Source organism: Chiloscyllium plagiosum, unplaced genomic scaffold (genome assembly GCF_037043375.1).
Source record: "Chiloscyllium plagiosum isolate Xiang-an unplaced genomic scaffold, Cpla_swu_hap1 HiC_scaffold_20, whole genome shotgun sequence".
Classification (NCBI taxonomy): Eukaryota; Metazoa; Chordata; class Chondrichthyes; order Orectolobiformes; family Hemiscylliidae; genus Chiloscyllium; species Chiloscyllium plagiosum.
Window position 1 is genome coordinate 4,651,861 of NW_028270158.1, and position 66,418 is coordinate 4,718,278.

At 45.1% G+C, this 66,418-nt stretch overlaps 1 protein-coding gene across 2 annotated transcripts; it reads left to right on the forward strand.

Annotated features, from left to right (window-relative positions):
- Positions 1–18,838: 18,838 nt before the first annotated feature.
- Positions 18,839–43,833, forward strand: LOC148146561 (uncharacterized). Of its 2 annotated transcripts, none has more exons than XR_015760616.1 (4): positions 18,839–18,966; positions 33,822–33,903; positions 40,187–40,272; positions 43,658–43,833. XR_015760616.1 is itself a non-coding variant. In XM_087998081.1 (4 exons), exons 1-4 carry the CDS (start codon positions 31,394–31,396, stop codon positions 43,769–43,771), a joined length of 360 nt encoding a protein of 119 aa, XP_087854207.1. In that variant the 5' UTR covers positions 31,356–31,393; the 3' UTR covers positions 43,772–43,833. The 2 variants fall into 2 exon arrangements, 1 of the variants encoding a protein (XP_087854207.1); XM_087998081.1 differs by lacking the exon at positions 18,839–18,966 and adding an exon at positions 31,356–31,471.
- The last annotated feature ends 22,585 nt before the right edge of the window (positions 43,834–66,418 follow it).

The window sequence follows — 66,418 nt, forward strand, 5'->3', positions numbered from 1 at the left end:
GTTGAATCATTTTAAGATGAAGACAGATAGATTCTCTTCAGGGTCCCCTGCATCCTGGGAGTCTGCAGTCATTCACCATTTCAGTATTGTCCTTTTTTTTATTCCTGCCTGAGTGACCAATTTCACCTTTTCATGATGACAGGGCCCATCCCTGTCAAAGGAACAAGTCCGGGTGAATGGACCCAAGGTGAGAGGGGAAAGATTTTGGAAGGAGCTGAGGGGCAATGTCTTCACACAGACAGTGGTGCATATATGGAATGGGCTGCCAGAGGAAGTGCTTGAGGCAGGTACAACAGCAACATTTAAAAATCATTGGGACAGGTACATGGATGGGGAGGGTTTAGAGGGGTATGGGCCAAATGTGGGCATTTGAACTAGCTGAGTGGGAACCATGGTCAGCATGGACCAGTTTGGGATGAAGGGCCTGTTTCCATGCTGTATTACTCTATGACTTGACTCTATGACCTTGGCACGGAGCACAGTAGTTAAATTCTCATTACTCCCTGATGCTTCAGTAATCAATATGAGAGTTATTGGAAACAGATGGGAATATGGAGTTCCGCACACAAACAGATCTGCTGTGATCTTATTGGATAGCAGAGCAGATCTGAAAGGCCTATCCAGCTCCTGATTGCACGTTCTTATGTCATGGTATCCGTATTTTGGGATTGGTCAGAGAATACTGAAGTGGGTCACTTTGCGAAAAAGCAGTTTCCTGAGCAGTTGTTAGTGGGTCTGTGGTTATAAACTATCACCCTGTCTCTTCAGCCAGAAAGCCAAACCTCCCATGTCCCTTCAGGCTCCTGAATTTTTTGACAATTTCAGTTTTCCACATAGAGTCATACAACACAGAAACAAACCCTTCGGTCCAACCAGCCCATGTCAAACTAATCCCACCTGCCTGCTCCATCTCCCTCCAAACTTTTCCTATCCATTTACTTATCCAAATGTTTTGTAAATGTTGTAACTGTCACGTCTACCACTTCCTCTGGAAGTTCAGTCCACACATGAACCACGCTTTGTTTAAAACATTTGCCCCTCTTGTCTTTTTTAAACCTTTCTCCTCTCACCTTAAAAATGGGCCCCCAGTCTTGAAATCCCCCACCCTAGGAAAAAGACACCTACCAATGACCCCATCCATACCTCTCTATAAACCTCCGTAAGGTCACCTTTTTTCACTACGCTCCAGTGAAAAATGTCCCAGCCTTTCTTTATAACTCAAACCTTCCATAGCCAGCAACTTCCTGGTAAATGTTTCTGAACCCTCTCGAGCTTAATAATATCCTTCCTGTAACAGGGTGACCAGAATTGGACACAGTATACCAGAAGAGGTCTCACCAATGTGCAGCTGGATGCATTCATGTCTTGGGAGCCTTTTCTCCTGGGCTTGTTTTCTGGCTTACTTAAGGGTGAAAGAGAAATTATATCTGTCATGATTTAAGGGATCAAATTCTTCCTGTTTGCATGTTTTTTCAGAAATTACATGCAAGGAGAACTCCATTTTTTTTTGCTACCACTGATTACTTCATTGTTCTAATGTTGAGGACCCATCAGCTGCAGTAAGCAGATGGATATCCTCAGTGAACTAACTCATGAAATCCCAACACAATAGCTAGTGACATGAGAATAATGCAGTGCAGGTAGCGTTTAAAATGTGACACATTCATAAACAAGCTGAAATTATTTGTTATTTTCATCAGTATCAATGATAATATGTTATTTATTCGTCTTTGTAAAGGCATTATCAACCTAACAGGAAGTAATTTTGCTAAAGCCGAGTCCACATGGCCCATTATGTAATGTGGGAGGGAAGTGAGGATATTTTCCGTCAGTTTCTCTCTGTGTCTAACATTCTTTGAATGGCTATAATTATAAACCAAGTGGAATATTTGCTCTGTTTGTCACACTTGTCACTTTAAAAGGCCAGATGATGTCATTCAGCTTTAAAGAATTAAAAAGCTAATTTTTGTTTAGGATAAAATGAATACTGTATCAATGCGCCTCCTGACTTGCTGTAGTTATGTGACCTCCACCCAAGGCGCTGAGCCAAGACAACCACCTTGCACACAGTTCCAATAAACTCGCGGATCAGGCCAGGCCAGAGATCATAACGTGGTGTCGGGAGTCAAGCTGAGGCTGAAGGTGAGGAGTCCGAAAAGAAGCACAGGATTGTTCAGAGCCGTGAAAACTCCTCCAGGCAACTAGAAAACTCTGAAGAACAAAGAAGCCATCAGAGCTGACATACCAGGTAAAACACAACCTTCCCTCTCTCAATGCCAGGAGGAATGAAGATGATACAAAAAGTGCTATGCACAATGGCAAAATTATGAAATTGCAACAGGCCTACTTAACAAGCCAGAGCAGCCAGGAATAGCTCAAAGTATCTTATGGCTTTGCATAACTAAAAGGTGTTCTCAAAAAGACCCGGTAGTGAGTGCTCAGCTACTACAAAAGGAGAAACTCGCTCTCAGTAAAGCGATTGACAAGGACTGAGATTGCAAGCAACAACTGGAGTACATTGATGGCAGAACAGAGCCAGGCCTTACCTTGTGCTGATAGACATCCCAGGCCTTACCTTGTGCTGATAGACATCCCAGGCCTTACCTTGTGCTGATAGACATCCCAGGCTGAAACAGCAGAATGAACATGGACAAAGCGCAATGTTGAAATGCTACTGAGAATAACACACAAGGAAAGGAAGGCATATTGAATTGAATTGAATTTATTGTCACATGTACCGAGACTCAGTGAAAAGCTTTGTCTTGTGAGCAATACAGGCAGATCGCAGAGTTAAGCAGCGTAGATAAGTAAATAATAGGGAAACAGCGGCAAAAACAAAAACACAGGTACAGGCGAATGTTAAGAGTTTGTGAGTCCATTCAGTATTCTAACAACAGAGGGGTAGAAACTGTTTTGAAACCAGCTGGTGCATGTGTTCAGGCTTCTGTACCTTCTCCCCGATGGTAGAGGTTGTAGAAAAACATTGCCAGGGTGGGATGGATCTTTGAGAATGCTGGCGGCCTTTCCTTGACAGTGGACTTGGTAGATGGATTCTATAGATGGGAGGTTGGCCTTTGTGATTGTCCGGGCTGAGATCACCACTCTCTGTAACCATCTCCGATCTTGAATAGTACAGTTGCCATACCAGGTAGTGATACATCCAGACAGAATGCTCTCAGTGGTGCACCTATAAAAATTAGCAAGGGTATTTGCCATCATGCCAAATTTCCTCAGCTATTGGGCGTTTGTAACCAGTGCGTCCACATGAAGAGTCCAAGAAAGCTTGTTGTGGATGACCACTCCCAAGAGCTTGACACTCTCCATTCATTCCTCCTCTGTGCTGTTAATGTGTAGGGGGGGCATGAGTAACATCCTGCCAAAAGTCACTAATGAGTTCTTTGGTTTTGCCGGCATTGAGAGCTGGTTGTTCTCAGTGTATCATTTTTCCAGGTCTTCCACCTCCCATCTGTAGTCTGTTTCATCGCCATCTGAGATTCGACTGACTATGGTGGTGTCATCAGTGAACCTGTCAATGGCATTAGTCTGGTATTTGGCGACGCAGTCATGGGTATATAGTGAGTACAGTAGGGGGCTGAGTACACACCCCTGGGGAAAGCAGCATTCTCACTGCTACAAAACAAAAGTGCAATCTGAAGGAAGTACCACAAAGAGGTAGAGGTGGCAACTGGAAAGTTTCAGTCAAAGCCTCTGACGAGTGATACCATCGAGCCCCAGCTGTGTCCTTGATACTTTTGGGCCATTCTTTAATCTCAAACTCTTGCCACACTTGGCAAGTAGTACCATGTCGGCAGATTCAATCGCGTTGATAGTTTTGTGACTTTTAGAATGAGGGCTCCAGCAGGTCCATAGACAGTGTTAGTCAGACAGGACTTGGAGTAAACCTTAGGCAGCAAGGACAATCCATTGCAGTTGCCTCGATGGTGTTAATGTAAATGGAGTATTGCCGTACTTAGATCAACCCAGAGTGCCTGGCCATTCTGTCTGTGGGTGAACATTTTCATCAGTATCCACGTGGAAGAGGCAGTGTGGCTGCCATACCTACCTGCTCCAAAATGTCTGCAAAGGTCACTCCAGTGTCACCACCTGGATTTGACATGTCACCTCACTGACAGGGGAGCTGAGAACAGCTCTCCCCATGAAGGATGCTGCTGCAGAGTAGGCCCATCCTGAAAGAGCAGTTTGACATGCTCTAGAAGGCTGGGAGAAAGTGAGCACTGCAGATGCTGGAGAGCCAGAGTCGAAAAGGGCGGCACTGGGAAAGCACAGCAGGTCAGGCAGCATCCGGGCAGCAGGAGAGGAATCATCGAGAGGACATTGACCAGAGAGAGAGAGAGACATTAAATCCAGCAGCAAGTGCCAAGGTGGTACAACTCGCCAAGCGTAGCAGGAGTTAGAGATTAAGCAATGGGCTGAAAGCATCAAGGACATAGTGGGACTATGAGACAATACTGGGCAGACACAGTGGGTATCCTATACAAACGAAATAGAGTCTTCATCCTGTAGCAGGCGAGGAGGGAGATATTGAAGCACATCCACACACACCATCGGGAAACTGTGTTGAGTTTGAAGTGGAAATGGAATAAGAACAGGCACCATGGCCACAAGGACCCAGATGGAAAGCATGCTTCCAGTTGCCCCTTCCACACCCCACGCTGCTCCCCAGCCAGCATTTCTGTCTCAGGGTTGCTGCAGTACCCCAGTGAAGCTCAGCATAACCTGGAAGAACAGCATCACATTTTCCGCTTGGGGGCCTGTAGCCCTCTGGACTCAAGATCAAGTTCAATAACTTCAGTGTTTGAAGTCCCCCATGTCCTAGCCCCCTACCCCACACACCAGGCCTTGTTAACACATAATCTGCCATTAAGCACTATCCATTATGAGCCATGAACAGTTTCCATTAGCAGTTATTCACCCTCCTAGCCAGATCCGTTATCCACTCCTGTGTCAGTCTAACTGCTCTTCTCTCTCTTTGGGCTGTATCCTACCTATTGTTTACTCCTTACCCCTTCTCTCCCCCCAACCTTTCTTCTGCAGGAAAACGGACATTTTCCTAGCTACCATCAGTTCTTCAACCATTATCTCTGATTGCTCTCCACAGATGCTGCCAGACCTGCTGAGCTTTTCTAGCAATTTCTGTTTTTGTTTCTGATTTGCAGCATCTGTAGTTCTTTCTGTTTTTATTGGCATAGTACTCTGTGGGTAAGGAACATCCCCAGACAAACCGCCAACAACAATATGCAAGGGTAGCACTGAGGGAACAGTGGGATATCACGATGATGTGTGCTATGCGTGTGAGGACAATGACAATTTACTCACTCAAGAGGAACGATACAGGCCAGACTGTTACCTTGAGAGCTGGCAATAATTTTAGACCCCACATCCCCAGCAGGAATAATTACAAACTGATTTCATATTATATAGTTATCATAGAAAACATGCCCTTCAATGTCATAAGGGCACTGCCAGGTCCCCAGAATATTATCTAGGCCTCTGGATTAGTAGTCTAATAATAATCCCATAAGGCCATTGTATGCCCACTTGCTAGTCTTCCAACATATTCCGATGCTAGGCAGGAAGAATGCAAGAGGTTCCTGATGGGCTGAGTGATGGATTTACCATCTCTATCCATAGCACCAGACCACAACATCCATGTGACCTGTGCGTTGTCAGCTAATCTGGCCAACCCAAGTGAACTGTAACACTACCTCAGTGGGTTCGAAAGCTGGAATGAATAGAATTGAATCTCTATTCAGCTGCTCACAGTCGTTAAGGTTACACAAGCCTAGTCTAACATCACCATTTGACATTGATCCAGACTGACATGTATCAGATATTTAAATACATTGGGTTCACACAAAGATCAGATCTTTGATGTATGGCTCACATCACTTGACATCATTACCCATGCATCAGTGCATGTACATTAGATATATTTCTGTTGGAATAGTACTTTCAAATGCCATCAAAGTGATTTATTTCTTCTGTCCATCCTGATGCATTGTCTGCATTGAAGTATCGCCAGTGGAGCTGTGATAGTATTCTTTAAATGAGAGAGATAGCACTAAGTGGTTGGGCTTCCCCAAGTTCACTGACAAAATCAGGCTGTTAAAACTCAGCAATCACCACTTTGTGAGCAATCCTGACAAGGTACAACTCCTGATCGATCAGGGAGAGGTTTCCCCCTGACAAAGTCCAGCCCCTGATCGATCAGGGAGAGATTTCCCCCTGACAAGGTACAACTCCTGATCATTCAGGGAGAGATTTCCCCCTGACAATGTCCAGCCCCTGATCATTCAGGGAGAGATTTCCCCCTGACAATGTCCAGCCTCTGATCATTCAGGGAGAGATTTCACCCTGACAATGTCCAACCTCTGATCATTCAGGGAGAGATTTTACCCTGACAATGTCCAGCCCCTGATCATTCAGGGAGAGATTTTACCCTGACAATGTCCAGCCCCTGATCATTCAGGGAGAGATTTCCCCCTGACAATGTCCAGCCTCTGATCATTCAGGGAGAGATTTCCCCCTGACAATGTCCAGCCCCGATCGATCAGGGAGAGATTTCACCCTGACAATGTCCAGCCCCTGATCATTCATGGAGACATTTCCCCCTGACAATGTCCAGCCCCTGATCATTCAGGGAGAGATTTCCCCCTGACAATGTCCAGCCCCTGATCGATCAGGGAGAGATTTCCCCCTGACAATGTCCAGCCTCTGATCATTCAGGGAGAGATTTCCCCCTGACAATGTCCAGCCTCTGATCATTCAGGGAGAGATTTTACCCTGACAATGTCCAGCCTCTGATCATTCAGGGAGAGATTTTACCCTGACAATGTCCAGCCTCTGATCATTCAGGGAGAGATTTCCCCCTGACAATGTCCAGCCTCTGATCATTCAGGGAGAGATTTCCCCCTGACAATGTCCAGCCTCTGATCATTCAGGGAGAGATTTTACCCTGACAATGTCCAGCCCCTGATCGATCAGGGAGAGATTTCCCCCTGACAATGTCCAGCCCCTGAGCGTTCAGGGAGAGATTTCCCCCTGACAATGTCCAGCCCCTGATCGATCAGGGAGAGATTTCCCCCTGACAATGTCCAGCCTCTGATCATTCAGGGAGAGATTTCCCCCTGACAATGTACAACTCCTGATCGTTCAGGGAGAGATTTCCCCCTGACAATGTCCAGCCCCTGAGCGTTCAGGGAGAGATTTCCCCCTGACAATGTCCAGCCTCTGATCATTCAGGGAGAGATTTCCCCCTGACAATGTCCAGCTCCTGATCGATCAGGGAGAGATTTCACCCTGACAATGTCCAGCCTCTGACCGTTCAGGGAGAGATTTCCCCCTGACAATGTCCAGCCCCTGATCGATCAGGGAAAGATTTCCCCCTGACAATGTCCAGCCCCTGATCGATCACGGAGAGATTTCACCCTGACAATGTCCAGCCTCTGATCGATCAGGGAGAGATTGAAGAGGTTGGGACTGTGCTCATTGAACTGAAGAAGTCTGAGAGACAATCGATAGAGGGTTTTGAAAATCACGGATTGGGTAGATGGGGGGAAGCAGTTCCTGCTTGTAAAAGGAACAAGAATGAGAGGGACATAGATTTAAAGTGATCTGAGGGTGATGTGAGAAAGAAGCTTCTTTACAAAGAGAACTGTTAGGGTGTGGAAAGTCACTGCCTGAAAGTGTGGAGGAGATTTAAAAACTGCAGAGGCTAGAATCCAAGGTAGACCAGCAGGGGGCTTCCAGCCTCCGCAGTCTTTTTGGTCTCTAACCAAGTTTGTTCCACTGCAAAGCGTTTTCAAAGGATGCCCACTTTGAAGAGGTTCTCTGCCTCCCTCAGAGATGTGTTCTTCCAGCCTCCTGCTTGTCTACCTTGAAAATATGGAGGAGTCAATTCAACTGAGACAGTCAAGAGAGGCATTGGATGGTTATTTGGATAAAAATGAGGTGTAGGGATATGGGAAATAGGCAGGAGATTGGCTCTAGGGGATAGAACCAGTACAGGCACAATGTGCTGAATGGCCCTTCAGTAGTGGAATAATTCTGTGATTCTGTGATTTTGCGTGGGCTTCACTGACAAATGCCATTGTGCCTTCATCCTGTGACACCCATCAATCCCAATCACAACACCCTCCCCACATGTTTATTCAGTAATGCCAGAGGATGGCCACTCCCCTGTGCAGATGGCCTTGCAGATGCTCCCATGGGGCACCTGGGTAGGAAAAGAGATTGTGGTCAGAGGCAGCAGAGTAACATGAAGAGGTACCAGGGAAGGGACTGGACAAAGGTGGGAGAGAACCAGAAGAAAGATTGGCAGAAAATGATCACAGTTCAAAATGTCAGGGTCAGGGAGCAGTAATGTAACAACACTTACAGATGTAATTTCTGATCCCCAAATAAAAACTGTCTGAATGACAGGAGGACAAAGGAACTATTTCAAGACTCCCTGAAGGATTCCCTCATGAAATGCAACGTCGATGTCAAAGTGTGGGAGACCCTCGTTCAGAAGGAACTGACTGGAGGGAATTCCGAAATGAAGGGAGACGATTCTTTGAGAACACCAATCAGTAAGAGGAAGTACGGAATAGGAACTGGAGAAAGGATGCTAACAATCTCAAGGCCAATGGCCAATCCCACTTCCTTGCTAAATGTGTGATGTGGGAGACGGGGCTCCAGGATCAGGTACATCAGCCACACAAGGCCCCACTGAGACCCAGGATCATTGACAACATAGCCCCAAAGCTCAATCATACCAATGTATACCCTCCCCAATGGCAGAAATTCACCCATGCTCCTAAGACAGCACCTTCCAAACCCACGACCACTTCCATCTAGAAAGACAAGTGCAGCAGATACATGGGAGCACCACCTGCTGCAAGTTTCCCTCTGAGGCCCTCACCACCTTGACTTGGAAATATATCACCTTCAGTGTCACTGGGTCAAAATCCTGGAATTCCCTCCCTAAGGGCATTGTGGGTCAACCCACAGCACAGGGACTGCAGCGGTTCCAGAAGGCAGCTCACCCCCACCTTCTCAAGGGGCAACTAGGGACGGGTAATAAATGCTGGGCCCAGCCAGTGACATCCACATCCCATGAGTGAATAAAAATAATGTTTTATTATTCACGGGATGTGGGCATCACTAGCTTGGCCAGCATTTATTGCCCGTCCCTAATTGTTAAGAGTCAGCCACGTTGCTGTGGGTCTGGAGTCACATGTAGGCCAGACCAGGTAAGGATGGCAGTTTCCTTCCCTGAAGGACATTAGTGACCCAGAAGGATTCTTTTGACAATTGACAATGGATCCATGGTCATCATTACACTGTAAATTCCAGATTTTTATTGAATTTAAATTCCACCACCTGCCGTGGTGAGATTCAAACCCAGCTCCACAGAACATTACCTGGGTCTCTGGATTAACAATTCAGTGATAAATTCACTACGGCAATGCCTGCCATTGTTCTTGAGGTTAAAGTTTCATTATCAGCTATAACAAAAAAAAGTTAAAATTAGGTTCTTGCAGGATCATTTTTAGCTATTTCCTGGTGGAGTTGAAACCTTGCCTCTTCTTTAACGTTTGTGGACTTGTATCATCGATCAGCATCACAGAGGTGGTCATGAGGTGCAGTGAGTCATTATCAGCAACCATGCGCTAATGAATCTGATTGGCTACCCAGGAAATCCCGTGTCACTGCTCCTGGTCCTCGTGGGGCTGATGGGCACAATCCTAGAGACCCTTCTTCCACAATGCACTTGGCAGGTGCTTCCAGGAGGCAGAATTGGTTCGTGGCCTTGAGGTCGCTGGCATTCATTTCTCTGGTTCCTTTTCTGTACTCCCTCTGACCGATAAGTGTACTCGAAGAATTGTGTCCCCTCACTCAGGAGCTTCCACTAAGTTGGTTCCTTCGGAGCAAGGGTCTCCCAGTGTGGAGAGTTCCAACTCCCAAAGCAAATCCTGTTCGCCCAGCTCTAGGAAGGCCCTTGAATAAGAGAAGGTCATTGGAAGACTCACTGAAGACTTCCCTCAAAAAATGCAGGTTGCCCAAACATGCAACCAATCCAGGGGAGTTATCGTTGGATGATCATAGGCTCAATGCTGATGCTATTAGCTACTTCAAGGGTTTTGAGGTTAGTACACCTGTCCTCCCAGCTGACAGAGAGAAACCATCTCAAAAAGCATTGATGATACTTCATGAAGGCCTTGAGGTGACATGTACAAGAGTTGGAAGAATGATTACCTTTTCCACAAGGGTCTCGGTATCAGCATTGAGTGCACAGGGGAAGATTCTCATCCTTAAGTGTCTGAAGGTGGATGTGATGTTGAAGCTCTGCGTCAATGTCAGCCTTCGATGAGAAGGAAGTTCCCAAGTGGGAGAAATTTTCCACATTTGGGAAGATTTCTCCATTGATCTCAAAGGACCAGAATTTGACCTGAGATGGAGTAGTAAAGGATTTGAGTCTTCCTGAGATTGAGAAAGAGATCAATTCTTTGGTATTAAAGGTAAAGTCCTACCAGAGAGGGAGAGCGAGAGAGAGAGAGAGTCGGTGACAGTTTAAACTGAGGGTGACCACGCCCCTGGCGAGGGGAGAGACTGAGAAGGTATCTCGTTCACAGTAACCTCAGCCCAGGGTGAGAAAGGAACCCACACTGTCGATGTTTCTCTGGATCACAAACCAGGAGAAAGTGAGGACACAAACTCTTCGTCACATTCCTGATGAAGAGCTTATACTAGAAACGTCGACTCTCCTGCTCCTCAGATGCTACCTGACCTGCTGTGCTTTTCCAGCACCACACCTTTTGACTCTGCATCACAAACCATCCAAGCAGTGACTGAGCTAATCCACCTCTGCAGTGGGTAGTGCCCCTTCCTCTCGTCCAGAAACTCGGTAAACTAGTCACACTCAAGAACTTCATGGTAATGGATGATACATTCACAACACAGTGAAATAGACTGAGTGGGAGTCTCCTGCTCAGCAGGGCTTGATGTGCTCTGGCTCCTTCCTGCTACACCCTCTCCCACAAACTGACAACCTGTTCCTGGAGAAACCAACAGGCAGAGGGGAAAGACGATGAAGCATGGGCTTTGTCTGCCTCGTGTGACTATAGGCACTGGAGGACTACTCAGTCTCAATCAGTTTGACGTAAAGTCACCCTAAGCCCCTGAATGAGTGGGACTTCACCTCAACGGGCAGCAGGTTTGGATTTCAGGTATTTCCTGGGACTGCAACATCCTCATATTCCTAAACGAACAGACTCCAACGGCACCTTGTGCCAGCTACAATTCATCTCTCTGCTTCCTGTTTTCAAAAAAAAGACAGATTCCTTTGAGACAATGGAACGAAACATAAACAAAATCAATGGAGAAAGAGACAAACAGGAGATAACTCCTGACCAATATTGACCAACACACCATTCCTGATGACAGTGTATAAGAAGGCAGACAGAATTTGCATTGGCATAGCACCCTTAATGCGTTATATACACTACCATGAATTACCCATGATACTGGTGTCTTTACTGTATCCCTGAGACTGACCTACATGGCTAGACTGGTCCCTTCCTGATTCCGCTGCGATTCTGAGACTATTGACTATTGTCTGATTCACAAAAGTTCCTGTCAACTCCTTCTTTTATGTTCGAATATGCAGACCATTAATGACAGCTCTGTGGGTCAGTGTACCTACTCCTCCCTTCTCAGATTCTCACAGCTGGTGACAGTTGATGTCAGATTTAGTTCACCATCACAAATGTCCTCATTCTTATTAGACTATGTTTTAGACCCTGCTGAAGTCTCACAGAAATCACAAATAAGCACAGCCTCATTACAAATGGGATGAGGTGCCATATGGGTGATTGTGTGTGGGATCTCCTGCAATCTGGAAGATCCAAATCCTAGCCCCCAGTTTCTTCACTGTCTCCTTCCTGAGGAGTCGATTCCTTGAGCAAATGTAAAGCAAGTCCTTGCCTCCTTTGTAACACTTGCAATGTTTAGTCAGACTCCATAGTGGGAAACCCTAGCTGGTCCCTCACTGCAGCATGGACAGAATACAGCTGTCATCTTTTAGATCTTAGTCTTTAAGCTCAGATCCTACCTGTCCACGCAGTGTGAATTTGCAAGATTGTATGGCTCTGACTGGTCACTGTTGGTTGGACAGAACTGTGTATAAATTGCTTCTTGTATTTCCTGCCGTACTCAGCAGAGATTACATTAAAGCATCTTGGATACTATAAAGGGTGCTTTGTAAACGCAAGTCCTTTATGCCTTCTGATACGCTGTCATTAGGAATGGTGTGGTCTGTAAATGTTGGTCAGGAGCTGTTTCCTGTTCGTCTCTTTCTCCACTGGGAGGACTGTCGGTTTTATTTATTTTTCCTTCATTGATCTCAAAGGAAATTGTTCTTTTACAAATGAGAAAGAGAGAGATAAATTGTTGCTGGCAAAAGAAGAGGAGCCTGTTCATTTATAAATGAGAGAATGTCACATGAGGATAGAAACAAGATAATGTTGGGAGCAGCTCAACCTGTAAATGGCTGGGAGAGATCCCAAAGTCCACCTTTAACCCACTCATTGACACTGAGTTAAAACTGGGCCCCTTTGGTTTTCCAATACCACGCTGCAGGGCCAGGTCTGCTGGATAGGAAAACTGTCCATCAGAGAACATCCAGTCCTTGCTGTAACAAGTGGGAATGGACAAGGAGAAAGTTACTTTCAGGATCTTGACTCCTACTGCACAGGACTGCAATATCAAAAGATATTCAAGGTTCCCACCCAAGCTAAGAATTTGGCTTTGCCCAGACTTCCATCACTCACTACCTTGTTCCTCATACAATTTCCTCCTCCCTTCTTCCCTTTGCAGCCCTACGTTCCCTGAATTATATAATTTACTCCACCCCCAGCCTCTGCTAAAGCCGTTACTGCCCACCCAAGACAGACAGATTCTCTGAATACCTCACAAGCCTCTCGCTGACACATCCCTTTCTTTTATCCAGGGAAAGACCATGTGCAATGTGATGGTTCCACTAGACATGGCTGTGCTGACGTGTGTCTCTCTTCTGCTTGTACTATCATGGCTGGAGAGGAGAGTCCAGTCTGTGGAAGACGATGCTGAAGGACAGGGTGCACGCTGCTCTTTCCACACTTCACCCAACTGTTTCCATTCTTACTGCGCTGTAGCCTCCAGCACCAGCCATTCCTCCCTCTGCTCTGTATTTGCACCAACTCTCACATCTCAAGCAGTTTAAGGAGCAATAGGTCAATCTTCATGTCACCTGATCTTAGCCGCTCCAGGACTGGGTTTGTGTGAACTTCAGATGGATGGCTGAGCCACCAATAGCTCGGGCAGGAGGGAAAGATGCCTCAAATACCAACTTGACCAAGGATGAGGTCACACACCTACTCTGAGACAGAGGACTCACACAGCAACTTCAGGTTTGCAAGGAACATGGAATTCGAATGGGCAGCAGATAGAAAAAGGCAGCCTGCCAATACTTTAACCCAATGGCTCAATACATTGCTCTTCTGCAATCACAATGTGTGAATTTAATATTGGCAATGATTCAGGCAAATCAGCTGAGCATGTCATCAGTGAAACTGCGGGCCATGTATAGAAACATCATCCTCTGGCATATTTTTTGTCAACTCATGGGACATTGGCGTTGCTGGCTGGACCCAGCATCTATTGTCCGTCCCTAGTTGCCCCTTGAGAAGGTGGGGGTGAGCTGCCTTCTTGAACCGCTGCAGTCCATGTGCTGCAGGTAGACCCACAATGTCCTTAGGGAGGGACTTCCTGGATTTTGACCCAGTGACAGCGAAGGAATGCCGATATATTTCCAAGTTGGGATGGTGAGTGGCTTGGAGGAGAACTTGCAGGGGGACGGTGTTCCCATGTATCTGCTGCCCTTGTCCTTCTGGGTGGAAGTGGTCATGGGTTTGGAAGGTGCTGTCTGAGGATCTTTGGTGAATTTCTGCAGTGCATCTTGTAGATGGTACACACTGCTGTTACTGAGCATTGGTGGTGGAGGAAAGGGATATTTGTGGATGTGGGGCCAATCAAACAAATCTAATCTCCAGAAATCTTCCTTGTGTTCCCAAAGTTATGTCCATCAAACCACAATAGGGTAATTCTTACTCACCTCAAACTGTATGACAGTCAACGAAATAAATTTTAAAAGTCACTACAGTGAAAGTTTACAGTAACAAATGAGTGAGAAATGAAACCTGTATTCTAATGACCCTTTACAGTTGCCCCTTTAAATTGTAGTCGTGATTTTGCACAGGGTACAAAACAGGTTTCAATGGAACAGTGCAAAGACCATCAACCTGATGATCTGTGTCGAACCATCTTCCAAAGGGGAGAAGATTCAGTTTCTCACATTAGCAGTTACAAATTACCAGCTAGTCATTTGCAAACATTGTTTGCCTTTAGATATTCAGAAGGAAACATATATCTAAAAAAAGAATTGAAGTTTCAGTCTGTGACAGTGGGATTACACTGTGGGTGTTGTGTACATGTATGTGATCAGTCATACTGACACAATCCACTGTGAGATCTCAAATGGAACAGAGAATCAAGTTTGTTTACATTATAATTTTGTCATCACAAGTGTCATTTATGAAATCTTAATTATTCCTGGGCTTCTCAGGATGAAAACGGAGTGATGTGACTCTTCATTGAACTCCTAAAATAATTTTCCAACAGTTAAATGTATTTAAGAACTTTAATATAAATGGTAAAGAAATGCTGTCTAAAAAAAGAGCTTTTTCTTTTAATCAGCCAAAGTTATGATATTTGATATCACCATAACATCCTTCATTGAAAGCACAATGTTTTGGATGTATCGTGTGTAGATTGCAGAGACACTGGGCTGTTCTATCATTAGAGACAGGTGTTGGTTTAACCTGAAAGTCCCCACACTTCAGGCAGGGGCAGGAGGTTCAGAACAAGAGCTCTTCATGGTAACCTCAGACAGTGCAGTAACTGAACCCATGCTATTGGCATTGCTCTGCATCAGAGAGCAACCATCCAGCCAACTGAGCTACCCAACCCACATGCAGGCTCCACACAAACACATATCCAAGCACACTATTCCGATTCCTTTTCTTTCATCGATTTTCCATACTTTACTCAATTCTGTTTTCCTGTCTTTTTTCCATAATCCTTGATTCCTTTACTAATTAAAAACACTGTCTCTCTCAGCCTTGCTTCCACTTAATGACCCAGCCTCGACAGTCCTCTGCAGTAAAGAATTCCACAGATTGACTCCCCTCGGAGAGAAGGAATTCCTTCTTAAATGTGTGACCCCTTTATTCTGAGAGGATGGACTTTGGTTCTAGGCTTTCCCACGGGGGAGACAGCTTCTCCACATCTACCCTGTCAAGTCCCCGAAGAATTTGATAAGTTTCAGTAAGGGTGCCTGTCAGCCTTTGAAACTCAACCTCTCCTCATAGGGACACTGTCTCCATACCAGGGAGCCATCTGGTGAACCTTCATTGGACTGCCTCCAATCCCAATCTGTCTTTCCTTTGATAAGGGACCCCAAACTTTTCACAACATTCCAGCTGTGGCCTGATGAATGTCTCATACAATTTTAGTAACATCTCCCAACCTTTGTGCTCCAATCCATTCACCTTCCCCTATGACCAGCTGAACTTGGATGCTAGCATTTCTGTGATTTATTCCCAAGGAATCTCAAATACCTTCTGTGCCTTAGTTTTCTGCAGTCTTTCTCCATTTAAGTAACCCACCTCATAAAAACTTGGACAAATCATCGAATCACTGGATTCTGGAATCTTCCCAGTCCTAATGGAGATGGTTGAGTGATAAGAACAGGGAGGAATGTTGAAACAAGTTACCTTCTCAAAACTGAGAGGAAGCTAATTAAATCCATTCATCGGCCAATGGGATACATATCTAATGGCTGTGTCATGGTCTTCCCAATAATGAAGATTGCCCTCAGTGAGTCTGGAGTCGGGCAAGCAGTCAATATCTCTATTAAACTCCCCCTTACCCCCCAAGATCCACCATCCTCAGTCCACAGCTGACTGAACTGAAACCACCTTCACATACCCCCTCCATAAAGATAGCCTGGGAGCTGTGGGCACCCTGATTGTTTACAGTGTCATCACTTTTACAGAGGGTGACTGCATCTTGAGTTGATGCAAGGGGGGTCCCTGCTTGCCCCAGTTGTGCCCTCCTTTCCCATTACAGCTGCTCACTAACTGTCTCTGCCACTCTGCCCACTGAGCCTGTCAGTTTTCCCAATCACAGCATTCCTGGTGGGAGATGCTTACCTGGTTACGTCACAATCCCAACAGAGTGGAATCAGGCCCTTCGGTCCAACAAGTCCACACTGACCTTCCGAAGAGTATCCCACCCAGACGCATTCCTCTATTACTCTATATTTACCCCTGACTAATGCACCTAACCTACACACCCCTGGACACTATGGACAATTTCCCATGGCCAATTACCTAAAACTGCACACCTTTGGACTGTGGGAGGAAACTGGAGCACCCGGAGGAATCCCACGCAGACACAGGGAGAACATGCAAACTCCACACAGACAGTTTCCCGAGGCTGGAATCAAACCTGGGTCTCTGGTGCTGTGAGGCAGCAGTGCTAACCACTGAGCCACCATGCCACCCCAACCTGGTTACCTAGTTGCCTGATTACCTGGTTGGCTCCAATAGGAATCCACTCGGGTGGTCAGCATCAGCAGGATCAACGGCGAAAAGCTTTCTACTGACTGCGAGATTCCAACCAATCTGTGGGCATCAGAGTGGACCATGGGCTACAGAGTATTAACCAAGGTCTTTCTACCTTGAGCAGTATTTTCGTTTTTATTGTTTGATTCATTCACGAGATGAGGGTGTCACTGGCTAGGCCCAGCATTTATTCCCCATTCCTAATTGCCCAGAGAGCAGTTAAAAGTCAACCACATTTCTGTGGGTCTGGAGTCACATATAGGCCAGACCAGGTAAGGATGGCAGCTTCCTTCCCTAAAGAACATCAGTGAACCAGATGGGTTTTTACAATAATCGACAATGGATTCATTCTCATAATACAACATTTAAGGCCAATTTTAGTTTTAATTGTTTTTGAACTAAATTCAAATTTCACCGTCTGGCCATAGGTGGATTTGAACCCATGTCCCCCTTAACATTAAAATAAAACAAAGAACTGTGGATGCTGGAAATCGGAAACATACAAAAGCAGCAATTTCAGTGTGTGTTTGTCCCCTGAACATAAACCTGGTGTTCCAGGTTACTGATGTAGTCAATTTTCACTCTGTCATCAGAAAAGGAAGCTGTGTTAGGGACTGAGTTAAGTCCAGGGTGATTACACAGTGTTTATACCCCATTATTATTCGGAGTTAGGAAGTGATTTTGCAAAATCTTCTTCCATGCTACTTTCCTGCATAGAAACTTGGCAGCTATTCACTAAGGCTCCTCCAACAGCACCTTCCAAATCCACAACCACTTCCATCTAGACAGATAAGGGTAGCAGATACACAGGAGCACCACCTCCTTCAAGTTCCCCTCCGAGCCACTCACCATCCTGACTTGGAAATATATCGCCGTTCCTTCAATGTCACTGGGTCAAAATCCTGGAATTCCCTCCCTCAGGGGACTGTGGTCTACCTGCAGCACATGGACTGCAGCGGTTCAAGAAGGCAGCTCACCCCCACCTTCTCAAGGGGCAACTAGGGACAGGTAATAAGTGATGGTCTGACCAGTGATGCCTACATCTCATGACTTTAAAAAATCCTATTCCTCCATCTACCTGTCTTTTATTATTTACATGCTGAAAGCTGTTCTGGGATTGGCTGCCAGTCTCATCCCTTTCTCTGCCTTTGCTTCTCTTATTTGCTTTATCACCTTCCCTTGGGGCCTTCTATCATCTGCCTGGTTCACAATTGTACTTTCAACCTGACATCTGTCGAAACCACACTTTTTATCGTAATTTCTATCCCCTTTATCATCCATGGAGATCTGGATTTGTCTACTCTACATTTCCCTTGTGTGTGAATAGACCTGTTCTGTGTTCAAACGGTTTCTCTTTGAAGGTAATGTTTTGCTCAGCTCCCCTTTCTCCTGCCAGCCTTTGACTGCAGTTGACCTGGCCCAGATCTCACTGAAGTTGAACTTCACAACGGTTCCAAAACGCTCCCTTGAGGTAATCATTTAGTGCATTTGGCAACTTGCTCTGAATCAAAGTTGTGATTATGGTCATTTTGTTGTGGTGTTAGGAAGAATTGGGAGCACCTCTGACAAGGAGCATGGACTGGTCCCACATCTTTGCTGATCTCTGCTTACACAATGGCCCCCAAATAGTCACCAGTTCATGGTAGAGGTCAGACCTTGGGGAACTGCATCAGCTCACAGTAGAAACCCAGTGAAGTTATGTCAGACACTACAAGCCATGTACAGGTATTCTACCTCTCCCTATACACCGTGACCTTGGCTCGCCTTTGGTGTCAGAGGCTAACTCTTCATAAACATCCTCACATAATCCAACTGGACACCTGAGAATCGCTTGTCCTATTTTTCTCACAATTAAAGCAATTGTGACCTTTTGTCTCTGTACATACCTTTGAACTATTTGCTTCAAACAATAAAGTTTGAACCTAATCTACACGGTGGAAGTCAGGGTGAGCCGGAGCAAATTACCATTCAAATTACAATTGTGTTGTGGGTTTCAACCAATCACAAGCAGGTGGTGTAGGAGAAACTCACTTGAGCTCTCATGGCAGAGAAAGATTGCTTTGAAACAAAAAAAAACCAGAAAACGCCAGAGAGACTCAGAGGTCTGTAGAGAGAAAAACAGAGTTAATGTTTTGGGTCCACTGACCACTCATCAGGTGCTTTGAATCCTGTTCACCAGCCGTGTACCAGAATATTATCCTTCAACCAACAGTGCGACAGTGATTGGATTAACAATAAGGTTTGTTTTGTTTTTTCTACCCAAATAGAATGAAATCATGTTTCGAGCTTTCTTGGGGAGGCAGAGGGGAGAAAAGAACTCTAATTATCAAATTTACATAACACTATTTTATTTGTATGCAAGGCAATTCTCCTTCAAGCCTGTGTAGTGTGAAACAAAAGGATGATTGTGACCTGTGTTGATATTTTGTGGTTTCTATTCCCCCCCTGGAGAGAGGGTGCAGTGAAGTGAACCACAATCTCGCACATCAGCGCTTCCAACTGAAACTAAACATGACAGATTTACAAATGTGCAGTCTGTTCAATTTATTATTTAATGCTTTCAATAAATATTTGCATGACCTGACACTGGGGAAGCTTTCTAATAATTCACAGGACCCTGCATGACAAATTGTGTAGCATTAGACTCTCAAATCAGGGGCGCATTCTCTAATTCAGTCTCATTTATTTATGCACATGCATGCACTGTATATATTTTCTGCTTTTATTATGCTATTGCATTTTAATTAGCAGTGTTTCATAAGTATTCAGTGGCATGAAAGCACATTTTTATCACTGAAAATAATTGTGCCGTGATTTCAAAATGCGCTGGGGCCATGGAAGAGTTTTCATAGACAGTTCAACAGGCTAAGGTGAAGTATTACTGTTAATTCTTAATTTACAAATGGTTTCTTACACAAAGCCTTTTTTTAAAAATAGAACCCCACAGTGCGGAAACAGGCCAGTGGGTCCACACCAACTCTCCAAGAGAATCCCACCCAGACTCACCCTATATTTCCTGTGGCTAACTTACATATCCCTGGACACTTTAGAATGGCCAATCCACCTAACCTGCATGTCTTTGGGGGGAAACTGGAACACCTAGAGGAAACCCACAGGTGGCAGAGGGTGGAATTGAACCGAGGTCCCTAGTGCTGTGAGGCGACAGTGCTAACCACTGAGCCACCGTGCTGCCTCCTTTCAAGATGGACGTAAGTGTTTGAAATGCTCGGGATGAAGTTGGGTGGAAATGTGAAATGGATGATAGCAACAGATGCCCATCTACAGCCACTTTCTTGGTGCCCCTTGTGTGTGTTCTACTCTCAGGGTTCTACCTCAGCTCTGGTTAAAGCTTATTGACCTTTGAAATATTAGCTCTGTTTCTCTCCACAGACGCTGTCTGACCTGTTGATTCTTTGAGCCCTTTTCTGATCTTATTTCATATTTCCAGTCTCTGCAGTAATCTGCATTTGGATTTTCTAACCCTCCCTCACTGTTAAGCGTATAAGTCCTGCCCTAATTTGCCTTTCCAAAATGCAGAACCTCACATTAATCTCCATCTGCCACTCTGTGGTCCATTTGCCCATCAGATCAAGATTTTATTGTACTCTTAGATGACCTTCCTCATTTTTGACCATACCAGCAGTTTTGGTGTCATCCACAAACATACTAACAATATCTGCGAGATTCTCAACCAAATCATTGATATAAATAATGAAAAACAACCCTCTACCACCGCCCTCTCTCTCCTACCTTCAAGCTAATTTATATTCACTTGACTATCTCTTTTTGGATTCCATGTGACCTAACCTTACCAACCAGTTTACCATGTAGGATCTTGCTAAAGTCACGTAGACAACATCTACCACACGACCTTCATCTATTTTCTTCCTAACTACTTCAAAAAAACTCAATCAACATTAGCCACCCTCCAGTTTTCACCCAAAGCTGTCGATGGTACAAATATCTCTGCCACGGACCCACAATGTCTACCCTAACTTCCCACAGTGTCTGGGATATACTTGCTGAGTTCCTGGGATTTATCTACCTTAATGTATTTTAAAACTTCCAGCGTCTCCTCTTCTATAATGTGGGTTCTTCTCAAGATATCATTATGTATTCCCCAAGTTGCCTCGCTACCATTTCTTTCTCCACAGTAAATACTGACATGAGATATTTGTTTAGGATCTCCTGTGGTTCCAGAAATAGACAGCCTTGCTGATCTTGAAGGGGGCCTATTCTCTCCCGAGTTACTCCTTCGTCCTTAGTGTACTTATAGAATCTCTCAGGCTTCTCCTAAAGTTGCACCACTGAAACCTTGCAGTGTCAACTACTTGAGAGACCTGGAAGTTAAGATCATGAGCCAAAACCTCCCAAGGCATCCTCATACCTTCCCACAATGCACTGCCATGAACTTACCAAGTGTCTTAAAACTCAACAATTTTATTAACAACACGAATGCTAATTAGAGTCATAGAGTCACAGAGATGTACAGCATAGAAACAGACCCTTCGGTCCAACCTGTCCATGCCGACCAGATATCTCAACCCAATCTAGTCCCACCTGCCAGCACCCAACCCATATCCCTCCAAACCCTTCCTATTCATATACCCATCCAAATGCCTCTTAAATTTGCAATTGTACCAGCCTCCATCATTTCCTCTGGCATGCAGGTTAGGTGAATTGGCCATGTTAAATTGTCCATAGTGTTAGGTGCAGGGGTAAATGTAGGGGAAAGGGTCTGGGTGGGTGGCTCTTTGGAGGATCGGTGTGGACTAGTTGGGCCGAAGGACCTGTTTCCACACTGTAGGGAATCTAATCTAATCTAATTCTAAATCTAATCTATGCCCGCTAGTTCTGGACTCCCCCACCCCAGAGAAAATACTTTGCCTATTAATCCTATCCATGCCCCTCATAATTTTATAAACCTCTATAAGGTCACCCCTCAGCCTCTGACGCTCCAGGGAAAACAGCCCCAGCCTGTTCAGCCTCTCCCTGTAGCTCAGACCCTCCAACCCTGGCAACATCCTTGTAAATCTTTTCTGAACCCTTTCAAGTTTCACAACATCTTTCCGATAGGAAGGAGACCAGAATTGCACGCAATATTCCAACAGTGGCCTAACCAATGTCCTGTACAGCCACAACATGACCTCCCAACTCCTGTACTCAATACTCTGACCAATAAAAGAAAGCATACCAAACGCCTTCTTCACTATCCTATCTACCTGCGAATCCACTTTCAAGGAGCTATGAACCTGCACTCCAAGGTCTCTTGGTTCAGCAACACTCACTAGGACATTACCACTAAGTGTATACATCCTGCTAAGATTTGCTTTCCCAAAATGCAGCACCTCGCATTTATCTGAATTAAACTCCATCTGCCACTTCTCAGCCCATTGGCCCATCTGGTCAAGATCCTGTTGTAATCTGAGGTAACCCTCTTCACTGTCCACTACACCTCCAATTTTGGTGTCATCTGCAAACTTACTAACACTACCTCTTATGCTCGCATCCAAATCATTTATGAAAATGTCAAAAAGTAGTGGACCCAGCACCAATCCTTGTGGCACTCCACTGGTCACAGGCCTCCAGTCTGAAAAACAACCCTCCACCACCACCCTCTGTCTTCTACCTTTGAACCAGTTCTGTATCCAAATGGCTAGTTCTCTCTGTATTCCATGAGATCTAACGTTGCTAACCAGTCTCCCATGAGGTCTAACCTTGTCGAATGCCTTACTGAAGTCCAAATAGATCACATCTACTGCTCTGCCCTCATCAATCCTCTTTGGTACTTCTTCAACAAACTCAATCAAGTTTATGAGACATGATTTCCCACACACAAAGCCATGTTGACTATCCTGAATCAGTCCTTGCCTTTCCAAATACATGTACATCCTGTCCCTCAGGATTCCCTCCAACAACTTGCCCACCACCATGTCAGGCTCACTGGTCTACAGTTCCCAGGCTGCACTACGTTTGCCAACCTCCAGTCTTCCGGCACCTTACCTGTGACTATTGATGATACAAATATCTCATCAAGAGGCCCAGCAAGCACTTCTCCTGCTTCCCACAGAGTTCACGGGTACACCTGATCAGGTCCTGGGGATTTATCCACCTTTACCCATTTCAAGACATCCAGCACTTCCTCCTCTGTAATCTGGACATTTTGCAAGGTGTCACCATCTTTTTCCCTACAATCTATTTCTTCCATATCCTTTTCCACAGTAAATACTGATGCAAAAAACTCGTTTAGTATCTCCCCCATTCTCTGCGGCTTCACACAAAGGCCACCTTGCTGATCTTTGAGGGGCCTATTTTCTCCTTAGTTACCCTTTTGTCCTTAATGTATTTGTAACAACCCTTTGAATTCTCCTTAACCCTATTTGCCAAAGCTAACTAATGTCCCCTGTTTGCCCTCCTGATTTCCCTCTGAAGTGTACTCCTACTGCCTTTATCCTCTTCTAAAGGATTCACTCGATCTATCCTGTCTGTACCTGACATCTGCTTCCTTCTTTTTCTTAACCAAACCCTCAATTTCTTTAATCATCCAGCATTCCCTATACCTACCAGCCTTCCCTTTCACCCTGACAGGAATATACTTTATCTGGATTCTTGTTATCTCATTTCTGAAGGCTTCCCATTTTCCAGCCATCCCTTTACCTACGCACATCTGCCCCCAATCAGCTTTCGAAAATTCTTGCCTAATACTGTCAAAATTGGCCTTTCTCCAATTTAGAACTCAACTTTTACATCTGGTCTATCTTTTTCCATCACTATTTTAAATCTAATAGAATTATGGTCGCTGGCCCCAAAGTGCTGCCCCACTGACACCTCAGTCACCTGTCCTGCCTTATTTCCCAAGAGTAGGTCAAGTTTTGCACCTTCTCTAGTAGGTACATCCACATACTGAATCAGAAAATTGTCTTGTACACACTTAACAAATTCCTCTCCATCTTAACACTATGGCAGTCCCAGTCGATGTTTGGAAAGTTAAAATGCCCTACCATAACCACCCTATTATTCTTACAGATAGCTGAGATCTCCTTACAAATTTGTTCCTAAATTTCCCTCTGACTATTAGGGGGTCTATAATACAATCCCAATAAGGTGATCATCCTTTTCTTATTTCTCAGTTCCACCCAAATAACTTCCCTGGATGTATTTCCAGGAATATCCTCCCTAAGTACAGCAGTAATGCTATCCCTTATCAAAAACGCCACTCCCCCACCTCTCTTGCCTCCCTTTCTATCCTTCCTGTAACATTTGTATCCTGGAACATTAAGCTGCCAGTCCTGCCCATCCCTGAGCCATGTTTCCGTAATTTCTATGATATCCTAGTCCTATGTTCCTAACCATGCCCTGAGTTCATCTGCCTTCCCTGTTAGGCCCCTTGCATTGAAATAAATGCAGTTTAATTTATTAGTCCTACCTTGACCCTGCCTGCCCTGACTGTTTGACTCACTTCTGTTCTCAGCTGTACCTGTCTCAGATCAATCTCTTTCCTCACTATCTCCCTGGGTCCCACCCCCCCCCCCCCCCCCCCCCCCCCCCCACCTTACTAGTTTGAATCCTCCCAAGCAGTTCTAACAAATTTCCCTGCCAGTATATTAGTCCCCTTCAAATTTAAGTGCAATCCGTCCTTCTTGTACAGGTCATTCCTACCCCAAAAGAGATTCCAATGATCCAAAAATGTGAATCCTTCTCCCATACACCAGCTCCTCAGCCATGCATTCATCTGCTCTATCCTCCTATTCCTGCCCTCACTCGCTCGTAGCACTGGGAGTAATCCAGATATTACTACCCTTGAGGACCTCCTTTTTAAATTTCTGCCTACCTCTCTGTAATCTCCCTTCAGAGTCTCAACCTTTTCCTTTCCAATGTTGTTGGTTGTAATGTGGACAATAACCTCCTGCTGGCCTCTCTCCCCCGTGAGAACATTCTGCACCCTCTCTGAGACATCCTTGATCCTGGCACAACACACCATTCTGCTTTTTCACTGCTGGCCACAGAAACGTCTGTCTGTACCTCGGACTAGAGAATCCCCTGACACAATTGATCTCTTGGAACCAGACGTATCCCTCGTTGCATTAGAGCCAGTCTCAGTACCACAGCACCACACGGTGACAGTGGGTGGCACGGTAGCACAGTGGTTAGCACTGCTGCCTCACAGCACCAGAGACCCGGGTTCAATTCCTGCCTCAGGCGACTCTCTGTGTGGGGTTTGCACATTCTCCCCGTGTCTGCGTGGGTTTCCTCCGGGTGCTTTGGTTTCCTCCCACAGTCCAAAAGTGTGCAGGTTAGGTGAATTGGCCATGCTAAATTGCCCATAGTGTTAGGTGAAGGGGTAAATGTAGGGGAATGGATCTGGGTGGGTTGCGCTTCGACAGGTCGGTGTGGACTTGTTGGGCCGAAGGGCCTGTTTCCACACTGTAAGTAATCTAATCTAATCAGAAACTTGGCTGTTCATGCAATGTTCTCCTGAGACTCCATCACCCCCTACATTTTCAAAAACAGCATACCTGTTTGAAATGGGTATAGCCTCAAATGACTCCTGCACTAGCTGCCTACCTCTCTTATCTTTCCTGGTGTTAACCCATCTATGTGACTGTATCTGAGACTTTCCCCCCTTCCTGTAACTGCCATCCATAATATACTGTTCCTGTTGCAAATTCCTCATTGCTTCTAACTGTCTTTTCAACCGATCCATTCGATCTGATAAGATTTGCAACCAATAGCATTTATGGCAGATATAATCCACAGTAACCCTTAAACTCTCTCTAAACTCACATATCTGACAAGAAGCACATATCACTCTACTAAAGACCATTCTTCACAATCTACAGACCCAGAAAATAACACCGTCTTATTCCTCTACAAACACTGCCCCAAGTTAAATTACTAGTTATGATTTATATTTTAAGTTTAATCAAGAGACATCTCCAAAAGCATATAATCAAGAAAAAACCCACTCTACTCACTACTGCAGACTTTCTGTTGGACACACTTAAAACAATGATTAACTTATCTGACTCTGTGCTGTGAACTTCACTTATCAGTTCCTCCAAGATCAGTTGTGAATTTCACTGTTCGTTAATTTTCCCAGATGTACTCCGATGTCCAGCAATATATGAATTCAAACAGCAAAGGCAGTAACTGTGCAGGTTCTCTCTCTCTCTCTCTCCTGCACAGTGCAGGAGAGAGAGAGAACCATGTGCTGCCTTTGTCTGTTCTTCTCCCTTTTAAAACTGCTGTTGTTTTGACTTTTTTTTTCCAAAGTTCCAAAACAATGCAACAGCATATAAAACAGTAACTGCTGCTCCTGGAATTCGAGGAAATCACTTCCAACACCTAAAATATCTCAAAAAAGGAGCAGCTGTTACGGCCAGAAATTTTTCCCATCCTCCATCTGGGATTACCCAGAATCATTATTAATTAACAATATCCTGGATTAGTGGTGCTGGAAGAGCACAGCTGTTCAGGCAGCATCCGAGGAGCAGTAAAATCGACATTTCAGGCAAAAGCCCTTCATCAGGAATAAAGGCAGTGAGCCTGAAGCGTGGAGAGATAAGCTAGAGGAGGGTGGAGGTGGGGAGAAAGTAGCATAGAGTACAATAGGTGAGTCGGGGAGGGGATGAAGGTGATAGGTCAGGGGCAGGGGGAGGGTGGAGTGGATATGTGGAAAAGGAGATAGGCAGGTAGGACAAGTCCGGACAAGTCTTGGGGACAGTGCTGAGCTGGAAGTTTGGAACTAGGGTGAGGTGGGAGAAGGGGAAATGAGGAAACTGTTGAAGTCCACATTGATGCCCTGGAGTTGAAGTGTTCCGAGGCAGAAGATAAGGCGTTCTTCCTCCAGGTATCTGGTGGTGAGGGAGCGGCGGTGAAGGAGGCCCAGGACCTCCATGTCCTCGGCAGAGTGGGAGGGGGAGTTGAAATGTTGGGCCACAGGGTGATGTGGTTGATTGGTGCGGGTGTCCCGGAGATGTTCCCTAAAGCGCTCTGCTAGGAGGCGCCCAGTCTCCCCAATGTAGAGGAGACTGCATCGGGAGCAACGGATACAATAAATGATATTAGTGGATGTGCAAGTAAAACTTTGATGGATGTGGAAGGCTCCTTTAGGGCCTTGGATGGAGGTGAGGGAGGAGGTGTGGGCGCAGGTTTTACAGTTCCTGCGGTGGCAGGGGAAGGTGCCAGGATGGGAGGGTGGGTTGTAGGGGGGCGTGGACCTGACCAGGGAGTCACGGAGGGAACGGGCTTTGCGGAAGGCGGAAAGGGGTGGGGAGGGAAATATATCCCTGGTGATGGGGTCTTTTTGGAGGTGGCGGAAATGTCGGCGGATGATTTGGTTTATGCGAAGGTTGGTAGGGTGGAAGGTGAGCACCAGGAGTGTTCTGTCCTTGTTACGGGTTGGAGGGGTGGGGTCTGAGGGCGGAGGTGCGGGATGTGGACAAGATGCATTGGAGGGCATCTTTAACCACGTGGGAAAGGAAATTGCGGTCTCTAAAGAAGGAGGCCATCTGGTGTGTTCTGTGGTGAAACTGGTCCTCCTGGGAGCAGATACGGCAGAGGTAGAGGAATTGGGAATATGAATGGCATTTTTGCAAGAGGTAGGGTGGGAAGAGGTGTAATCCAGGTAGCTGTGGGAGTCGGTGGGTTTGTAAAAAATGTCAGTGTCAGCCTTCGTATTTACACAAGCAATGCTTTACATTCAGATATTTACACATGACTCCTATTTTCTACATTGAACAATGAATCATTTAAGTTTGCCATCACCTGCTGATTGTTTACCATCCTGAGTCCAGGAATACCACAGGTTCACATCAGAACTAACACAAAATTACAATTCTTGCACTCAACTTTGCACAGTTTTCCCAGACTACACAAGTTACACAAATCCACACATCACCTGCAGAATTCCCATTTCCTTTCAGGCTGCATCCTCTCCATCTTAATAGCCTTCGTTGAAAGTAAGCAACGCTTTGAGGAGACTTAAAAGAGATGGGCAGTGATTAGGAGAGCAGGGGAGGTGATGTGAAATGTATGCAGAGTGTACGAGATAACTGACCCTGCTGTTAGTTTTCCCTGCACATTTTCCAACAGGCAACAGAGCCACATACAGTTGTCTTAGAAACAAAAACAGAAATTACTGGAAAAGCTCAGCAGTGAAGAGAGATCAGATTTAACGTTTTGGGTCTGGTCACCGGTTAATTCTGCTTTTCTTCACAGGTGCTGCCAGACCTACTGAGCTTTCTCAGCAATTTCTGTGTTTGTTTCTGATTTATACAGCATCCGCAGTGCTTTCGGTTTTTATACAGTCTGGACTTTTGACTCGCTTCCTCAGCAGCCTTTCTGCATCTCTGATGTAAAGGTCACCAACATCAATCTGGTGTTGATGGCATTTGCAGCTTAATGTTTTGCTAAAAATGTGTTACCCCTAGTTGTAAAAAGGAATAAAGCATCTTAAAATAAAATGTATAACCCCAGCTCAAAAATCTTGCTTTCCTCAACCTTAAACTAGGTGTCAGAAAAGATTATTAAATATGTTGGAAAGTGTGCAAAGAAAACCAATAACAGGGTCAGTTATCTCATACGTTCTGTAACATTTCACATCACCTCCTCTGCAAGACTGGGTATAGATCGTCAGTTTGGATTCAAGCTTTCAGCCCTTCTATTGTCACATTTGCAGGAGATTCATCAAAAGTGAAAGCTGAGGGGAAATCTTTGAAGCTGCTTTATTGATAATTTCCTTTTAAAATTCAGAGCCAATTATCTGACTTTTCCATCTGATGTTGAATCAATCTGCTCTTCTTTAAAGCAGAATTTCACAAGCCTATTTGAAGAAATCCGATGAAATTACAAAGGGTTTTATGATCAATGGTTCAGGAATAACTAAAACCACCAGCTACTTTGAAACTGAAGACTCAACCAAGAGATATTTTCATTATAATAACTTTTGTCTGGAATATATTATCATAACATTCGAAAGTGAACATATGCTGCAAAGAAATCTCAAAATTTATTAAAATTTAACTTTCCAGCTATTTATAAGCACACAGCAGTGCAGCATGAGACAAATAATTGATTTTCTGGATTGTTCAATGTAAGTTATTTTGTTCTTTTCTATGTCAACTGCAGAGTTGTGAGGTTATGGTGAGGTGAACATCATAGTTTAATATATAATTTAAGCACTGAGCTTTCATTTGAAACAACTCAGTACATTTTTCCCCAGCCACCCCTCCAGGATAAACCAGAAAACTCACGATAATCTATCGAAAGGATCATTTTGGTAATTTTTTTTATTTTCAGTTCGTGAGATGTGAGTGTTGCTGGCTCAGCCCAGAATTTATTGCCCATCCTTAACTGCTCTTGCATGAAATGGCTTGCTCGGACCATTTCAGAGGGCAGTTGTGAGTCAAACACATTGTTGTGGGTCAGGAGTCACATGTAGGCCAGATCGGGTGAGGACGGCAGATTTCCTTCCCCAAGAGACGTGAGTGAATGAAATGGATTTTGGTGGTTCATTATGGACAGAGCACTGGATGTGGTCAAACAAGTGACACTTGCAACATCATTCTGTCTCATTATCTGTCTGGATGCACTGGACTCCTAGGCCTGAGTGTGGCAGTGCCTTCCAGAACAGAGACCGATCACTGTGCGTGGAACCTTGCAGCAGCTGTGTGCACATGCAGCCCCGAAACATTCAGGGAACGTTGCTCATCGGACCCAGAACGGAAAGTTAACTGTTAGGTGGGATTCTGGGATTGGACATACTTGCTGCAAAAGCTTAGGTGCCCTAATAGCTGCACTAACAACCAATCAGCAACCATCACACAAGCCCCTCACATGGCTGCTAAAAGCAACTTACAGTCTCCCCAAACAAAATGAAAATGTTCGCACTCCGTGCCCTTTTACAATTCTATGGGAGCTTGGGAAAAGCCAATAATTGCAATTCCATAGCCAGTTAGAATTAATGATCCAACCAATCAGCACTCTTTTCCTCTACAGTATAAATTTGGACAAAGTTAAAAATCACACAACACCAGGTTATAGTCCAAGCTCTGAAAGCTAGTGCTTCCAAATAAACCTGTTGGACTATAACCTGGTGTTGTATGATGTTTAACTTTGTCCACCCCAGTCCAACACCAGCATCTCCACATCATGTATACATTGTGGTGATCATTTTAAGTTTGGCATTCTTGTCCTGATGAGTGGAAGATGAACAGCCTTACAGCAGCAAGTCTCTTGGTTCAGCAGGATTAAAGGGGAAGTGAATGACTCCAGTGTCCAGCAGAATGGATCAGACATTACAGTGAGCATGGAACTAGCTCATAAATGTCACATGTGCATTGGCAGTAAGCATTCTGTTATTTTTTACTCATTCACAGGATATGGGCATTGCCCATGCCTAACTGCCATTGAGTACATGCTGTGATCCCTTCAGCATTAACCTGAGCTCTTTCTGATGTAGAATTGTGAGGATAATTCTTTCTCAAAATTTTGGATAAACTTTTGGTACAATTAACGTTTGCATGAGGAAGTTTGCCTCCTTAGCCCCTTCCAAACCCACAATGACTTCCATCTAGAAGGCCAAGGGCAGCAAACACATGGGAATACCAGCCCCAGCAAGTTCCCCTCCAAGCCACTCATTATCCTGACTTTGACAATCTACCTAACCTACACATCTCTGGACTGTGGGAGGAAACTGGAACAAACACATGCAGACATGGGGAAAATGTGCAAACTCCATAAAGACAATCGCCCAAGGTTGGAATCGAACCCAGGACCCTGGTGCCATGAGGCAGTAGTGCTAACCATTGAGCCACCATGCAGTCCCAAAGGTAGTGGTGAGCTGCCTTCTTGAACCGTTGCAGTCCATGTGCTGCAGGTTGAACCACAAAGCCCTTGGGGAGGGAATTCCAGGATTCTGACCCAAATAACAGTGCAGGAAGTCGATATATTTCTGTGATTTGGAGACCTGTTGAAGGAGCAGCGCTCTGAAAGCTAGTGCTTCCAATTAAACCTGTTGGACTATAACCTGGTGTTGTATGATTTTTAACGATATATTGCCAAGTCAGGATGGTGAGTGGTTTGGAGGAGAACTTGGAGGGGATCCTGTTGATGGTAAAGGTCATGGATTTGGGAGGTTAATGTTGGAGGAATCTTGGTTAGTTGCTGAATTGCATCTTGTAGATGGTACACACTGCTACCTCTCTGTGTCAGCAATGGAGGGGGTGAAATAAAAAACACAAATGTGTTAGAGAAACTCAGTAGGTCTGGCAGCATCTGTGGAGAGAGAAACAGAGTTTACTTTTTGACCCTTTACGAGAGCTGATGGTAGCTAGGAAGCGATAGAACTTTTTCTGATGACAAGGGTTGGTGGGGATAGGAGTGGGTGGATAGGTGGAGACAGAGGCCAGAGAGAGAGAGAAAGAAGTTAAGCAGATAAAGGGATGGCTGGTAGGAAGCAAAGCTGATAAAGGTGACCATAAGTGGACGATAAAGGGTTAACCCTCCTTAAAGTAGCCCGTGTCATGGCAGGGCCTGGTGTGTGGGGGTTGGGGTAAGGACATGGGAGATGTTCTGATTCTAAAATTCAGGATCAGTCCCATACCCCAAACATCTTCTCTCCCTTGACAGAGTGGATGGTGACTCACTGATACCTGGAGGCTGGAATGAAAATTATAACCTTGAATAAAAAGGAGGCTCCGCCCTTTGGGAGAAACCTGGAGATCCGCGCAGGAATGGACAAGGTTGGAGATACAGTGTCAATAAGAAGTTGGTAATGCTCACTATAGCTAATCTCAGCTTCTTCAAGGCTTTGCATTGCCCTTACATTAAACAATACCTCCTTATCACAGGATGGAGGGATGGGGGGTGGAGGTTGGAGGGTGGAGGGTTGGAGGGTGGAGGGATGGAGGAACGGAGGGCGGAGGGTGGAGAGTGGAGAGATGGAGGGGTGGAGGGTGGAGGGATGGAGAAGTGAAGGGATAGATGGATGGAGGATTGAAGGGATGGGGTGAAGGGGTGGAGGGGTGGTGGGGTGGAGGAATGGAGTAGTGGAGGATGAAGGATGGAGGGGTGGAGGGATGGGGTGGAGGGGTAGTGGGATGGAAGGGTGGAGGGATGGAGGGTGGGAAAATGGATAGAAGGATGGTAGTAACAGAGAGAAGGAGAGGTCAATGACCATCTCCTCCATGAGGATGGACCCAATGATTCCTCCTCATCACCACTGCGTCACATGTTCCTATGAACTTACATTCAATTCAGTTGCAACCCTTGCCCATGTGACTGCATGATGAGGTTAAATTGGCTACATAGTTCGACAAAGATAACTAACGCTCACTTCCCATCGAAATTTCTAATTTGGATTCCAAATAAAAAAACTTGCATCTATCGCTAAAATTCCAAAAGGCCAACTGCACAAAAAAAATCTGCCTCCTGTTTGGTTTCAGGAACCCCAGCCAAATTTATATTATACATCCAATACAGATTGCATGGATAACAAGGTTATCAACAAAATAGATTTCAGACATCAAACTTTCTTATACAATGATATAAATAACTCACCACGAGCGGTCAAAACTGATCCCAGTTTACGTTTTCATGTTCAAAATTCAATAGCCACTTTAAAAGCATTTAATTCAGCAATTCTCTTCAAACTGCTTGCATCTTCTCCCCCCGGGACCAGGTATACCTCAGCAGACACCAGAGAGTCATACATTTGTCCTTGCTCTTGGATGGAAAAGTACATCATCGATTGAAGGATGTTAGCACATAATAATAAAATGAACAGATCAATTTTCAGTGAGGCATCCCATCAGCACAGTTGCATTTTGCCAAGTGTACAGGAGAACACGAGCAATGTACAAAGTCCACCCAGTGTGCAAAATATTATAGGAATAAAGAAAATAGTGGCAGGAGTAAGCCATTCGGCCCTTCGAACCTCTTCCACCATTCCACCATGTTGCAGTTGTATAAGACTCTGGTGCGGCCGCATCTGGAGTATTGTGTGCAGTTTTGGTCGCCATACTATAGGAAGGATGTGGAGGCACTGGAACGGGTGCAGAGGAGGTTTACCAGGATGTTGCCTGGTATGGTAGGAAGATCGTATGAGGAAAGGCTGAGGCACTTGGGGCTGTTTTCATTGGAGAAAAGAAGGTTTAGGGGTGACTTGATAGAGGTGTACAAGATGATTAGGGGCTTAGATAGGGTTGACCATGAGAACCTTTTTCCACGTATGGAGTCAGCTATTACGAGGGGGCATAGCTTTAAATTAAGGGGTGGTAGGTATAGGACAGATGTTAGGGGTAGGTTCTTTACTCAGCGAGTCGTGAGTTCATGGAATGCCCTGCCAGTAGCAGTGGTGGACTCTCCCTCTTTATGGGCATTTAAACAGGCATTGGATAGGTATATGGAGGATAGTGGACTAGTGTAGGTTAGGTGGGCTTGGATCGGCGCAACATCGAGGGCCAAAGGGCCTGTACTGCGCTGTATTTTTCTATGTTCATCATGAACTTGCTTAATTCCATACTTCAGCTCTCTCTCCCTGATTCCCTTGATCTCTTTAGCCTCTAGAAATCCAAACTTTCCTTTTTTAAAAATAAAATACCATGATCATGTGTTCACTAGAGTTTAGAGTTTGAGAGGTGACCATGCGTAAAACTTCTAACAGCGCTGTCCAGACTCATTGCAGGGAGGATGTTTGTCTTTATTAAGGACAGAGTCTCAGGATGCGGGGTAGACCATTTTGGACTGAGATGGGGAAACATTACTTCACTCGGAGGGTAGTGAATCTGTAGAATTCTCCACCACAAGAGAGGAGAAGACACTGAATGTATTCAAGAAATTTAGATTTAAAGGCATCGAAGAGTGTGGGGAGAAGTTACAACTATGACCCTATTGAGTGGCAGAACAGGTTGGGGTTCCTATTCCATCTCCTAACTTCTATATTTAGGAAGCTTACAGCTGTTAAAATGATCTGGTTTCATTTCGGTGGCCATTCGGTCTCTCCATACCGCTCTGCCATTTAATACTATCTGATTGCTCGGCATTCCTGCCCGAACCCAATAACCTTTCACCTCTTTCCCCCCATTTGTTTAGCAAGAATCTATCCACTTCTGCTTCAAAAATATTCAAAGACTGCACTCCCATCAGGCAAGTCATCAGGAACTGACATTTACAGGTGAGTACAAATACAGTGGTTTCAAAATGAATAGACTCTGAATGTCCATCATTGCAGTGTTCACTTTGTTTTCAACAATAGGCCAGATTAGATTAGATTACATTACAGTGTGAGGCCCTTCGGCCCAACAAGTCCACACTGACCAGCTGAAGCGCAACCCACCCATACCCCTACATTTACCCCTTACCTAACACTATGGGCAATTTAGCATGGCCAATTCACCTGACCTGCACATCTTTGGACTGTGGGAGGAAACCGGAGCATCCGGAGGAAACCCACACAGACACAGGGAGGATGTGCAAACTCCACACAGTCAGTGTGGAGGCGGGAATTGAACCCGGGTCTCAGGCGCTGTGAGGCAGCAGTGCTAACCACTGTGCCACCGTGCCGCCCACTATCTGGCTTGATAGACCAGAAGTTTGACTTTTGTTAATTTATCCACTGTAGGGTTCAGTCACTGAGCATAGTTGCAAAAATTTATCAATGTACTTTTAACAAAATAACAGGTTCACAAGTGCACAATCCTTTATCCGAAATGCTCGGGGATCAGCTGTTTTTCAGAATTCAGAATTTTTCAAATTTCAGAATAAGTGACAGTGAAACTTTAGAAAATCTTACCAGAGTAGCAGACTCACTGAGTAAACAGGGCCTTGGAGACAGAATGGAGGCCTGCCAGTGCTAGGCCACCCCCCCCCCCCCCCCCCCCCCCCCATGTCACATCTGAGTGACACGCATCGAGTGGGTGTCGACTTGGGTTAATTGTTTGCATGCCAAACAACCTTGTGAATGAGAAAAACACTTCACTAAAAAACCTTCGGACTTTGAAGATTTTCGGATTTTGGATAAAGGGTTGTCTACCTTTACCACGTAAACGAAATGAAGTATATCACACTATACAAGAATTATTTGAAACAGATTCATTATAAATATCAGAAAGAAAAATGCAATCCTTTGAACCCGAGCAATAACCATACAGATACTCAACCCCTGTTAGAGTTACCTTTCTCTCTCCATGCTGAAGCATCATGTTCAGTCAGTATTACTGCAATTGGTTTCAGGAGCTTTCTACTGACTGACTTTGAAACACTTTCAAAGAAAACCCATGAGTTTTCCCTACAGTCAGCTTCCTGCAGATTTCTGTCCAGTCTTATTATGAGCTTGGGATAGAGAGGGCAGAGGGGAAAGGGGGACAGGGAAACATGGGTTGGAGAGAAGGAGAATGGGGAGAAGGGGATAAGAAGAGGGGCAGGAGGAGAAGGGAGTGGGGAGAAGGCACAAAGAAAGGGAGAATGAGGAAAGAGGGAAAATGAAGGACGGGAGAGTGGGAGAGGGGAATTTGGAGAAAGGAATGATAAGAAGGGGATAAGGAGAGGGAGAAAAGAGACAGTGGGGTTGGGGAGGGGGTTTGTGTTTGCTGGTGTAGTGGTTAGCAGATATGGTGGGGAGGATGGCAGGAAGACTGAATAGAGACCTTCCCTCACAATCCCTTCACCATTACCAATGTCCAATGCAAAAGATACAGAAACCTGAACACATGCACCAGCAGGTTCAGGAACAGCTTCTTCCCGAATGGACTCTCTAGCTTCAAATAATGCTGATTTTGCTAACGTTGATCTTAACTAGCACACACCCTGTACAATGTAACCAGTATGCCTCTGTCTAAGTCTCCTTGCTTATTATGATCTGCTGTACTGCTTGTAAACAAAGCTTTTCACTGTACTTCAGTACACGTGATAATCAATCAATCAATCAATCAACATCAATGAGAGGGATCAGAAATTCAAATCATCGATTACATTTATCCAGACATACCACTGCTGAGAAATATAAAGGTTATGGAAGAACATCAGGAGAAAGCGAGGACTGCAGATTCTGGAGGTCAGAGTCGAGAGTGTGGTGCTGGCAAAGCACAGCAGGTCAGGTAGCGACCGAGGAGCAGGAGGGTCAATGTTTCGGGCATAATCCCTTCATCAGGAAGAACATCAGACAAGCAAAGGCTCCAACCACACAGCCAAGGCTCTTTGATATTTTTAGAACCAAAGCCAAGTGTCCACGATTGCATTGCCTGTGGGAGCTGTGTAATCCATTGACAAATCCATTAAATGATGCACAAACCGCTTGGGTCTTGTTACCAAATTGGTCAATGTTCCCAGAGCTAAACCTGATCGTTTCAGACAATACCACACCCAGGGTAGCTTTAAAGGTACATACACGTGAGATATACCAGCAAATGCTGAGTTGAACTTTTCATTTCCCAACTTCCCGTTATTAAAGCTAAACAGGCCTTTTTATGTCATTCAACACAGGAACAGCCAGCAACAGGGACCCATGTGTTTGCATCGATTCACAAACCTTAGACTATGCACCAGGAGCAAAATGACCTGTCACTCTCTGCATGAGTTGGATCCATTATGTCTAACTAACAATTCAAACAGAATACAAATTATGGATTAAAATTGAAAAATTTCTGATTTAATTAGAAATATTTATTTCATGTGGTTAAAACAAGCTTGATTTGCTTTGCAAATGAGAAATGCTCAGCTATTATATACCCTGTGGATGATTCTTCCAATACTTGACTTTGTATGAATTAGGAATTTAAATAATAAGGAATATGGAATTATGTGAAAATAGCTCTTCAAAAGAAGCATTGTAAATTATTGTTGAACGTGAAATTTGATCCTGCTTTTCAGTTTTAAGGAAACAATGCTACATATGAAATTATTATACAGACTAAATGATGGCAGCAATAGTGAACTATGCAGTTTGCATACAAACACATAAAAAAGCAGCTGAGATTCAGAGTGATGTTCCAAGTTATATTGCTATGATTAGAATGGCAAATCTATTTAGATTAGATTCCCTACAGTGTGGAAACAGGCCCTTCGGCCCAACAAGTCCACACCGACCCTCCAAAGAGAAACCCACCTAGACCCATTCCCCTACATTCACCCCTGACTAATGCACCTAACACTACGGGCAATTTTAGCATGGCCAATTCACCTAACCTGCACATCTTTGGACTGTGGGAGGAAACCGGAGCACCCGGAGGAAACCCACTGAAAATTACTTTTAAATTGCTTTACTTACTTTTGTCGAAATAAGTTTTCCCAATGAAAGACTCCTGTCATTTCATTGTTCTCCTAACTTTGAGATTAGGCACTTTTCATGCCCAACATTTGACACTGAGAGAGTCATAGAGATGTACAGCACAGAAAAAACCCTTTGGTCCAACCCATCCATGCCGACCAGATATCCCAACCCAATCTAGTCCCACCTGCCAGCACCCGGCCCATATCCCTCCAAACCCTTCCTATTCATATACCCATCAAAATGTCTTTTAAATGTTGTAATTGTACCAGCCTCCACCACATCCTCCGGCAGCTCATTCCATACACGTACCACCCTCTGGTGCCCGTTGCCCGTTAGGTCCCTTTTATATCTTTCCCCCCTCACCCTAAACCTATGCCCTCTAGTTCTGGACTCCCCCACCCCAGGGAAAAGACCTTGTCTATTTACCCTAGGCCAGGTGGGACTAGATTGTTAAAAATCACACAACACCAGGTTATAGTCCAACAGGTTTAATTGGAAGCACTAGCTTTTAGTTGTGACCACAATTACCTGATGAAGGAGCGTCGCTCCGAAAGCTAGTGCTTCCAAATAAACCTGTTGGACTGTAACCTGGTGTTGTGTGATTTTTAACATTGTACACCCCAGTCCAACACCGGCATCTCCAAATCGGGACTAGATTGGGTTGGGATATCTGGTCGGCATGGACGAGTTGGACCAAGAGGTCTGTTTCCCTGCTGTACATCTCTATGACTCTATGACTATGCCCCTCATGATTTTATAAACCTCTATAAGGTCACCCCTCAGCCTCTAATGCTCCGGGGAAACATTCAGCCTCTCCCTATAGCTCAAACCCTCCAACCCTGGCAACATCCTTGTAAATCTTTTCTGAACCCTTTCAAGTTTCACAACATCTGCCTGATAGGAAGATTTTTTTTATAATAAACTACACATGTAGTATCAATGCATTCTATTTCTTAAAAAAAAATCATTTATATAACACCTTTGATTACCACCAGATATCTCAAAGCACTTTATAGACAACAAAATAATTTCTGAAGTTGCTATGGTCCCAGTTGATTTTATTACTGGGCTGGTCAAATCTCAGAGTGAAATCTTTAGATTTGTTTTGGTTTTAACAGCTGGTCTCTCACTGAAACTGTCGATTTTGTATTAACAGTAAAACAGAAGTTTATGAGCCAAAATAAGTTAAAACAAGACAGAGTTAACCAATCTATTTACATGAAACCCAAAGTTAATGATTTTTATCATAATCCCATGAATCCCAAAAACATCCTCCATCCAATACTCAAACTACTCTTGGTCAGAAGTCACACCACACCAGGTTATAATCCAACAGCACTCCAAAAGCTTGTGATTTCAAATAACCCTGTTTGAAAATAATCTGGTGTGGTGTGACTTCTGACTCTGTCCACTCCCGTCCAAAACTGACACCTTCATATCAAAAGTACTTCATATACATTACTCCATATACTGTACTCAAGTACAGAATCCCTTTCTGTAACATCTCAATAGGCATAAATTAACAATGAATTCAACTCTTTGTTGAGAAAATTTGTTAGCCTTTTCCTAGAGCTTAAATATACCTGATCTTAAATATTCTCAGCTTCAAATAACCTCTTCATGGTTTTATCGAAACACCTCTGTTCTGAGATGATCGATAAACTCCTTATTCTTAGCTAATCCAGTATTAACGAATTTAACTCTTCTCCCATTTTCATGAGCTCAGTTGTATACATCCAAGAAATTTAGCAGAAGTGCCCAAAACTGAAACTATAACTGAAAGATCTCTCTCTAAGATGAGAGTGTCCCCTTTAAAAACCAAGTCCGGAAATTTGCAACAACTTTGATGCACAGTTGTTTACCTTACTCAGTCGTTATCATTCCTAATGTGCTCAAAAAAAATAATTATTTTTGAAGGCTACCCCACACAAACTACTTTAAAAGAAATCAGCATGGCTACAGAAGTACTTAGTTAATTATTGTCTTCAGACACATAGAAAAACCCATATGCCACTAATTCAAAATCCAAGTTTAAAATAGATGATATTAAAAACATATATAAATTACACGGTCTACAATCACACAGCAGGCATGTTAGCAACAATTAAGGTGTAGATTGACAGAAAGTGAACAGAGGATTAAAATCTATGCATGGGCAATAAGTACCAGGTCTAAATAAGGAATAAGAATTCATGCAGGCTTGGTGGGCTGAAGGGCCTGTTCCTATGCTGTATTATATGGTATTATATAATACAAAGTGTAGCCATTATTGTAATGTAGAAAACATAATTAATTTGCACACAGGAAACTCCCTCAGTAATGAGATCAAAGATTTTTTGTGTGATGTTGATTGAGGGATCAACATTAATGGGGACATTGTTCCTCTTAATGGGCAATATTTCATTATTGAAAAAGAAACTTCCAATCCTATTTATTGGGTTCTAGATGACTCTCTGATGTTGAATTCAAATGGTTTTTACTTTTAAAAGTTTTACTTTTTTGATGAGCCCCAGAACCAATGGGCAAATGAATTGGACCTTTCCTGCAGCAGGACAGAGGTTATCAATGAAGAGATTTTTCTAGTCCCTTCCTAGACTTTACTTCCACAAAGCTCTGGGCAGAACTGGGAGCTCAATACAAAAGCAGACAATTTCTCATCTCTGGTATCTCACTTCAGGTATGTCATCCTGGAGCTGCACTGCTCTATCACCTTGGTCCCTTAGTCAGCATGACTAACTTAATGTCGGGTGCAAGTTGCTGGGGATGTGATGTCTCCAGCTTGGCCAGCATTTATCGCACAATCCCAACTGTTCGGATGGAGCTAATATGGATCTAGAGTGTCATGTAGGTCAGACCAGGTAAGGACAGCAGATTTCCTTTCCTAAAGAGCAACAGTGAACCAGGTGGGTTTCCCTTCCACAAAACCAACACAGTGCAGACGACTGAAAGAAACTGGAAATACTCAGCAGTTACTGTTTCAGGTGAATGGGTCGTTTCCAATAATTTGTATTTTGATTCCATCTGCCTTTAGAAACGCAGAAACAGAGAAAACAACAGCAGAAGTAAGCCATTAATAGGAGTATTCACATTCATTTATGCATTGTAACGACAGTTTTCCCCACCTTCATAAGCAGTCTCAAGAACAGAGTGTAGGACCTCACTGAGTGACTTCTTTTCTCCTTTCTTAAAGGAGCTACCGAAGGACTCCAGGATCAGATACTCAGTTTCATGTTTCGGAGTCAGCATCCCTTTAAAGAATGCACGCAAGAGATCAAGGTAACAACTGACAAGCTGTGCCATCTTACCAAAGGGAAAAAGGCAGCTACCTGTCGATGGCAAATTTAAAACAAAAGACAGGGCTTTTGAAATTGAACATTCCTTTTTTTCAAAAACACCTGCTTGTTCAAACCGACACAGAGCCAATTTTGAACAGCAAATAAAAGATTCCATTCCGCAAATCAAATGGGTAAAAATTCCAGTGTGGTTGAAAAGAAATGAAGATAAAGAGAAAATCATGAGGCGGAGGTTTCAGTTGAACACACAACACATGACTACACAGGAAGCTGACAAAGTCAATTGACCATGAAGAAACGGACAAATAATTTAATATTCTTATTTGTTCTAGAGTTTGCATCGGGTACTTTTAAAGAAGATAAGCTATCCATACATGTCAGTATGTGCCCATCAGCAGAAAGAATAGTTCAACTCATCCATGTAAAATCCTGATGGCCAGTGAGGACAAAGCAGTAATATGTCTGAAACTGCTCAAATATTACTTTTATTAGCACAATTATATAATTACGACTAGAGGAGGGTAAATGTTTTAATCAATACTTACAGAATCCCTATCGGGCAGAGGCAGGCCATCTGGTCCATCAAGTCCACACTGATATCCAAAGAGCATCCCACTCAGACCCACCCCATCCTCGGCAATCCCACATCCAATTCACCTGACCTGCACATCTTTGGACTGTGGGAGGAAACTGGAGCACCCGGAGGAAATCCCCACAGACACAGGGAAAATGTGCAAACTCCACACAGACAGTTACCCAAGGCTGGGATTGAACCCAGGGCCCTGGTGATATGAGGCAGCAGTCCTAAGCACTGAGCCACCATACCACATGATAAATTTGATATGATTTTCTATGTTTCAGCAAAAATGAAATAGAGAAATTACATTTTCTTCTGAAATTCTAGATTTTGTTTTATGAATTTCTTTATGAATATCCTGCTCAATAGTGTTGTAACTATGAGGACAATCCTGGATTTATTTTTGAAATAAGCATTTCTGAAATATACTTTGGTGGTTCATTTCACAATCTGATTTCCCTCATTGAAACCCAAGACACTGTTCCTGAACAGAAATGTCTTAACTCATTCACCAATTATCATTAATTCCTGGCTGTAAGATATTGTCTTTAATTCAAATGTACTCTCCCCAACCATGGGTCTTATAGAGGTGTCAGTGTTGGACTGGGGTAGACAAACTCATGTGATGAGGGACTAGTGTCTCAGTGGTAAACTCCCTCTGGGCCAGCAAGCTAGGGTTCATTAAACAAAGAACTGGTGATGATGCAGACCGGAAACTAACAAAACCAGTCAGTGTTGGAAAAACTCAGCAGGCCTGGCAGCTGCTTATGGAGAGAGAAACAGTTAGCATTGCAAGTCCTGTGTCTATTGAAGAAGGGTCATTGAACATGAAACGTTAAAACTGTTTTTTTCTCCACAGAGGCTGCCAGACCTGCTGCGTTTCTCCAGCAATTTCTTTATTATATCATATGACAGCAAATAGGAACAGGAATAGGCCACTCAGCCCTTCGAACCTGCTCTGACATTCAATATGATCATGGCTGACCATCCAGCTCAGTCCCCTGCATTAAGGATTTTGTACAGTATGCAAAATTCCTCAACTTACTTGATTTTCAGATCCAGATTGAATGAAAACACGAGTCGAAGAGTGTGGTGCTGGAAAAGCACAGCCAGTCAGCAGTATCCGAAGATTCTCCTGCTCCTCAGACGCTGCCTGACAGGCTGTGCTTTTCCAGCGCCACACTCTTCAACTCTGACCTCCAGCATCTGCAGTCCTCACTTTCTCCTGATACAAAGCGCGGACCAGGTTTCCGTACTGAATAAGAATCACTTCTTCTTAAGTAATTAGACTCTAGCAATGGGTAAAGGGTTTCAAACTATTGGCATACAACACTACTGATTAAAACTCTAATCCCTTTATAAACTCTCCCTTACACACACACAACCACACACACAAACAGATACACATAGACAAAGCCTACACACACACTCACAGAAACAGATATGATGTGGAGGTGCGGTGTTGAACTGGGGTGAGCAAAGTTAAAAATCACACATCGCCAGGTTATAGTCCAACAGATTTATCTGAAAGCACTAGCTTTCAGAGCGCTGCTCCTTTATCAGATAGTTGTCCTGATGAAGGAGCAGCGCTCCAAAAGTGAATATTTTCAAATAAACCTTTTGAACTATAACCTGGTGATGTGTGATTTTTAACTTCACAAACAGATAGGCGCACACACACATACATTTTCCATTTTTAACACTTCTAATTGACCTGATCTTGTCTGGGGAGTGTGGGGGCGATTCCAGAATATCCTCTGCCGTTCAGTGAAAAGATGTTTCTGTTGATTTCAGATTATGCCCCCTGTATCTGGAGCCCCACTGTCAGAGTTAACCAAACAACCATAACCTTCTGATCAGGTCTTAACACCAAACCAATGACTGGCTGCTTCCTTTCAAAACAATTAGGAATCTTAATTATATCATTCAATATCTTCACTTCCACAAAGACAAAGGAACTCTCTGGTTGCTCAAAGACGGTTGATGTCCATTGGCATCCCATTGACTTTTCCCTAAACTAAAAACAAATGTCAGCTTCTTGTAGCTTGAATTCATTTTTATCAAAGGCTATTAATCCTACAACAAAATCACTTTATCCAAATCGGATCAACATCCATCATCCATTCTCTTCACAAATTGGATTTGTGACCTTTCCTCCTGACTTCTGGTATCCAAAGTTAATTATGGTTATGCTCTATCATACGCTTGTCGCTTTACAGATAAATCCAGAAAATAGTCTTACGGCTGTGATCCCAATAAGATAGGGGGAGTAACACTAGGCAGCAGGGGAGAAAGAAAGTCAATACTTTTGTTATGATTACTGCTGAAAAAGTAGATAGATTGACAGTGAGAAAGCAGATTACCCCTGTACCAAATGATGAATAAATGACAATGACCTTGAACTGCCCACTGTTCACACAGATTAATCTCTGCAAGTGTGAGATTAATAAGACAGGATGTACATTTGACTTTACACACTAGAGCTTTGTACAGCCAGATGGAAATGAACCTGATGAAGTTTCAAGATGCAAACATTTACCTTCAGTCACTACAACCTAAATACATATAATCTCGATGTAGCTGCTGGTGACAGTATCTTCCTTGGAAAGTTTAATCTCACTGATCTGAGTTTCTTTGATTGTTACAGTACTGCTACATTTAAAACAACATTTATGCAAATTATACAATTGTTGAAGTCTGCATGCAATTCTGAGATAAACAAGCCGGTAGGTAGCTGTCTCATGGTTTTACAATTCTCACTCCCTCGCTCTTTCTGTTATCTCCTGTGCAGCTCAGCAATGCTCTAAGATCTCTGCACTCCTGCACATCACTGCGTCTGATCACTCCACCAAGGGTAACTGCATCTTCAGCTGCCAAGGCTCGGAGTCTGGAACTTACTCGCTGAAGCTCTCTCTCCTTTGTTAAAACTTACCTCTTTAATCTAATGTTCCCGAATTTGTTCCAATAGCTCCTTATGAGACTCAACACCAAATCTTGTTGAACAATCACATTCCTGTGTGCACCTGATCTTGCCTGACTATGTTAAAGTGCACATAGTTATTGTTGCTGGAGTCCTTTGGTTGCGGTTCTGTTGGTGGTAGATTTAGAGATTTTGAACACACTGAACAGCGGCAAAACAGAATTAAAGTGAAGAGGAAACTTGCTTAAAATCTGGTGTTCACCACACGGTTAATACTTACCCTGGGAGGGTTGTCTCACGAGGAGAGGGTGGACAGGCTGGGTTTGTATCCACTGCAGTTTGGAAGAGTCAGATGTGACATGACTGAAACCTCTCAGATACTGAGGTTGACAGGGTGGACATAAAAGTGATGTTTCCCCTTGTGAGAGAATCTAAAACCGGGGTCATGGTTTAAAAATAAGAGGTTATGTGAAATAAGTCCACAGGGGGTGGTATCCCATCACCAAGACCCACATTATTAACACAAGGAGAGGCCCTGACACTGACCCAGCTCCCTCAGAGCCTCCCCCTGACCCTCCTGGTTCTATCTGTCAGCCAGGGTTCCCTGATTGGATCAGGTTAACAGCCCCAATCAGGGAACTCGTACTTTATGAGATCCACCTGGCTGATCTCATTACAAACACTACATCACCCATTAATGAAAGAATAAGGAGAAATCTTGTTCTCACAGCAGATCCTGTGCCTTTGGAATTCTTTACTTTGAAAAGTGTTGGAAGCAGAATCTTTGGTCCCTTTGAAGGCAGAGGTGAATAGATTCTTTCTAAAGAAGGAGATGAAAGGCTGCCGGGGATTAGATCAGATCATCTGTAACCTTAATGAATGGTGGAATAGGAGTGTAACAAACTGATCCTGATCCTAATTTGTTTTCCAGGATGCAGATATAGTGATAAAGGTTATAGAGTCATAGAGATGTACAGCACGGAAACAGACCCTTCGGTCCAACCCGTCCATGCCGATCAGATATCCCAACCCAATCTATTCCCACCTGCCAGCACCCGGCCCATATCCCTCCAAACCCTTCCTATTCATATACCCATCCAAATGCCTCTTAAATGTTGTAATTGTACTAGCCTCCACCACATCCTCTGGCAGCTCATTCCATACACGTACCACCCTCTGTGTGAAAAATTTGTCCCTTAGGTCTCTTTTGTATCTTTCCCTGCTAACCCTAAACCCATGCCCTCTAATTCTGGACTCCCCCACCTCAGGGAAAAGACTTTGTCTATTTATCCTATCCATGCCCCTCATAATTTTGTAAACCTCTATAAGATCACCCCTCAGCCTCTGATACTCCAGGGAAAACAGCCCCAGCCTGTTCAGCCTCTCCCTATAGCTCAAATCCTCCAACCCTGGCAACATCCTTGTAAATCTTTTCTAAATCCTTTCAAGTTTCACAACATCTTTCCAATAAGAAGGAGACCAGAATAGCACGCAATATTCCAACAGTGGCCTAACCAATGTCCTGTACAGTCTCAACATGACCTTCCAACTCCTGTACTCAATCCTCTGACCAATAAAGGAATTATCAATCTTGGAATTCAGATTTTCAAAATAGGGGCACAGGGAGTTTGGTTTCACTTTTCTGATAGTAACTATTTTATAAGAGGTTTGAAAGTCATTTAGGATAGTGATATAAATATATCATTTACAAAAAAAGTACATGATCAAGTTAAGTGACTGACAGGTACCTGTGGTGTTAATTGATGAAATGTTTATACTGCTAAGTTTATGACCGATGGAGAAAATAAACCCAGGGCTGTGAGTGTAGTTTCCACTTAGGTTCAGAGGCATGAAGTTTTCAGGTCAGGAGTATAGTGTCCTCCTAGCAGGAGACGTTAGTTTGTGAGTCAGTTGGTTAGTTGCCAGGGTTGGAAGATTTGAACTATCGGGAGAGGTTGAATAGGTTGGAGCTGTTTTCCCCAGGGTGGCAGTCCAGAACTAGAGGGCATAGGTTTAGGGTGAGAGGGGGAAGATATAAAAGAGACCTAAGGGGCAACGTTTTCACACAGAGGGTGGTACGTGTATGGAATGAGCTGCCAGAGAAAGTGGTGGAGGCTGGTACAATTGCAATATTTAAAAGGTAATTGGATGGGTATATGAATAGGAAAGGTTTGGAGGGATATGGGCCGGGTGCTGGCAGGTGGGACTAGATTGGGTTGGGATATCTGGTTGGCATGGACAAGTTGGACCGAAGGGTCTGTTTCTGTGCTGTACATCTCTACGACGCTATGATAAGTCTCCAAGCTGTGTGAAGTTTTCAAGTTGTCAAAACTGAAATGTGGTTCAGGGCCACAGCGTGAGAATGAAGTCATGATACTGTCCGGCAGTCCAACAATTGGAAAGAGTCAGTTGAGTAAGAAATTAAAGAGTTAAGATGGGAGTAATTGTGTGGAATTAAGTATCTGTAAAGAATAATACTGTGTCACTTTGATTTGTTGTTTGTATTAAGATCTTTCTATGCTGCCATAGCTATGTATTCAGCTTTCTTTGTTTTTTTTTCTACCAAAAACTTTTGTTCTCATGCTAAGTAACTTTGGCAGTCTCTTGTTCAGTGACCGATCACCACAGTGACCAAATGAAAAATATTACATTTATAAACTGGAACAGGCACAAGCGGCTAATTGGTCTATTCATGTTCTTGTGTTCCTGTGATCTATCAAATCACGTTTCACTCTGGGATCTGATTCTCCCAGGTACCATCAGGTTGGGATCATCACAATACTCATTGGAAAATGTATTCTGCATGACTGAATGACATCTTCCAGAATAGATTCTTAACTTCCATTCAATCAAAGTCAGAACGAAATACAATTGCATCAAGCCATACAGTTCTTATCCACATTTCCGAGCCATGGGCAGGTTAAATGAAGACAGATTTAATCATAGATTGCTCTTTGTGCATCGTGCAGCTATTAGAGTATTAAAGCCCTCACCTTATTGCAGCTGCCCTGTTTGCAACGTTTGCCTGTAAATCTCACTTTATGCCGTTCACTATTTCCATAAGTAGACTTCTGAATTTCTAATCTTGAGATTCAGCCCAAAAGTTTTAAGGTCAAATAATACTACTGTTACTTTCAGTAAAGTTTTAAATTTATCCAATTCTCAAACATTTTAAGACCATCGTCCAAGGTTCGCTTTCTGCCTCTGTTTGCTCCTCTGTTGTGTAAGACAGGAGTGATGATTAAGATCAGTCTGACGTCAGAAAGTCGCAGGAGGTGCAGATAGAATTTTGAACATGGTTGAAAGAATCAATTTCGAGTTGATATTAAGTGAAATCATTTAGCACAAGGTTGAGATCACGCTTAATGAAAAGTCATTTGCAAAACAGTTGGATATTGATTTAGAGGGAGGATGAAAAATTGCAAGTCTTTCAGGATGATTAATCCATGTTTGGCTTAACATTCAACCTTGCCATGTATTTGTTTATGCGCAGTTTACATTTTCCATTTGTTTGGTTGGTCTTAAGCTACTGTGGCAAACTATTTAATATTTAACTATTTAGTAGCCATTAATAAGTTGCAAATCTCTCTCTCTCTTCCTTCCAGCTAATGTGGATGAAGAGCAATAATTATAATGTTAGCAGGTCTGGCAATATCTGTGAAGAGAAATCAGAGTTATGGTTTCATTTGCTAGCAGCCAGATCTGAAATTCTGCTTTCTCTCCACAGACGCTGCCAGAACTGCTGAGCTTTTCCAGCAATTTCTGTTTTTGTTTCTGATTTACAGCATCTGCAGTTCTTTGGGTTTTTAATAATTATAATATGAGAGATAATTGCCTCAGGCCTATTGGAATCTATTTTGGGAATGCCTCCTCTGTAGTTTATTTTCCTTAAGGGCAATTAGGGATGGGCAACAAGTACTGGGCTAGGCAGAGACACCTACATCAAACAAAAGTATATTTTTAAGAACACTATGAGTTGGTAATTGAGTTGGTGTAAGTTCCATGGCGAGCCCAGGCATAAACCAGGAAGTTTTTTTGATTTTTTACGTGTGCAGAGGTATCCATGTTTTGCCTGAGTAAAATACGAGGCTGAGACAAGCCAAGGTGTACACCTCACTTTAGCAGACCCTTTATGTTGCAATGTTGTGAACAAAATGGTGCAACACAGATATGTAACAAAATCAGAAAGTGCTGAAGAAACTCAGCAGGACTGGCAGAATCCACGGACAGAAAGCAGAGTTAACATTTCGTGTCCAGTGACCCTTCATCAGGACTGGACCCGAAACATGAACTCTGTTTTCTTCCCATGGTTGTTGCCAAAGGGCCTGTTCCTAGGCTGTAAATTTTCTTTGTTCTTTGCTCTTTCTTTAATAGTATCCCTTGGAATCGATCTCATTCTACCATAACATGATAGAATTCACCCTGTATTAGAGAGGGAGAAGCTGGAATCAGGTTTAACAATTGAGTATAGGTAACTACAAAGACATGAGGGAGGAGCTGGCCAGAAGTGATTGGAAGGGGAGCCGAGCAGGGAAGGTGGTGGAGCAGCGATGGCAGGAGTTTCTGGGAGTAATTCGGGAACACAGCAGAAACTCATCCCAAGGAAGGAGATATATACCAAGGGAGGACAAGGTAACCATGGCTGACACGGGAAGTCAGGGACAGCATAAAACCAAAAGAAAAAGCCTACAATGTGGTGAGGGTTAGTGGGAAGCCAGAGGATTGGGAAGTCTTTAAAAACCATCTGAAATAACTGAAATAAGCAATAAGGGGAAGAGATGATGAAATATGAAAGTAAGCTAGCTAGTAAAATAAATGAAGATTGCAAGAGTTTCTTAAATACCTAAAAGGTAAGAGGGAGGCAAGAGTGGACATTAGACGACTGGAAAATGATGCTGGAGAAGCAGTAACAGGGAATAAAGAAATGGCAGTGGAACTTTGCATCAGTTTTCACAGTGGAACACATCAGCAGCATACCAGAACTTCAAGAGAGGCGGGGGGGGGGAGCGGGGAGTGATGGGCAGAGGTGAGTGTAGTGGCCATCACTAAGGAGAAGGTGCTGGGAAACTGGAAGGTCTGAAGGTGGATCAATCACTCAGACCTGATAGACTACAGCCCAGAGTTCTGAAGGAGATTGCTGAGGAGATTGTAGAGGCATTGGAGTCAGGGAGGCCCAGAGTACTGAGAAATGGCTAATGTGACATTGTTGTTTAAGAACAGAGGAAAGCAAAAGAGAGGAAATTATAGGCTGATTAACCTGACCGCAGTCACTGGTAAGATTGTAGAGTCCGTTCTTAAGGATGAAATTGTGTGGGACTTGGAAATGCAGGGTAAAATAGGACTGAGATAGCACAGCTTTGTCAGGGGGAATCAAGCCTGACAAACCTGTTGGAATTCTGTCAGGAGGTAATGAGCAAGTTAGACAAAGGAGAGCCAGTGGATGTAATCTATTTGGTTTTCCGGAAGGTCTTTGATGAGGTGCCGCATAGGAGGCTGCTAAGTAATATAAGAGCCCATGGTGTTAGGGGCAAGGTACTGTCATGAATAGAGGATTGGCTGACTGGAAGAAAGCAGAGAGTGGGGATAAAGGGTCCTTTTCAGGATGGCAGCCGGTGATTGGTGGAGTTCTGCAGGAGTCAGTGTGGGGACCACAGCTATTCACGTTATACATTAATGATCTGAACAAAGGAACTGAGGGCATTATGGCTAAGTTTGCGGTGACACAAAGATAGATGGAGGGACAGGTTTGTTGAGGAAGTAGGGAGGCGGCAGAAGTACCTGGAAAGGCTGGGAGAGTGGGAAAAGAAGGAATATAATGTGGGAAAGGGTGAGGGTAAGGGAGGAAGAATAGAGGCACAGACTATTTTCTAAATGGGGAAAGGTTTCAGAAATCTGAAGCACCAAGGGACTTGGGAATCCTGGTTAAGGATTCTCTTAAGGTTAACCTGCAGGTTCAGGTGGCAGTCAGGAAGGCAAATGCAATGTTATCATTCATTTCAAGAGGGCGAGAATACAAGAGCAGGGATGTACTGCTGAGTTTGTATAAGGCTCTGGTCAGACCGCATTAAGAACATTGTGAACTGTTTTAGGCCCTGTCTCTAAGGAAGGATGTTCTCGCTTTGCAGGGGGTCCAGAGGGGATTTACAAGAATGATCTCGAGGATGAAGGGTTACTCACATGAGGAGTGGTTGAGGACTCTGGGTCTGTACTCGATGGAGTTTAGAAGGATGGTGGGGATCTGATTGAAATCTACAGAATACTGAGTGACTTGGATAGAGAGGATGTGTAGAAGGTATTTCCACTACTTGGAGAGACTAGGACCCGGGGACACAGCCTCAGAGTGAAGGGATAACATTTTAGCACTGAGATGAGGAGGAATTTCTTCAGCCAGAGGGTGGGGAACCTGTGGAACTCATTGTCGCAGAGGGCTGTGGAGGCCAGGTCACTGAGTGTCTTTAAGACAGAGACAGATAGGTTATTGATTAGTAAGGGGGGAGCAAGGGTTACAGGGAGGAGGCAGGAGAATGGGGTTGAGAAACAGATCAGCCAGGATCGAATGGTGGAGCAGACTCAATGGGCAGAATGGTCTAATTTGCTCCTTTATCTTACGGTCTTATGGCCTTTATATTCAGAGGACTGGAGTACAGGAATGCAGATGTTAAGCTGCAGTTATGCAAAGCCCTGGTTAGACCCCACATAGAGCACTGTGAGCAGACCTAGGGACCACACCTTTGGAAGACCTTGGAGGCAGTTCAAGGTAGGTTTACAAGAATGACACCTGGACTTCAGGGGTTCAGCGATGAAAAGAGACTTTACAAATTAGGTCAGTTTTGCTTTGAACGAGAAGGTTAAGGGGTGATCTGATCGAAGCTGACAATGTATTCACAGGAAAAGACTGGGTAGATAAAGGTAAACCATTCCTACAGGTTGGGTATTCCAGAACTATGGGGCACAGTCTGAGAATAACAGCCAGACTATTCAGGAGAGATGTTAGGAAATGGTGGGGCAGGTTTGAAAGTCTCTGCCGCAAACAGCACTGCTGCTGGATCAGATGTTCATTTTAAATCTGAGATTGATAACCTTTTGTTAAATAAATGTATTAAGGGATATGGTCCAAAGGCAGCTATATGGAGTTAGTCCATAGATCAGCCATGATCTCATTGAAGAGTGGAACAGGCTCAATGGCCGAATGGCCTCCTCCTGTTCCAGTGTTCCTCACAGTTTATTGGATCAGTTGGAGTGCACCAAGCAGCCTCACTCTAGGAATCATTGGGATTGGGACTGCAGCAGTTTATTGTATTGACTGGAATTTCACCAGATTTGGTTTGTCATGTTTTTATAACAGCAGAGAAACAAAGAGAGTAAGGAAGAAATACCGTTGACAAAGACAGTCTTTGGAGCATCCTCATCAACCTTCGAATGACATCCATTGACAAAGACTGAGTGAGAGGATCTGGCAAAGCAGACAATCCTAGCTTAGAGGTAGCACTGAAATGTTGCAAGTGATTTCAAACTTCAATTAAATCATTCCGTTTTCACCCCCTCAATCTGCATTAGTGTTATGGCATGATTGTTGTCATGTCAACAGCAGGATTTGATGGGGTTTATCTTCAATGGCCTCAAGTTGTTTCAAATCCCTCACTTCGTAATCTGGAAGCTTGGGGCCACATGTTCCGAAATGAAAGTCAAGGCCTTCAGAATACAGCAGGACATTTTTTTAAAGCGAGTTTGTTCATAAACAAGCAGAAGACACTGTCTTTCATGCTCTCCCCCTCCCGCCAGTGTAAATTTAAACACACAGAAAGATTGCAGCTTTATCTCATCGTGTTCCATTGCGAAATGAACACCCACCTGAGTCCAACTTCCATCGATAGGAGATGTGGAGATGTCGGTGTTGGACTTGGGTGGTTAAAGTCAGTAGTCGCACGACAGCAAGTTATAGTCCAACAGATTTATTTGAAATCATAAGTGTTTGGAGTGCTGCTCCTTCACCAGCCAGCTAATGAGAGAGAATACCTCTCCACTTTGAGCCAGATGTTGGTGGTATTGATGGTAGCCATGATGTGGAGGTGCCAGTGTTGGACTGGGGTGGACAAAGTCAAAACTCACACAACATTGGGTTATATTTTGTTCACAAAGCACACAATCTGTAGACAGTCAGTCAACGTGGCATTTTATAAATTCCTACTTTGGAAATAAAACCAGTCTGGTTCCAGTTTGAGACACAAACAGACTCGAAACATGACCTCACAACAAAAACACATTGCCTGATCTGAGGGGTCACCCTCATTCTGATAAAACCTGAACTTATTTCGGGACAGTGACTTGAACGAAATTCTGGGATTTACATATTAATCAATTGAAACCTGCACCTCCATTCCAAATGATTAAAGACTTAATAGCCATCTAGGCTTGTTCAATACATTCACGTCAGTTGTATGACCCTTTGATCTTTTACTATAAATTCAGTGTCCAATGTATTCTCACTCACGAGCTGCCTGAGGAAGGGACAGCGCTCTGAAAGCTTGTGGTTTCAAATAAACCTGTTGGACTATAACCAGGTGTCGTGTGACTTCTAACTTTGTCCAATAGGAAATTAAACCTCATGACAGGAGATGCCAGTGCCCTGAGTGATACTGTACAGATCCCGACCCAATATGATCAGGAAAGACAGAATGTACGCTGTTTATTTCCCTTCAAAGTGGGAAAATTGCAAATCCCTGAAAACAGGCACCTACCGTTTTTTTCCTAAAGAAACTGAACAGCAAAATGAAAACAAAATCATAAACACTGGAGAAACTCAGCAGGTCTGGCAAAGAGAAACCGAGTTAACGTTTTGGGTCCAGGCACTGAAGAAGGGTCACTGGACCCAAGACACTAACTCTGCTTCTGTCTCCGCAGATGCTGCCAGACCTGCTGAGTGTCTCCAGTCCTTTCTCTTTTTGCTTCAGATTTCCAGCACCCACAGTTCTTTGCTTTATTTTGTTGAGTGTATCTGCTGACCTTGTGCTAACCTCAGCGATAAAACAGAAAGTACCAGAGAAACTCAACTCGTCTGGCAATGTCTGTGGAAAGAGAAACCGAGTTAACGTTTCAAGACCAATAAAACCATAAGGCCCAGGAGCAAATGCAGGCCACTCTGCGCAGCCAGTCTGTTCCACCGCTCAATGAGACCATGGTTGATCTGATAATCCTGAACTCCACTTCCCTGCCTTTCCCCCATAACCCTCGACTCCCTTCCTGATTAAGAATCTGTCTATCTCAGCCGGGAATATACTGAATGACCCAGCCTCGATAGCCCTAGGTGATACAGAATTCCACAAATTCACTCCCCTCTGAGTCAATACATTCCTTGTCATTTCTGTCTGAAATGAGAGACTCTTTATTCTGAGATTATGTGCTCTGATCCTAGGCTCTCCCACAAGGAGAAATAACTTCTCCACACCTACCTTTAACACACCTTTAATACACCCTTGATATACCCTAAATAGACCCCTCATACACTCTAAATACACCCTTAATACGCCCTAAATACAGCCTTAATATGTCCTAAGTACACCTTAAATACATCTTACGTACACCCTAAATACATTGAATGGAAGAGGTTAACCAGGGAAAGAGTAGGGCCGATTAGGGACCAAGGGGGAAATCTGTGTGTGAAGCCACAGAATATTGGAAGGGTGTTAAATGAATGCTTCTTTTTGATCTTCCAGAGCACCTATCCGTTCTGACCTATCACCTTTACCCCCCCACCTTCACCTATCTAACACATTCCCAGCTCCCTCACCCCAGCATCCCGCCCCCCCATTTATCTCTCAGCCCCTTACCCCCCCCGCCCCCCACCCCGCCCCCCACCCCTCCCCGTCACATTCCTGATGAGCTTATGCCCGAAATGTTAACTCTCCTGCTCCTTGGATGCTCCTGACCAGCTGTGCTTTTTCAGCACCTCACCTAACAAATCAAACCACAAACTGGAGGAACAACAAATCATCTTCTGCTTGGTCAGCCTGCATCCTGGAGGACTCAATAACTCCTTCCCCGTCCCCCGACTCCCTTCCCAGCCCCTCCCCCCTCCGTTCCACTCCTCCCAGCCACCAACCGGATTCATTCCTCCCATTGACCAATCAGGTTATACTCTCTGCCTGTCTTCACCAATCCCCACTTCACCACCCTGCCCCCACCACCCCGTTTATCTGCAGCTCCCCCTACACCCACCCTCAGTCCAGAAGAGGGGTCACACCTGAAACATTGACTTCTCCACCTCCTGATGCTGCCTGGCTTGCTGTGTTCTTCCAGCCTCCTGCCTGTCTACTTTGAGTTGGATGGTCAGCCATGATCGTATTGATTGATGGGACAGGCTCAAAGGGCCGAATGGCCTACTCCTGCTACTATTTTCTCTCTCTTTCTCTCTCTAGACCACAAGATTGATGCTTCTAATCCGTAGCTCAGCTATCGATTTCCTGGTGTCCTCAAAGCTCATCACTGACTGAAGTCACTCCATTTAAATTGAAGACTTGCGTTTGCATAGCACCTTTTTACACAGCTATTGGACATTTCAAAGGACTTGACTTTTTTTATTTCAAAAATATACTTTTTCATAAAATAATTTGATGGTCTGTACAGTTGGTCATGCCATACATACGTAAACATTTACATACAGAGATCAGAATTTATCATTTGTATATACAGGTCTGTACGTTTATCAATCCTATGCCCATATATTTAGCTGAGGCGTCAGCAGAGACCAAATTACTGCGTGGTCCTCCTGTTCTTCGTTAGGCAGGCAGATGTTACACGGTGGTCTTTCCCCACCGCGCCTTGGCGGCAGCTCCCCCAAACTTCAGCGCGTCCCTCAACACGTGGCCCTGGACCTTGGAATTAGATTACTTACAGTGTGGAAACTGGCCCTTCGGCCCAACAAGTCCACACCGACCCGCCGAAGCGCAACCCACCCATACCCCTACATTTACCCCTTTAACCTAACACTATGGGCAATTTAGCATGGCCAATTCACCTGACCTGCACATCTTTGGACTGTGGGAGGAAACCGGAGCACACGGAGGAAACCCATGCAGACACGGGAAGAACGTGCAAACTCCACACAGTCAGTCACCTGAGTTGGGAATTGAACCCGGGTCTCTGGCGCTGTGAGGCAGCAGTGCTAACCACTGTACCACCGTGCCGCCCACAAATGTGTCAGTCTGCAACACTCAGTCGGGGTCAACTCCTTCAGCTGGAAGATCAGCAGGTTTCGGACCACCCAGAGAGCGTCCTTCACCGAGTTGATGATCCTCCAGTCACAGTTGATGTTCGTCTCGGTGTGCGTCCCAGGGAACAGGCCATAGAGCACGGAGTCCCACGTCACGGCGCTGCTCGGGACGAACCTCGACAAACACCACTGCATTCCTCTCCAGACTTCCTTTGTGTGGGCACATTCCAGAAGGAGGTGTGTGACAGTCTCGTCCCCCTCGCAGCCGCTTTAAGGGCAGTGTGCGGTGCAGCTGAGAGTCTGGGCGTGTATAAAGGATCGAAGGACTTGACAGCCAATGAAGTTCTTTTTGAATTGTAGCCAGTCTGGTAATGAAAGAAATTAGGGTTGTATGCATAGCAAGATCCCACAGGCTTTGAGGTACAAGTGACTGGGTAACCTTTGTGTTCCTCTCTAGGACCAGACCGCAGAGATAGGAAAGGCAATACACTCTGAATAACTCGACGGCCTGAGGTTTAAAGTTATTTCAGAAAGGTTATCAACCATGTTTGAGAATTCCGATTGGCTCTAGAGATCTCATACTGTTTTATTTTACAAATCTATATCAAAGTGTGGACTACTTCCTAATTGTCGGAATTGATTTTAATCATGGCCTAACGGAGATTTGTGCAGCTATTTATGCTGGAGCAGTGTGAATGTGTCATCTTTACAATCTGAGTTCCTTTCCCAATGTATTCCGATGCAAATCCTGTCCAGCTCAGCTGCAACATCTGCTTCTCTTCGATAAGATCCAACTTCCTGATAATCACGCCTCACCTCCATTATTCATGGGACTGCCTGCTTCCCTCAAACCTGGAAACAAAACATTCACATCTCGGAACTCTGCCAGTATTTTGCATTTGTTGAAGTTTTCTTTTTTTTGAAAAAGTTGTCTGAAGAACAATGGTCTAGAAATCTAGAAACATCCATCATTGCTTACATAGGTTTTTGGGATGGAGGAGGGGAGAGGTCAGGAGCAGGGTGCACAGATTGGTTTCTTTCTGTTTGAATCAGGATTTTAACATTTTCTTCAAAACCGAGCTCCAAATCCCCTTCAAACAACGGGACACATGACACCCCTCCGGACTCACAGACACACACACAGACATACGCACACAGACTCACACACACAGATACTCACAGACACATATACCCACATACACTCACACACAGATACTCACAGACTCACACACACACACACAGATACTCACAGACTCACACACACAGATACAGACACAGACACACAAACACACAGACATACACACACTCTCCCACACACAGATACTCACAGACACATGCACACACACATGCACACACACACTCTCACAGACACACAGACGCAGACACTCTCACACACATACACACACACACTCTCACACACATACACACACACACACTCTCACAGACACATACACACACACACATTCACACACACAGACATACACACAAACACAAACACACACGACACAAACACACACACATCCATAGACACAGATACGCACCACACTGCTCCACCCTATTGGATGAAAGTGGATACTGTAGATGCTGGAGATTAGAGACAAGATTAGAGTGGTGCTGGAAAAGCACAGCAGATCAGACAGCATCCGAGGAGCTCGAAAATCAATGTTTCGGGCAGGACCTCTTCATCAGGAAAATCTCCACCCTATTGGAGCTTAGCAGACTTGGCAGACACACACACAAACACTGGCACCATATGCTCCGTACAATTGCTCGGGTTTAATGGCTATGGATGATTTAGTCCTGCTGTCTTTGGCATTTAGTGGTGAGGGCATAGCCTTATAATGGGACTCCCTAATGGGACTGTGGGTGTAATTATCCCCTTCCCCCAGCAATGATAAAGGTACAGACCTCTATGATCCTCTGCTGATGGGAGCAGATGTTTTGGGTTTAGATGACTCTGGGTACTGTCCCAGTTCCCTCACGGGCTCTCAACAATTTTTTGGGAGGTTGATATAATGGGCGGCACGGTGGCACAGCGCCAGAGACCCGGGTTCAATTCCCGACTCAGGCGACTGACTGTGTGGAGTTTGCACGTTCTCCCCGTGTCTGCGTGGGTTTCCTCCGGGTGCTCCGGTTTCCTCCCACAGTCCAAAGATGTGCAGGTCAGGTGAATTGGCCATGCTAAATTGCCCGTAGTGTTAGGTAAGGGGTAAATGTAGGGGTATGGGTGGGTTGCGCTTCAGCGGGTCGGTGTGGACTTGTTGGGCCGAAGGGCCTGTTTCCACACTGTAATGTAATCTAAAAATAAATCTAGGACAACATTCCCACCTTCACTCCAGTCAATGTGCACTTGCTGTCCCGTTGGAGGGGCTTGAAGATTGAGGGGTGGGGGGGCACAGAGTACAGGGGGATGATGTCAGATAGTGCTCAAGGGGAAACAGCTCTGAGCATCTCTGAAGGGTCCCCTTTTCCCATATAGAGGACCACCATTTTGCAGCTCCTATCAGTTCCAAAGAAGGGTCACACCGGACTCAAAACGAAACGTTACCCCTGCTTCCCTTTTCCCAGAGCCTGCTGAGTTTCTCCAACACTGTTCTGAGTTCCTCCTTTCACCAGGAGCCCTGACTCCATTCCCATTAAAGTTCTGCTGTCTTCCCCCTGTGAGTGTTCCTGAGACCCTGGCTCCCTCCTCCATCGAGACCCCAATGCCCTCTTGGTTCTCCCTACCCTGGCGATGGCCTCAAGCCCCCTCCCCTCCCTGATGATAGCCCACTCCCGCATGGCCTCAGCCCTAACCCCCAGGCTGTAGCTCCAGGGCTCTGCTTGTAGTTCCAGACTTGGCCACTGCTGGCACTGGCGCTGCTGGGTCCACAAAGTCACTGACCATTCAGATCAACAGGTGAGACTCAGAGGCAGGATGTCCACCCTATCCCCCACCAATTAACAATCCCTGGGACCAATACACACGAGGAGACATGACTTTAAAGTAAATGGCGGGAGGCTTAGAGGGGATTTGAGGAAGACCAGAGGGTGGTGGTGATTTGGAATGCACTGCCTGGGACAGGGGTTAAGCAGGAACCTTTAAAAACGATTTGGATGAGCACTTGAAATGTCACAGCATTCAAGGCTATGGTCCGAGTGTGGGGAAGTTAGATAGTGTAGCGTAATGTATTTCCAGCAGTACAGACTTGTACTATATGATTCGAAGATTCTATGAAAAGAATTTGCTGTGATTGACACAGGCATGTTGTCTGCCAAGTCTTTGGTTGGGAAGATGGGAAAACCCACCATCTAAAGTATCTTGCCCATAGGTCTGGATCAGGATGAGGACCTAGTGAGAAAACTAACAACGGAGGTGTTCCCAAACTCTTTGGTTTCAGATCCTTGATGTGTCCTGTATTGTCCACACTCACACAGGAGTCTTGTTGAGGATGCCATGCTAGACTGAAGGAGCTGGCTATCAGAGAGGTGAAGGGCTGTTTCTTCACTATTGACCACAACGTGGGCAGCACGGTGACTCAGTGGTTAGCACTGCTGCCTCATGGTGCCAGGGACCTGGGTTTGATCCCTGCCTCGGCTGACTGTGTGTGTGGAGTTTGCACGTTGTACCCGTGTCTGCGTGGGTTTCCTCCGGGTGCTCCGGTTTCCTCCCACAGTCCAAAGCTGTGCAGGTTGAGGTGGATTGGCCATGCTGAATTGCCCGTAGTGTTCAGGGATGTGTAAGTTAGGTGCATTAGTCTGGGGTACTTGTTGGGCCAAATCCACTGTAGGGATTCTATGAAAATCTCAACTATTGTTGCAAATAGTTGTGAGCACAGGAAATTTCCACTGCAGATTCATCATTGACATTCAAAAAACAAAGCGTTGAAACTTAGCTTTCCTGATCAATAATAGCAAAGCTTAGAATTACCCAAACAGAACTGAAATCTCCAATGGGTTTCAACTCAACTTCCAGCTTTTTTCCCTAACATTTACCCATTAATCAGCAAAAATTGAAACCAAACACAAATCCATTTACACATTAAGCTGCGTACAAACTATAACAATTTTCTTTTCAATGCAGTCACTTTACCTGATACCATTTCATATACAATACTATGCATTTCCAACTCCAACAGCTCCAACTCCTTCCTCATCCCTTTGCACTCAACTCGTACCCAATCTTATTTTACTTCGTGTTATTGGTTTCAAATCTCCATTGTCCCTTCGTTGTGTGATACACTCAGCCACCTCAACAATATAACACAGGATCAGGCCCTTCGGTCCTTCTAGCCTGCGCCGACACATTTTGCCCGTCCATACTAAAACAGTCTTCCCTTACAGGATCCGTGTCCCTCTATTCCCTTCCCATTCCTGTGTTTGTCCAGGTGTTTCTTGAATGCTGCTGTTGTGTCTGCTCCCACCATCTCCACTGGCAGGGCCTTCCAGACACTCACCACCCTTTGTGCGAAAACCTGCCTCGCACACCTCTTTTAAACCCCCTCTCCCTGCACGTGGAACCTGTGTCCTCCAATAAGTGACCCTGGGGAAAAAGCATCAAACTTCCCACTCTATCCCTGCCATTCACAATCTTATAAACTTCCACCAGGTCGCCCCTCAACCTCCTGCGTTCCAATGAAGGTGTGGTACCGTAAATTGATTTCTCCAAATTCTGTCTTCCACAGTTGAGCTCAGTTGGGTATAGGAATAGGAGGGTTTAGAGGGATATGGGCCAAGTGCTGGCAAATGGGACTAGATTGATTTAGGATATCTGATCAACATGGTCAAGTTGGACTGAAGAGTCTGTTTCCTTGCTGTACATCTCTATGACTATGACTCTTGTATAGAATGTATAGAATCCCTACAGTGTGGAAATAGGCCCTTCGGCCCAACAAGTCCATACTGACCTTCCGAAGAGTATCCCACCCAAACCTGTTCCCCATTACTTTACTTTTACCCCTGACTAATGCACCTAACCTACGCATCCCTGAACACTATGGGCAAATTAGTTTCTGAGTTGCTGTAATTAAATTCTGAGCTAAAGTTGGACATGAGAGAGGAGTATTATGTCAGCCTAATATTCAGCTCCTTAGCCTTCAATGCCATTGGACAGGATTTCCGTGGTATCGCAGTCACCAAATGTGTGTCTACCTAATTTGTGAGGAGAAAGTAAGGTCTGCAGATGCTGGAGATCAAAGTTGAAACTTTATTGCTGGAACAGCACAGCAGGTCAGGCAGCATCCAGGGAACAGGAGATTCGACGTTTCGGGCACAGGCCCTTCTTCAGGAATGAGCAGAGAGTGTTCAGCAGGAGAAGATAAAAGGTAGGGAGGAGGGACTTGGAGGAGGGGAGTTGGAAATGTGATAGGTGGAAAGAGGTCAAGGTGAGGGTGATAGGTCGGAGTAGGGTGGAGGCGGAGAGGTCAAGAAGAAGACTGCAGGTCAGGAAGGCGGTGCCGGGCTGGAAGGATCCGGCTGAGACAAGGTGGGGGGAGGAGGGATGAAGAAACTGGTGAAGTCCAAGTTCATCCCCTGCGGTTGGAGGGTTCCCAGTCGGAAGATAAGACGCTCCTCCTCCGACCGTCGGGTTGTTGTGGTTTGGCGGTGGATGAGTCCAATGACCTGCATATCCTCGGTGGAGTGGGAGGGGGAGTTGAAATGCTGTGCCACAGGTTGGTTGGGTTGGTTCGTCCGGGTGGCCCAGAGGTGCTCCCTGAATCGCTCCGCAAGTAGGCGGCCTGTCTCCCCAATATAGAGGAGGCCACACCGGCTGCAGCGGATGCAGTAGATGATGTGGGTGGAGGTGCAGGTGAATCTGTGGCGGATATGGAAGTTTCCCCTGGGGCCTTGGAGAGAAGTGAGGGGGGAGGTGTGGGCGCAAGTGTTGCACCTCCTGCGGTTGCAAGGGAAGGTGCCGGGAGTGGTGGTTGGGTAGGTGGGGGGTGTGGATCTGACAAGGGAGTCGCGGAGGGAGTGGTCTCTACGGAAAGCTGATAGGGGAGGGGAGGGAAATATATCCTTGGTGCTGGGGTCTGTTTGGAGGTGGCGGAAGTGACGGCGGATGATGCGCTGTACATGGAGATTGGTGGGGTGGTAGGTGAGGACCAGTGGGGTTCTGTCCTGGTGGCGGTTGGAGGGGCGGGGCTCAAGGGCGGAGGAGCGGGAAGTGGAGGAGATGCGGTGGAGGGCACCGTCGACCACGTCGGGGGGGAAATTGCGGTCCTTGAAGAAGGAGGCCATCTGTGTTGTACGTATTTTGAACTGGTCCTCCTGGGAGCAGATGCGGCGGAGACGAAGGAATTGGGAGAATGGGATGGCGTTTTTACAGGGGGCAGGATGGGAGGAGGTGTAGTCCAGGTAGCTGTGGGAGTCGGTAGGTTTGTAGTAGATGTCCGTGTTGATTCGGTCGCCTGAGATAGAAACAGAAAGGTCTAGGAAGGGGAGGGAGGAGTCCGAGACTGTCCAGGTGAATTTGAGGTCGGGGTGGAAGGTGTTGGTGTAGTGGATGAACTGTTCAACCTCCTCGTGGGAGCACGAGGTAGCGCCGATACAGTCATCAATGTAGCGAAGAAAAAGATGGGGGGTGGGGCCAGTGTAGTTGCGGAAGATGGATTGTTCCACATACCCTACGAAGAGGCAGGCATAGCTGGGGCCCATGCGGGTGCCCATGGCTACTCCTTTTGTTTGGAGAAAGTGGGAGGATTGGAAAGAAAAGTTGTTCAGGGTGAGGACCAGTTCGGTCAGTCGAAGGAGGGTGTCGGTGGAAGGGTACTGGGTGGTACGGCGGGAAAGGTGTACCTTTCCCGCCGTACCACCCAGTACCCTTCCACCGACACCCTCCTTCGACTGACCGAACTGGTCCTCACCCTGAACAACTTTTCTTTCCAATCCTCCCACTTTCTCCAAACAAAAGGAGTAGCCATGGGCACCCGCATGGGCCCCAGCTATGCCTGCCTCTTCGTAGGGTATGTGGAACAATCCATCTTCCGCAACTACACTGGCCCCACCCCCCATCTTTTTCTTCGCTACATTGATGACTGTATCGGCGCTACCTCGTGCTCCCACGAGGAGGTTGAACAGTTCATCCACTACACCAACACCTTCCACCCCGACCTCAAATTCACCTGGACAGTCTCGGACTCCTCCCTCCCCTTCCTAGACCTTTCTGTTTCTATCTCAGGCGACCGAATCAACACGGACATCTACTACAAACCTACCGACTCCCACAGCTACCTGGACTACACCTCCTCCCATCCTGCCCCCTGTAAAAACGCCATCCCATTCTCCCAATTCCTTCGTCTCCGCCGCATCTGCTCCCAGGAGGACCAGTTCAAAATACGTACAACACAGATGGCCTCCTTCTTCAAGGACCGCAATTTCCCCCCCGACGTGGTCGACGGTGCCCTCCACCGCATCTCCTCCACTTCCCGCTCCTCCGCCCTTGAGCCCCGCCCCTCCAACCGCCACCAGGACAGAACCCCACTGGTCCTCACCTACCACCCCACCAATCTCCATGTACAGCGCATCATCCGCCGTCACTTCCGCCACCTCCAAACAGACCCCAGCACCAAGGATATATTTCCCTCCCCTCCCCTATCAGCTTTCCGTAGAGACCACTCCCTCCGCGACTCCCTTGTCAGATCCACACCCCCCACCTACCCAACCACCACTCCCGGCACCTTCCCTTGCAACCGCAGGAGGTGCAACACTTGCGCCCACACCTCCCCCCTCACTTCTCTCCAAGGCCCCAGGGGAAACTTCCATATCCGCCACAGATTCACCTGCACCTCCACCCACATCATCTACTGCATCCGCTGCAGCCGGTGTGGCCTCCTCTATATTGGGGAGACAGGCCGCCTACTTGCGGAGCGATTCAGGGAGCACCTCTGGGCCACCCGGACGAACCAACCCAACCAACCTGTGGCACAGCATTTCAACTCCCCCTCCCACTCCACCGAGGATATGCAGGTCATTGGACTCATCCACCGCCAAACCACAACAACCCGACGGTCGGAGGAGGAGCGTCTTATCTTCCGACTGGGAACCCTCCAACCGCAGGGGATGAACTTGGACTTCACCAGTTTCTTCATCCCCCCTCCCCCCACCTTGTCTCAGCCGGATCCTTCCAGCCCGGCACCGCCTTCCTGACCTGCAGTCTTCTTCTTGACCTCTCCGCCTCCACCCTACTCCGACCTATCACCCTCACCTTGACCTCTTTCCACCTATCACATTTCCAACTCCCCTCCTCCAAGTCCCTCCTCCCTACCTTTTATCTTCTCCTGCTGAACACTCTCTGCTCATTCCTGAAGAAGGGCCTGTGCCCGAAACGTCGAATCTCCTGTTCCCTGGATGCTGCCTGACCTGCTGTGCTGTTCCAGCAATAAAGTTTCAACTACCTAATTTGTGACCCCACCCCCACCAAAGAGCAATTGCATCTATTCTGTGCCTGGGCAGTGGCAGAAAATGTGGTGCAGTGGTAGTGTCCCCATGCCTGGACTGGGATGCCCTGGTTCAAGTCCCACCTGTTGCAGAGGTGAGTAATAGCATCTCTGAACAAGTTGATTAGGATAAATAGGTTAAATAAAAAAACGGTTTAAAAATCACCTGGAGTATGCTTTGAGGCTGCAGTTCTGAAAGTATTAAATTGCTATTAATTATCCTCCATGGACAAGGTACTGAGTAACAAAATGTAAGATAACTTCCCGTGTGAAAGATTGTGAACAGAAACTCAACCTTACAGATTGCTGGGTTAAAGCAATGTTTATGAGATTGTGCTCAGTTATACCAATAATGTTAACCTGAAGAAAGCTGAGTTAGGGAAAAGATATTTAAATTTTTGATTTATATTCTCTAATTTTGCATTCATATAATAATCCAGTGAACTCATTTATATGTAAATTATGTTTTAGTTTTACAGTTGCATCCAAACAAGCATTAATAGCCCTTGAGATTAGTATTATCTCGCTCTCATGCCTCAAAATTATTTCGTTAACAAGTAATTATCTTAAACCACACTTTACTAAGCAGCTCCCAAAGGAAGCCCCAGCAAGAGCGAGCCATGATTAGTCTGGCAGGCACCAACTGCTGATCATGGCATTTATTTGTTTTATTTTTGCCATGTAAACACTAACAAAGCATTAACACTAATGTAAATTAAACATGCGTCTCACGTGTGTGTGTACCTGTGTGTGTGTAGGCATGTATGTGTGACCATGTGTGCACATCTCCACATACGTCATCTACTTTATCCGTTGCTCCTGATGTGGTCTCCTCTAGATTGAGGAGACAGGATCCCAACTTGCGGAATGTTTCAGAGAACATCTCTGGGACACATGCACAAATCAACCCCATCACCCTGTGGCTAAACACTTCAACTCCCCCTCACACTCCGCCAAGGACAGGCAAGTCCTGGGCCTCCTCCATCGCCAAATTGTAGCCACCCAGCGCCTGGAGGAAGAATGCCTCACCTTCCACCTTGGGACCCTCCAACCACACAACATCAATGTGGATTTCACCAATTTCCTCATCTCCCCTCCCCCCAGCTCATCCCAGATCCATCCCTCCAATTCGGCACTGCCCTCTTGACCTATCCACCTTCCTTCCCATTTATCCGCTCCACCCTCCCCTCTGACCTATCGCCATCACCCCCCCCCACCATCATCGACCTATCACATTCCCAGCTACCTTCATCCCCAGCCGCATCCCCCCTCCCATTTAACTTTCAGCCCCCTTGGGCCTTCCCCCTCACATTCCTGATGAAGGGCTCATGTTTGAAATGTTGACTCTCCTGCTCCTCAGATGCTGCCTGACCTGCTGTGCTTTTCCAGCATCAGTGTGTGTGCGTGTGTCTGTCTGTGTAGGTGTGTTTGTATGTGGGAGTGTCTGTGTATGTGTGTGTCAGTCTGTGTGTGTGTACACGCATGAGTGTGTGTGTATTTGTGTATGTGTGCGCATGTGTATATGAGTGTGTGTATGCCTGTGTGTATGTGTCTGTACGAGTGTGTGCATGTGTGTGTGCATGTGGTGGGCAAAGAAGAAAGGATAAGGTTATGCTTTTGTCAGAATTTTCCATTAAGTTTAAAAATGATGTCATTCAATTTGAAACTAGGATCTTAAATCTAGGAAAATAGGAATTCTGAAGGTTTGGAGGTAACATTGGCTCTGGTGGACTAGGAAATTACATTAAGAAGAATGAAAATAGACAGGTGATGGTCATTATTTAAAGAATTAATATTCGGTTTACCGTAAACATGCCTTCCTTTTCAGCACAGGAAGCCAGCTGGACATGTGAGTCAGCCTTGATTAACAAAGAACATTAAAAATTGTATTGGATTAAAGAAGGAGGCTTTTAAAGTCACCAAAACGTAGAAAACATGAAGATTGGGAGTATTTTAGCATTCTGAAATGGTGAAGTGAAGAATAAAATTTGAATGTCAACTGAAAACATAAAACGGGTTGTAAAAGTTTATATTTGTAAAAGGGAAATGATCAGCAAAGTCAAATATGTGTTCATTGCAGGTAGAGTCTGGAGGATTTATAATCTCCTAGAAATAACAGAGACCAATCAGAATGAGAAACTGAAAGAAGGTGATATTAGTATTTCAAAAACTCGTTTCCACGGCAACGACCACATCTGAGTGACTGCCTCCAGCTCTGCCCTCTCCCAAATGGATTCCACCTGACGTTCCAACCATCATCTTTCAAATCCACAAAGCACACTCAGTGCCATGGGCCACCACATACTCTCAGTCTCTCTCTTCGTCAGCCTCACACCATCTCAAAACTTCTAGCCCCCACTTCCATTTCACTCCTCCCTCTCATTTGATGTTTCACCAAGAAAAATGTTCGCCTCCCTTCCAGCTGAAGAGGAATTCAAGTTCCAAAAACTGAAAGGTACTCATTGCCCTGGATTCCTCCTCTCCTCCCCCTCTCCCTCCCCCCCACTCCCTCCCACATCTAATCCCACTGCTTGCTGTTTGTTCACCATACTCTCTGACCTTTCCCTCTCCAATGCTGAATGATCTGTCCTCACTAAAAAACTTGTTTTACTCCTTTACACAGGGGGAAGGCTATGGGGACTGAGTGTGGTGGTGGGGGTGGGGGGTGGCGTGATCAGTGGTAGACTGGCTGCTGAAAGCTCTCAGTAAGTGTAGATCACCGGGGTATGATTGATCCCTTTGCGATCCTGTAAAACAAACAAACACCAATCAGAGACCCCCTCCTGAAAATACGTCCTCCTGTGAAAAGCCAGAGTGAGGGGTTTGAGGAGTGGCAGTAATCTGAAGCAGTTGTGCCAATTTGGGGGGCACAGGGAGAGAGGATAATGACCATCAGATGCCATGAGGTTCTGTGACGGATGTTCCTGAGCTTGAAATGTTTGGGCTGACTCCAGTTAATAATTTAATGAGACACTTTGTAAATTCCACTTGTTTCAATCAGCCAGA

Excerpts from the sequence above, each read along its gene's own strand:
- LOC148146561 (XM_087998081.1), top strand. The coding sequence starts at position 31,394 with ATGAAAATTATAACCTTGAATAAAAAGGAGGCTCCGCCCTTTGGGAGA. Across the intron at positions 33,904-40,186 it reads TCAGGAACTGACATTTACAG|GAGCTACCGAAGGACTCCAG; the intron begins GTGAGTACAAAT and ends CCTTTCTTAAAG. Across the intron at positions 40,273-43,657 it reads AATGCACGCAAGAGATCAAG|CTCAGCAATGCTCTAAGATC; the intron begins GTAACAACTGAC and ends TCTCCTGTGCAG.